Source organism: Mytilus galloprovincialis, chromosome 2 (assembly GCF_965363235.1).
Source record: "Mytilus galloprovincialis chromosome 2, xbMytGall1.hap1.1, whole genome shotgun sequence".
Taxonomy (NCBI): Eukaryota; Metazoa; Mollusca; class Bivalvia; order Mytilida; family Mytilidae; genus Mytilus; species Mytilus galloprovincialis.
This window is the reverse complement of record NC_134839.1, coordinates 49,503,376-49,564,323: the sequence shown is the minus strand read 5'-3', so window position 1 is coordinate 49,564,323 and position 60,948 is coordinate 49,503,376. Positions and strand designations below refer to the sequence as shown.

Genomic DNA, 60,948 nt, shown 5'->3' with positions numbered 1-60,948 from the left:
ATCGCAGGTGTTTTTGTAATAAAATTGTTTTCTAATCCTACATAATGTTTTTTTTTCACTTCAGATGACCAATTGTTCATACATCGTTCGAAGTCCCAATTGAAGATGCGCTTACATACACGAGTGTCGTCCATAGATACAATGTTTGATCCAATACCTTATACAATACATAAAAATATTGTATTGTATTGTATTGTATTGTATATTGTATTGTATTGTCAATACAATACAATACAATACAATACAATATTTTTATTTTCCAAATTAAAGGGCCCATTACGAGCATAACATTAATTACAACATGACATAAACATTACTATAGTATTAATGAATAGGTATTGTTATAATGGCCCTGTTATATGTCCAAGGTCTGTAATAATGGTCGAGGAAGTCTGTAATGGCCCGAGGCAACGCCGAGGGCCATTACAGACATCCGAGGCCATTATTAGTGACCAAGGACATATAACAGAGCCATTTTAAAAACACCCATTTCTTAATACATTTATTAACCAACTGAAAAAAAAGTGTAGGTGTTGCTGCCAACTTGATGAACTCTCTTACTCTTTTAATGACAGTTTAGTTTGAAAAAAAATAATTTGTACTTCACCATGATCAAGCTTTAAATATACCAAATATCCAAGATATTAAGTTGAAAGAATTTATGTGTTGAAAAACAGGATGAACAGTGATCCCTTTATATGGTTCCTTAATGTTTGTTGCTGGTTACTAAATTAAATAAAATACAAAAAGGTATTTTACTCTTTACAGCTTAATTTTATTAACTTTATTAAAAACCCTAACTGGGCTTAATACAGACAAGCTGGGCATTAATACAGGGTCATTACAGAAAAACAGGGCCATTACAGAAATAACAGGGCCATTACAGAAAAACAGGGCCATTACAGAAAAAAACAGGGCCATTACAGAAAATATGTTATTTTTAATAACCAGTCATTTTTGGTAATAATGTACTTAGTTAGTTAATAAAGAGTGATTGAAGAAACATAAAATAATAATGTTGCATCATCGTCATTCATATGCATTCACCCAATCAACTTCACCGTGTTTTGCCAATGTCGGTGCAAATTTGTGAACGCCAAAAAATAACGAATCGCTTTGTTCTGAATTTGATTCAAGCATGCAAAGTCTTTGTATCCCCGGATCGAAAAGCTATATAGTACAGCACTGGTACAACACACAATGTAAAGAGTTTCTCAAAAGTTTTCATTCTGAAGTCTCTTAAATGATGAATGTCGGATCTATCAACTTTCTAATTATATCAAAACGATGCATAGTCTTGAATAATAGCGTTTCTGTCATTAATTTGAAAAGTATAACAGATAGACAGAAACTATAAATAGGAAAAAAACCATAAAAATACAAGATCTAAAAACAATATGCAAGGAAGACTGAAACCTTGAATGGACTTTGTGTGAGTTATAGTCCTCAAATAAGGGTTTCCCCGAGTATAAATACTCATGAAATGCTTTGTCTTTCCAATCTTATATTGACAACTGTGCCACTCAAGATATTTTATAAAACAACACCATAAAAATGACATGCACATAACAATTTGTATACAAAATTAATCTAAATCTAAAAAAAAAATATATATATATGCATTATATATATTTATATACAGTCATTAAGAAAAGAAAACAGTAAAATATTTATATACAAATTATTTTTTTTTTTAGATTTAAAAGTTAGTGCTGTAAATGTGAGGTCATAAAGACATGAAGACTGTACCTTGACCTATAATGGTTTACTTTTAAAAATTGTGACTTGGATGGCGAGTTGTCTCATTGGCACTCATACCACATCTTCCTATATCTATCATAAGCAAAACATCTAGAAAACACTACAGTTACGTTTAATGAAATGAAGATCTTTACGATCCTCCCTGGCAATAGCAATTTCCACGAGTTTTATAATGTCTTATATTTTATATGTTTGTAATGTCATATATTTTGTAATACCTCCTAAGCATTTCACCTGACAAGGAAGAATATTACGTACATCAATGAGAGAATATATAACATTTTTAGTTTAATTTAAGTAAGGGGGCTGGGGGCCCGCCCCCCCTTTCGTGGGCAAAATTTGGTTGATTATATAGGAAATCATTGAAGCATGACTGGAGCTTGCGCCCCCCCCCCCCCCCCCGGATCCGCCACTGCATACTGTACTTGTTGTAGGTGTAAGGGGCGACATCAAAAAATCAATGAAGGATAAAAAATTTAATTCAAATAGTTTGGGGATGGAGGTAAAAATTGCTGCAAGTTTTGTTTAATTGACATCGATTTTACATATATCCTTATTAGTCGATCAATTTTTCCCAAATTAAGTTAGGAAGGGGATAGGGAAGGGCGGGGGGGGGGGGGGGGTGTCAATGAAAAAACTATGTGAATTAAGTTTTTTATCCTACATTGAATTTTTGATGTCGTCCCCAAGATGTTTTTATTCATTGCATGTTTCGATGTTCACTTTCTGAGATAGAAAATAGATTAAAAACAAATCTTAAATAAAACTTAGATTGAAACTATTTTTCTTCTTGTTTCATGTGTAATGATCGGCTATCCATCCATACTTGATATTGTAAACATGGTTTTTATCATAAATACAGGGCCGTAACTAGCCTCTTTTAAAAGTGAGGCAAAATCTATTTTCGCCGAGCGTAGCGATGCGAAAAAATTTTGGGGAGGGGTCTTATGGCCGCTCAAAGCCCCGAGAAGCTCTGAAAAAAAATAACACAAAATCGTTCATTCTGGACGTTTTCCGGACTTTCTCTTCAACTTTGTACTTTATTTGGCTTTTTTTACTTTTTTGGATACGAACGCGCGTCTATACAAAATTTAGTCCTGGTATCTATGGCACGATGAGTTTATTTACATTGAAACGCAATTAATTTTTAGCAATTTTTTTTGACAATATTCTGTCTATAAGCAAACACATAGATTCATTGTAATTTTAGACTTTTAGGTTTTAGGGAAAACATTTTAAAAGACCGATATGTAGGATAAGGCAAAAATCGTAATTCTCACTCATAATCATTAATACCGGACTGCGATATGTCTGTCTGTTCTTGTCTTGTATTGTGCCTCGACTTTTTTTTGGTGATTTTTTGTACTAGATTTAAATATAGTGACAGTGCAGTATTATACTTTAATTACTAGTACTGTTTAAGTCGACACTAGGGACCATCTTGACCTTGTTTTACGGTATTTATGAATTTTTTTACTGTTGAAGACCCTCGAGCAACTATCAAGATGAAAAACAGGAAGAAATACTTTGACCATTGATCATTTGTATTTTTTCTATGTATTGACTTTGTGTGCGATTAGGCCCAGTGCACGTTTACTCCATATTCCTTTATTTTCTGTTTAAGAGTCTGAACACGTCTTGATACCGGGAAATTGGTGACCTAGCTTACTTTAATGTAAATCAATTCAGCTATTTAGTTTTATCTACCAAAAAAAGCCAGTTTTGGATTCCTTAATATCAAGTTCAATTCTCCATGCAGAAACTACTTTTTTTCTGTGAGTAGCATCGTATATTCTTAAAATTTTCTCGAGCAATGTCTGGACATCGGTGGACATGCAACATTGCAGAACCACACGTTTACAAATGAAAATCAACACTCAGACTATAGTCATAAAGTTGGATAATAAATGAACAAAAGACAGACACGGGACACAAAAGTACAAACAATAGACCATCAACTCTGAAAACTAAAAGTAGAATAGAAACATAATCACGCAAAACATGCAGGAGCGACACCAGAGAGTGAAGAGAACTTGCCTCTTGCAAGACACTTTCCGTGAAAACAATTTGATATGAAGTCAATTTTTTGTTTCATTTTTTTTTTTTTTTTAATTTCTAACATGAGGCATTTGCCTCATTTGCCTCAATGTAGTTACGGCCCTGAAATAGATTTTAATTACCCATCAGACTGCTTGTACAGAATATTTTTATATTGTGTTCCTGTTTTTCAGGGAATTATCTTAACATTCAATGCATATATCATAAATAAAAGGAAATCGATTTCCAATGCACCTAATTACCAAACCAAAGAAATTTACAAAACCATGGCTAGGGATGATAATTATATTAACGTTATTGTTTCCTACATGCATGTTAATGAATTACAATTGGCGCCATTTCTCTGTGGAAGATAAGCTAATCAGCATCAACACAACATTCGGAATACCTCTGATGTAACCGTTATTATTTGACCTTGCATTTGTAGCGTTTGATGAGCGTGTCAGATGCGGTATTTTTGGTTCATACATGGATGCTTACCACAAATATTAAGAATGGGAGAGTGAATAATGTATTTCTGGGAATTTAGAAATGGGAAAAAAGAATAGTAAATTAAAACCAGAAGAAGTCAGCGATTTAAAAAAGAAAACATATTGTGAGTACTATATCTGATTATTAAATTATAAACTAATTCATTAAATGTATTTATAATTTGTGTACACAATGTTTAGCTCTAAAATAATTCAGTGATATCGCTTCTCACTACAACGGATATTAATAGCATTGAATACATAACTATAAATATACAGTTTGTGTATTCAGTTATATTTTTACACTGCATGTGCATACATCAGGGGGCATTTCAAACCAACCCTCAAGTGCCTCTCTATAATTCAAGTGATTATATGCAAACACAATGATCTTTTTCAAGTTTGAATACATAGCTTTTTATCGTTTCAAATTTATTCTAGTAAATTGCATTTGTCTTTACAAGGGTGATATCGATTTATTGAGTGCCTTGATATCACCAAGGGAGCCTTCCACATTAAGCAATCAATATTATGTTTATGATAACCACAACATAAAGTTGCAGTAGCGTGCTCCATTATGATTTATAACATCTTATCCACATATTCTATTATTTAATTATCACATTGTTAGATAGATAAATATTTCAATGATGAACGGATTCTACCAGAATTTTATATCCAATTACCCAATTTCATTAGAATCAGATAATTTCAGATTATTATTTTGCTTATTAGCCTTTATATAGTTTTGTTTTAAGCCGGTATAGTAGAGAGATATGTTTTGTAGTAATTTGAATGCTTCATTCGAAAATTTCTGTGATTCCAAATAATTAATCGTTTGTGTTGACTTTGGAAGAGTTTTCTCTCTTTGTGAAAGGGATGCCGATAATGCCGATTATTTATGATGAATGTTTTATATTTACCATGTTTACATTTTTTGGCAATAATCAAAAAATGTCAAAAATTATTTTGCATCACATACGGAAATTGGTAATTTTCCTTTTGCGCCTATTTTACATTTCGCAATCACTCCGTAGTATTCTCGTTTTGCAAACCTCATTCCAACATCAAAAAACAAGGGCATAACTTGTCTAGTGGGACGAAAACCATTAAAAAACGTTAAAGGGAGGCGAAATTATTACCAGAATTTGTAGCATTAACAGATTATCGGTTTTATTTTTGGGTGTATATATATCGTAAAATGTCAGTCGCTCGATACATTGTGACTTCCGGCTGATATTTCACGATACCAATGTGCAGAAAGCATTGTAGTAGCATATATTTTGTCGCTTGTTTTCGCTCCATATGGAATTTACTGACCCCTTAAATATCGTATTATAGGACTGAAACTTAACTAATATTGTTTTCAGCGTGTTACCAGTTAAGTCTTTCTGACTTCTAAAAAAACTTCACGTGCTATGTTTAGACATGTTAACTTACCTTTTTTAACATATCCTCTTGCACATTCCATTCTCTCTCTCCAAGTTCGACTTTCTATGGAAATTTTTAGTGTAATCGTACGTTTAAATCATAACATTCATTTAAGTGTGAATTATCTGATTTATAAACAAAAATTCCAAATATATTTTACATAATAGCAATAAATTCAATTCAATTCAATATTTATTGGAAAAAGAACAATAGAGGCGTGATCCAAATACAGACAGTAATAATATTAAAAAACATATAAATAAAATATAGATGCATGTATATTCTATGATTACCATTTCATTCTATAGGTATATGATATGAATTATAATTTAACAATAGGACATGTAGGAGTATAGTAAAATATTGAAACTATCGAATTTATCTTCCATGCGAGCTTTTTATTCTTTATTATCAAATAGTTCTTTTTATTTGTCGTTGTGTGGCTGTCTCATTGACGCGCATACCCACATGCATTGTTCATGTAACTTTGTCATATCCTCGACACTATAACATGTATAAACAATACTAAAAGTTGTTCATTTTGGTAGCAGTTTATGAACGGTGACAAGATTTTAACAACTTTCATATCTACACCGTCCGTGTTATGTTTGTGTTGTTTTCTTTCTTAATATTTACAAGTACTTCGTCTAACATAGTTTGAACGGTTTAACACTAGTCATTTTTATATCCTTAACCCCCCCTTTTTTTCCCCAAAAAAAATCCACCTCTGACATGTACCTTTATAGAGGACTCGATGTTTCACATGTGCAAATATGTAAGTAACTACCCTTATTATTATATCTTGGTCAATAATTAAGATAAGGAGATACAAACAAAATACAGGTAATAAGCATTCTACAGACACCTGGTAATGATGAGAGTTTGGCATGCATTACACATACTTATCCCTACACAATGTGGTATACATTATTATACTGCAACAACGCATTATGTTAAATGTATTTAATTCTAACCTTTATATACCATACACAATCTTCTCAGATGCATTTCATTAATACGTTACTATGTCTTTATTGTTGCATTGCGCCATTCATTTCGGACATCTAATTTTTACATAATTAGCTCATAGATGACGTGTAATTTTCAGCTCATGGATGAAAAATTTCAATGTTTTACCCGTACTTCTTTTTCCGGTCACTTTCAATACACGAATCATAATTAACTTCCGATGCCTCGCGAAGAGTATCATGCGCTCTGCATGTTAAGAACCCTTGTAACAATTCTTTTAGGGCTCCGTAGATGGCCTGTCAAGTTCATGGAAAATTTTCTGTCCCTTTCCGTTATAACCTCATTTTCCAGTGGTAGTCTTAATTACCGTGCCTCTATTACTAGACCTACTTGTTGTATGTATCGTTAATTTATTCTCGTCCTGAATGTGCATTAAATATTTGCCATTGGACCTTTTAAAAGCACCCAGTAACCAATAAATCAATATCTGTATTCATTATGTTTTACTTTATGGAAGTTCCTTCCACGGACTTTTATTTGCAGTCTTCGTTTGGCAGTATTACCATAGTCAGCACGCTAACATAAACCATTGCTTAAATTGGTTAGAGAGTATTGTCCACTCTCGGACAGTAACTTTTGCTCATTGATTCGTTTGCAGAGAGAAAGGTTAAGGATTTTCAGTGGCGGATCCAGAACTTTTTGTAAGGGGGGCCCGCTGACTGACCTAAAGAGAGGGCCGCTCCAGTCACACTTCAGTGATTCCCTATATAATCAACCAAATTTTTCCCACGAAAGGGGGGCCCGGGCCCCCCAGGCCCCCCCGGATCCGCCAATGGTTTTTCTTATTTATTATTATTGCGCATTATAAACAATTAAAAAAAGTCGTTTGAAAAAAGATCTTGTGCATACATAGATTCAAATGAAAATATAAAACTGAAATACTGTTGGACAGATGAGCCTCCCACACCTTAATTACACCAATTAACAATCTGGCATCAATTATCTGTAAGAGATGGGTCAGATGAATAAAACTATTTCGGTAACATACATTTTAGAAAAAATATTTAAGCTGGCAATAAACTAACTTTTTCAATTTCAACTGATTGGGCGTGTATGCATGGTTTTAAAACAGCTAGATTTTATCCATCGGATCACCAGTGATGGTGATATAAAGCTGAAAACATTCTATATTTATAATTCGTCTAAATATCAGCGTATAACAATGTCAGATCTGTAAATTTGCAATAGCAGTTTGTTTGTTCCTCCCTGGCCGGGATTCGAACTCATGCTACTGATATATCGAGGCACAAAATCGCCTGGCACTATGCCCGACGCACCAGACCACTCGACAGACACGACTAGCAATAATAATAGTTACCACGTAAATTTTAAGCGCCTGCTATGAAAGATTCATTCAAATTAGTGCCATTGTAGTAGGTATTTCTGTCTTTCAAAATATAGAAGTGTGAAAGAATAAATAAAAAGTATGTTTTGGTGTGATTGTAAATGTGTAATCGAAAGATATATATATATATATATATATAACTGTCCTATAGGGCCTTCAATTTATTCTCCCTTCCGAAAAGTATGTTACGTTACCGGTATTCTTTTCTTATCGGTAGTCAATATATCAATAAATATGCTCTTTTTCAAATATTTATAAGCCAAAATGTTGAATATTATACTTTGTTATACTATGAGGCATTGGAGAGTACATTCTGAACGGAGCTTTGAAAATGCCATAAAAGTGCAGATAGCTTTTTTGTACTGTCAATGACATTAAAATTGCAGGCTTCACCGCCCACGTTTTAGTTGTCTTGATTTTCCAAGATTACGTTCTACGGACCTTTTGTTGTGCTTAATTCCGTGTCTTAAATAACTTCATGTAGGAATAGATCGTACATCAAAAGATTTAAAATCAATGTTCGCGTCTTTGATTTCACAATTACATGACGGTGCAATATTTGAAACCATGACTTATAATTTTGCCAAGAATTTCAAACAGAAATGAAAGACACAATCACGTAGCAGTTAATTGGATCTTGGAAAACTTCCACAATATTATTGGTGAAAACAACACTAAACGAATTACGTATAGTTAGGCACATAAAAACAATACGTGAATTAATACAGTTTGTAGTTTGTTACAAAGCAAAGGTATTCAAAAGCAGGTAGTTACAAATTAAATGGCTGTGAATATCCATGTAAAATTCTCTGAGATTATGTTTTAGGCAACATCAAAAACAGATCGCTGTATGATTAAAAAAACACAAAAATTCTATCAGAAATTGCTTACCAATAGAGTATATTATTATCAGATTTCATTGTGAAGATAATGATAAATCTTCCTTGAAAATGAAATTGGGGTTACCCGCCTAATATTTGATAGTCTACAAAGCAAGGCAGCCATTTTGAACAATATCATGAGCATAAAGTACATATATCTGCACTATATCCACGGTATACTTTTAACATATAACCTTTTCTTTTTCAGTCTCAGAAGAGGAAATTCAACAATGGTACGTTTATATATAATATGTTTCCATGGTAGTGATTGAAGTGTAGTCGAAGGGCTTTCTACCCATTCAATCCATTGAACAATTAATTGAATTATTAATTGTATGATCAATAATGGATCAGATATCCATTGTACAATAGCATTTAGTCATAATAAACAAATCCCAAGGGCTGCCCTATTTCTATACCCAAGTCAACCAAACATGGAAAAAACAAAAAGATTGCTTAAAAGACAATCATTCAACAGAAGCACCCCTAAAAATCAACCATGTAAAACAAATACGCCTTCAACAATGAACACATTTGACAAAATCAATATAACTCTTATATTTGTTCTTCAGTAACAATTCATAGCGAGGTCTTCAAAGTTTAGTAAATTATCACATCTTTCTGTAATATCACCAGCTATAGCGGAAATGGATTACACTATGTTCATCTGTAGACCAACAATTATAGACACACAATTGAACAATACTGGTATAATTTACATAACGAACCCTGTAACATAGAACTTGTATGAATATATCATAATTTGATGCTATAGAATAAAAGTGATGCTGTCTTTTCAAATCACGAACACATGAAACAAAAAAGGGAAAGTGAAAAATGTTTCAAAATAAGTAATTATAAATGTTCTTGATGATCGGTAAATGATACCATTTTTTTTATCAGGTACAAAGGTTTCATGAAGGATTGTCCTGACGGCAAACTGACATTAGATGCAAGTATATTATACGGTTTAGAACAAATGAGTAGGATACCAACTGTATATACATGTACCTGGTATCTTCGATGAGGTTTATACCAAGCTAATATGACTGTCCCTGTATCTTCTTTCTAGTGATCCAAGATTTAGGATTGCAACCCCTAATTGTAAAGTTGACTTAATAAATGTTGACTTAATTTTTTATGTCCCTATCGTTTGTGCTCATACAAGTGATAGTCGCAACTCTTTGCTCCAATCATTGGTACACAATTTTTATTAAGGGGCCGCCTACGGTGCGGGATTTTCTCGCTGCGTTGAAGACCCGTTGGTGGTATACGGTAATTGTCTGCTCTTTAGTCGGGTTGTTGTCTCTTTCACGTATTTCCCATTTCCATTCTTAATTATATACGGTTATATTGTTTGGCTTTCCAAATTTGGATCGCATTTCGAACACATCTTTTAAAGGTTATTCCATAAACACGTATTGTACACACGGATATTATTATATCGTTGATGTTTTTTGTGTTTATGAAATTGCATTGCTATATTTATCTCTGATATGACCCAAAGTCACGCTGTTTACTACATCATATGTCAAATACGTACTGGTATGTACATGTTTTTATTTTATTTTAATCTATTCAACAGTTTGCTAGCTAATTGGTCTAATATAATCGTTTTTCAATCATTTTATCGTCCTTGCTTCTCTTAACATCAGCTTGGTCGCTTTTGATCTACCTACTTAATGGTACCCTTTGATTTCGGTATTCCAAGTTTCTATTTTTCTTTAAGTGCAGTTTGTTTTGTAAATTCGATCTATTATTTACTGTTCTGAATGTTCACACTCAGCAAAATAAAATAATACATAAAATTGAGAGTGGAAACGGGGAATGTGTCAAAGAGAGAGCAAACCAACCAAAGACCAGAAAACAGCGCTATGCCATCAAAATATACTCTTCTAAATATCACACAACACGTCTTGCATATAGTATTACAAGTCTATCTTTTTTTCAACTTAAATTTAACCAATTATATATTTCAGATGTATTAAACTTTGTTGCATAGAAACCTAAAATATGTACAAGACGTTACTAAAGTTTGCATCATTATCACGCTTTGAAACTCATGCATTTCATTTTAAAGTTTTGCAATACAATTAAAAGATCTCGAGTTCGTGCAATACATTTGATCGTATGGCAACTTGAAGTGCATATAAACCAAAGTTAGTGTGTCATGTGATGGTATAACGCCTGAATATAACGACCTGTACATTTAAAATGATCTGCAATGCAGTATAATGTTATTACTCGATTTATTTTTAATTTTGATTGCTTAACGCATTTACATTCGAATAGTAGATATACTTCTAGAAGGGCGAAAAATTACCTGGCTATTGGGAACTGTAAGTAGGTAAATTGGACAGGACCCAAATTAGTTGCAATGATTAACGTGCGGAGTGTGGCACTCCCCAATGCACGAGTTATCTGTTTCGACCGAATGTGTCTGCGTATTTATACATTCCACAAAACCAAACTGACATCGTACTTAAGCAATTGACGAAATAAGGGTACATACATGATCATAATTCCATAACTCAGTCAATTCTTGATGTCGGTCATCTTACAAAGCCTTGGGATCGATGGTTACAAATTTACCACTCTTTTTTTTAATCACCAGCTCGTAAATTAATAATAAGTACCTTGGACAACATCTATCAATATTCATGTTATATTCCTTCAGGAATCTTCATGCTATCACATTATTATATTACATCATTTTCTAGTTTAAAGTATACTGAAGAGATACATATGATTAGAAACACAAACATGTGATTTAAATAATTAATAATTCGCAATGCCTAAGACTAAAACTATTATGTCATATGTAAAGAAAAATAAAAGTCTGAGTACCGTAAGAAAATTCAGTACAACATTCAAATTATCAAAATTAAATGCAACTTGAAAGTTAATGGAATCTTTTTTAACAACAAATGCAAAAATATAAACCTCATCAGTTACATGTACCACCATGAAAGCTTCAATTGGAGTTAAGTGCTTTTGTCAAATTTATATCTATATTTTAATTAGATGGTTTTTTTTATCAAAAACTGTCTCGGTGGTCGCCTCGTGTGCGGGAGGTCGTTGGTTCGAACCCCGGCCGGGTCAAACCGTGGTCTTGAGAATAAGTACCTGCTGCTTCTCTGCTTGCCATGCGGCATTAAGGAGATAGTGTAAAAACTGGTCGGCTCGGAGTCGAAATAATGTGTCCGGGTGAGGGTGAGATGTCTGCCTGCAGACTGTTACCTTATGAACAAACGCGTTAAAAATCCGACTTAGTGTGTCGGTCAAGTTCAAAGCAGGATTAATATTCATATTACATGAACATATTCCCGTCCTGAATATGCAGATCAATTTACCGGCAGCCACTCTTTGTCATATTTATTCAACAGTATCTTTTTGTTTAATCTGGTTTTCTATATTAGTGGAAGATGATTGGTGATTTCAAAAACTCAACATATACCCATGTACACTGAAATCAGGAACAGCATGGTCAATGGTTGCCACGTGTCATTGCTTAATGTTTTGTCATTCGAAGTATTTGGTGCTGATGATCACTTTATTGTAACGCACTTTACCATGTGGGCGACCGTAAGGCTTCCAAAACAGATGTTTATATCAATATAAACCATTAATTTGTATTTATGTTAAAATATATATTGTCAGCATCTATTGTTCCAATAGTCAAGTATTCAGAAATCATCAGAAAACAAATCTGTCACGCAATAAATACATCGAAAAGAGTTTTAGTTAATTTTCTAGGACGTTTCAGTGTACTTCGATGACATTTCGTGTATCTTTACAGTGGCGGATCCAGACATTTTAAAAAGGGGGGGGGGGGGTTCCAACTATATGCTCCCATTCAAATGCATTGATCGGCCAAAAAAAAGGGGGTTCCAACCCCCCGGACACCCCCCCCCCCCTGGATCCGCCACTGCTTTACCAGCTTCAATCGTTCAGTGCTATCGTTCGGTATCCAACAGTGTCCGCTAAATTGAAATTTACATATTTACCATTCAATAAACAATTGATCTGAGCTCCGTGTTGAATGCCGTACTTTGACCTATATAAGGGGTTTACCTTTTACACATTGTGACTTGAATAGAGGGTTGTCTCATAATACATTTTCTTATTTCTATTGCATTACAATGGCCCACAAACTTTTTATTTAATGAAGACGAAGTAAGAGGTGAATCCTCAATAGATATCTAACGTTTATATAATATGAGCCATGCCATTTAATTTTTGGAGAATAGATAGATTAAATACCGATGATTTATGTTCTTCCACTTGTTCATAACACTTGTTATTTGCTTTACTGATCGAAGTTAGATTAATCAATGCCTGCATATTTAGATCATCAATTATCTATTTCAATTTCACATACAAAATTGTATTATAAAAGTCTGATGAAACTGTAAAATGTGTTTCCATGTAAACCGGCATGTAGATTTCCGGCTTATGTAGATTATTGTTTAAATTTAAAATAACATTCTAGGTCTCAATTGTACTGCACCAGATGCACATTTTGAAAAATTAATGTTTTTGAAAATCGAAAAATTGCATATTGAGTTTTTCATTATGTAACAATGATGTATCAATTAATTTCCTACTTTTCACATTGATTGAAATGATAATTGATAATGCTGTGAAGGAAGGGGCACTTTGCCGTTCACTATTCTGAAACATTGCAATCAAATTTTGCACAAATCATTAAATTGTGCATTTAAAGTACTCTAAAAGACGTGCAAAGTCAAATGTAGCCTGTAGAAATAAAGCACATACATTTTAAAGTAAGTTAATTATAGGCGTATTCGACTAATTGTAATATAAATTATGTTATGATATCGCTGTATGCCATCACATTCTAACTCCTCGATTTCCCTTATCTTTCAAGGTAACGTTTGCACAAAGAAACATCTTTTTGAAATGTAAACGTATCTTTTTCCTTTCTATTTCGAATGATTATTGTGGACGTGATTTCCGCACGTTCTCAAATTGGTTTGGATTGTTGTTCTGTGCATATTTTTCACCGTTTCGAAATCTAATGCATTCTAGGTAAAAAAAAAAAATAAATCAAAAACCTGCACCCAAAATGTGATCCAAGAAGTCCCAAACAATGAAATTCCTTCAATTAAGAAAATCTCTTTTATTTTGAGATGCGAAAAAATGAAATTACTAAAAGTCTTAGATTTTAAAACGACGATTTACCTCACGACGTTTTGAGCGTCATTGATGAGTCTTTCGTAGACGAAACAAACGTCTTGTGAACCCATTTTTAATTTTGGTATCAATTGAGTTTATTTCCTCCTTCTCTTTTTCAATTGCAAACAGTTTGCATTCTAATTTATTTTTTTTATACAGTTTAACTGTATTTTCTGCGAGTATTTCGATGTGATCATTATAAAAAAAAGAGTACATACGCTTCAATACCAGTAAGTATACCGTGTTATTATGTAACATGATAAAACAGATAAACTGACAGGAGATTGGCAGGTAATTAATGCTGAGATCACGTGTGAAATGGTTCGTTACCAATTAATGATACATGTACACATTCATTACAGTAATTAATCAAAAACTACAAAAAGAGACGTGCCCCCTTTTATATAAATGTTTTCCTACTATCATATTTATGTAAATTTCAAAACATGAACATTTGTAGTTGTATTGAATCTAGTTTTGCTGCTACAGAATACATGTGAACGTCTTTCGCAAAGATTTATGTATTGTAGACTGAAAACCTCTTTCGACAAACATCAATTTTTAAGACTTTCCAGTTGACCCAATGACTCTCAAAATCGAGTTATAATGAAAAAGACCCATCGTGAACAATATACATTTATAATGGATATGACGTTAATATGCATAATTCGAAATAAAGCAATGACGCAAGTCTGATCATAATATTTATAATGTTATAACGTCGAAAGATTATTGTTTGCAGAACCTTTAAGTTTATTGTATCTTAAGTTTTGTGCAGCAACAGATGTTTCCAAAATATTTTTACATAAAAGTGTTGAAATGTTATCCTGGAAAACAGATTCAGAAGAGTTACATAACATTATCACTGAGTGATTGATTTAAGTAATTCCAAACCTGACACTATACAAGTTAATAATGAACTGCTCTTATTGTATAGTCTTATTCTGCTTTTTTATATGCCTTTTATGCTACGAAAGCTCGTATCGGTATAGGACCATAAAAGCTACAGCTCTACAGTTATTATAATGTAAACTTTGAGACGTTTAATCTCTTCAACTTTGTACGTTAGCTTTATAACTATTTTGATCCGAGCGGTACTGATGAGTCTTTTGTAGACAAAACGCGCGTTTGACGTACTAAATTATAATCCTGGTACCTTTGATAACAATTAATACGATTGCTTTAAAAGTGCCCAAAAATAGCTTGTTACATGAAATATTTATCAATGGGAGTAAATTAGTTATGATATATTACCTCCCTGTCTAACTTTGAGACAGACTGGCACTAACAGCCTTCATGCAAGCATGAGAACTTCTTCGATCTTTAATTGCATATACAATGTTATCTCTTTTGCCAAAAATATGATTTTCTTGTAACATGTACAATTCTGTCTCGAGCATATAACAACGCCGAGTCCATTTACCATCAAATGACAGTAATTCTAGAGAATAATTCGCCAGTTTACTGATAGTTCTTCAATACGGGATGCATCTGTCGAGACTAAACGTCACTAGTATATGTTGTTTCCGATTCTATCAGTTGATACCGGAAGACAGCTACTAAAAGAAAATGCAGGTGAAACACCCATTAACATGATTTATTAATCCTATGTCTACTAGAAGTAAGACAAATATCATTCAGAGAAATACTTGCTTGTAATTACTATGAAATGTTTGCATTACATGGTCTTTATTCTTGTTTGCACTTTTGACTTGCATACAAAGGAAGGAAAACCAATTAGAAACGTTTATTTCGTTCCTTCGTTGGTTATGAGTATTCCTTGAGATGTAAACCTGTAAAAGTACCAACTTTATTACCAATATTTGTTTCTAATAACAGTATGATAAATGTACAATTAGTTATTTTAACTTGTCTATTAGTTTCTATGGTTTTACTTATTCATGTTTTTATTTATTTATTTATGGCAATAACCTTGTACAATTAAGCAAGTCATACACATGGCACAGTACGCACTGCTGTACATCTAGACATTGTTCAAGTTAAATAACCACATACCTTTGAATAAATCGTAGATTACCAACATGACATTTTTGGATTGAATTTCGACAAAAAGCTCAATCGCAGAATAAAACAGACATATCAGTGAAATACTATCACCAATCAAAACAACCATGTCAACAAACTCATTCCAGCCTACCAGAACTAGTGGTAACAGTTCACACATTGCCTTGGTGGTTTAAAAAAATCTGATGGTTCTCTTGAATGACCAAGAAACACATTGCAAAATACTAAGGAAGTTTACTCTTAAAAAATTTGACAACAATATGAATTCTATTTTCAAGTTATATCCGAGTTAGTGATCTACATATAAACAAATTATTGCCGAAAATCAGAAATTTTAAAGTTCAATTTCCTTTACATTTTTAAAAATCTTAAATTGTGTAGAGTTCATAATATAGATAATATATGAGTTATTTCGCAACATTTATAACATTGATTTACATTTTCATGTTTGAAACCTCTCATAAAAGAGGCGGAAAATCAAAACTCAAAAGTTTAAGGAGAGAACTGTTCATCAAGCAAAAAAACGAAAATGACGTAAAACCAAACCACAGTCTACAAAACACTGCACTAATCTGGTTTGATAAATCGTCGAACAGACGGGCATTAGTATATTATTATGTATCTCTTCATGTATAGAGGGTTTTATAATTATTGTGTTTGATGTTAATAGTTGTGGTGCAGATTTTTGCTATGAAGTTGTCCTTAAAAATAAGTATATTATACTGACGTTCTGCTCTTGTAATCTTTTGAAAAACTACATGGTACAGAGGTAGCACTACACATAGTCATGTTTATCAAGCAAGACGCAAATAGACACCTATGACCCAAAGGGTGCCATAAAGCAACATTATGTAGACCTTGGAAATGATCCGATGGCAATTACATAATCGGCTGTGATACCTGAAATACCAAAGTGCTAGAGAACAAAATGTTTATCAAGGAAGATACAAACAGACATTTATATCCATAAAGATGTCATAAAACGAATGAAATGTAAATATTGAATATAATCCGATGGCAATAACATAATGGGTTGTGATACCTCAAATACAACAGTGCTGAAAATAGACAAAATTTATCCGTAAGGATGACATAAAACGAACGATATGTAAACACTGGATATGATCCGATGACGATTACATAGTCGGTTATGATGATAAATATTATGTAATTGTTTGATAAGCTTAATTAAACTTTCTCAAGGATAAGGTTTTGTTGCTGCGTTTTTTTCTGAAAAGTACAAAGTATGTCAACAGACTTTAATAGAGAAAATCACGCGTACGTCTGCCAAATTATAAAAAATACCAGTACGATAGTAAACGGAGGGTGAACAGTACTAAGCAAACGGAGAGTTAACAGTACAAACGTTCAGACAGCATCTGATAGATACCCACAACTTATGAACGGATTTACATATAAGGGGTATTGAATGAGATATAATGAGACAATCATTTTGGAAATACTAGATAATTGCAGTCTGTTCCAGATGATTCCTATGAGCGTTAAGGCTTTACGAGTGATATTTAACTTCCTCAAACTGCTGATATTTTCGTATACCCCACATCGTCTTTTGATTATATAGAAGCTCAATATAGAAAGTAAAACATTTTTTTTTAATTCCGCTAGGCGTTTGCAGTCTGATTTTTATCAGCCTTCAGAAAAAAGTATTTATGGAGGTTACATGATAAATACATCATTGTCCTGGTGGTGTTTCATACTAATGATTGATTATTCAAATATAGGTGATGGGAAATTATGTGGATTTAGTTTTTAAAGTGTTTTGATCAATTATATTAGAATCAGGGTCATATTCTTAATAACATGCAATAAATGATTACATACTTTCAAAAGTGGATGATTGTAATGCTGTATGTAAAATTATATTAAAATAGTATCACCAAATATGATATCTAATTGACATCAATATCTTAAGTCAATGACTTTCACCAGATACATGATGAAAGCTATTTAAAAGACGTAAAAAAGGTGAAATCACAAAAATGCTGAACTCCGAGGAGTTTCTCATTCTCTTAAAAGATGGGAATGGTTCGATAATCGTCGTTTTTTTATGATATGCACTTATGATTTTTTTACCTTGATCCTTTTGTCTAGTTTAAGCTTGTCTGTCCTTTAAACTGACGGTTTCTGACGAAATGCACTGTCTTAATCTTTAAAAACACAGTGCTAGTAGTATAACTTGTTTATCACGAAAGATGCAAATAGACATTTATAACCGTAAGGCTGATATTAAACGAAGGAAATGTAAACATTGGAAATGATCCGATGACGTTTGCACAATAGGTTGTGATGATGAATATTATGAAAATGTTTGATAAGCTTGATTAAACTTCCCCAAGGATAAGTTTTGTTGCTATTTTCCCCAAGAATACGTTTTATAGTGCAAATTGTGTTAAAAGGTGAAAATACTGACTAAATATAAAACCTTTAAGGAGAAAACCATGCATGCAAATGTCATTTGAACCATCTTTCGTTCTATTAAAACGATAAATGACTTCTGTATGGTAAAACTTTAAGTTATGCTGAACATAATAAAGTTCTGCACTGATGTTTTTGATAGACATTTCCAACATATACATCTATCTACACTATTAAATTTGGAGACCAAACTTTTTAAGCCGGTTTTTCTCCAAGTATTCTATCATAATTCAAAAATAGTTTAGTGTATGCAATGTACTTTATAACTTCATACATACATTGCTTTAATAAGCTTCTCTTTATTATTTCAACCCCAAATAAAGTTCCGTAGCTGATTCCTTACCGTCTACGTTTCTAAGCAGTTGGAAATGGTCTTGTGTCTTGAATTTATGACAACTCGCCAAACTCTCACACTCTCACTTATTACGGGGGGAGAGGGGTCGGAGGAGTCCTAATCCGGAAATCACGGGCGTAAAAACATAAAATTTCGAAGTCCCGAATTTAAAAAAAATCTTGGATCCCGAAATGATCCCGAGCTTGAAAAACACAAGATCCCAGAGTCCGGAAAAAGGTTGACCACCTCAATTATTACTACTTGCATCACTTTATCAAACCTTTATCAAACTCATCCCACTCTAAAAAAAAAAAAAAGAATTATATTTAATCATAAGATTATTTTCTTCTTTAAATAAATTCCTCCTTTTTTTGAACACTCGTGTCACAAAGAGACAGCTAGAATTCGCACCACTCAAAAATCTTCTCTTAGATATTTTCTCCGTTCTTAAAGAACCCGTATCACACATAGTTTTTTTTTATAACATGTATGTACCAATTTCAGCGTCTGCTTCGCTGGCCTTGGCGCTTGTATTAAATTGGCCCATGCCGACTTATAACTCGTTTTTGCGTTATCGTTCTTGATTCTGCGGAATAAAATATTTCTTTTTTTTTTCAATGCTATGGCATTAAAATATTTTTTCAACGTTTTAAATTATTAAATGAGTTAAAATGATACAATTCAAATATTATTTTTTTTATTAAATTGTAAAAAGTTCTGGTTTTTGAAATTTCTAATGAAATACCCTACCTTGTTAAAAGTTTTATAAATATAAATATATAACAAACTGTTTAAACATATTTAAGTTGACGACGGATGCGAAGTGATGCGCATATTTGACCTTAGAGTCTGTATTGCTCACCTAATTTAATAAATTTTTGGACTGGCTACATCGCCAGTAACCTATAACTATACCAATAAAGGAAGAGACCGATTTCACTGAGCCGCATTTTATGATATTTTATTTTGATTTGCTAACTGCACAGCACGTGTTATTCCGTAAGCAATTGCATTGCTCAATAAAACTTTTCATTCATGATAACACGTGGTCCCACAGTAAAGTGCACAGGTGAATTAAATAAAACAATAATATAATTCGTGTTTTCATGATCATTGCTAAAAAAATGTAATTATAAGTATTGAATGTTCTTTTTGTAACTTCATAGGGTTGTAAAAGCGTTGCCGTGCGCACATTTTTAATATGAAGCGCTTCTGCGCTTCATACAAAATGTACTTCGGTCAACGCTTTTACACCCCAATGAAGTCACAAAAAGAAGCATTCAATTCTTAAATAAAGTCGGAATTGACGTATAAATGTAGTATTTTGTATTTCCAATATTTGTAATTAAAACAATCGGTTTCTACAGAAAACGCTTATTTTGGAGAAACAACACTAATGCAGAGACCGTTATCGATCTGTGTCTTATACGCTTTCGCGCATGGCCAGTCGACATACTGCCGCCGAAATTTAAAACCTCTTTGTTTCAACACTTGTCGTGATTTCGCGGGCGTCTTTTAGTTAATTTAAAAAAAGAAGGGGTATGAAACGGGTGTAATATAAATGCTTACAATTTTCAGTTATTCCATCTTTTTTACATTCACCTAATTAACGAATTCAGTGTGTTAATTCAGGAAATGGAAGCTGAACAGTATTTCCGTTCTGACATAGTCTGATTTTTAAATTATATACTGAATAAAAATATTACGGTATTTGATAGGATATATATATATATATATATATATATATATATATATATATATATATATATATATATATATATATATATATGTATGAGATAACCCCATTTGTAATACTGGATATAGACAACATATCGAAAAAATATCTTTGAAATATGAACTTTTAAAAATTAAGATGCTGATAGCTTCATAATCGCAGATTTTTTTCTTTTAATCATGTAAGCGGTATAACATGCTTATGTGGGAGTTGTTCCGCTAGTTGTTTTCAGTCCTTGATTATATAAGCAGCTGTCCAGAAATAATATTGTGCAGCAGCTTAAATGATTATCTTCAACACTGTGATGTGCGTATTGAATTCCATCTCTGGTAATTTTTGCGTTGTAGTGCTTGCACCAATGAAGTAAGGAATTTTGGAGATTAAAATTCAATAACTTATTGAGAAGTATGTTGATATATATATTGATAACCGTTCACCAACATATGTCAACAGAACATTGTCATCCGAGTCATACACTCACTATGAATGAAGAAATAAGAAAGTGCATGAAATAAAACAAAGACGTTGTTTCCTAAAATTCTGTTAATACTTGTTAATTTATATTTTGTATGACAGGAACTATTATTCATATATATGCATATAAAACTTAACTTATGATATTGAATTAATCAGTGACTTGATTATTTATTGTTCAGTCATATTAGATGCTGTTTAGATCAAAATGACCATTCTAGAATACATTTTATTTACTGGTGTTATGATTTTTATATATAAGATGAAATGGACAGTAGCAATATTTCTCTGGTAGAACGATTGTGAATCAATGACTGGGGCATTACTTCATATATAGTGCTCTAATATATATAAATAACGACTTTAAGATGTTCTTGTTGTAGTATGTTTGTTATTCTCTGCTTATTCAGTTCTTCCTGATTGAATATGACACACATATAACACATTCATAAACTAATACTTCATTCATTTTCGTATCTGTTAATAACATAGTAAAGCTAAATGTTTGTCATGTAAGAAAAACGCCATTACAATATGGAATACAAACAGAAAATTATTATAACAGTTTTCTCCATGAAGTGCTTGCCTATAAAAAAGTAAACTATTGTATGATTTTCTTATTTACGAATCTACATGTATAAAAGATGGAGGAGACATGCATACAAGAAATCACAAATACCAGCTGCGGATAGTTAAAAAGACATTAATATCATGTAATACTAAGTTTGTTCATGTTACGAAAGACATACTTCTTTCCTTTAAATTGACATTGTTAGTTCTATACCATTGCTTTCTGTTTTATATTTCAGGGTTTTACAAAGATTTATAAACAGTTCTTTCCGTTTGGTGACCCAAGTAAATTTGCTACATTTGTTTTTAATGTTTTCGATGAAAATAAGGTAACATTTGTATTTTTATTGTTGTTGGGTATGCTTGATTGACAGACATCCAACTGACACCTCCGTTTAAACTTTATTAGACACTTATTATGACATTGGACATTGGAATAAAAATAAATGTGCACAGTCACACAGCTTAGCAAATGCATACTTAGATACAGTTCGACAAGCTTGAAATGCATAATAAAAGCAAATAACAAACAAAAAACGAACTTCAATGAAAATCTTTAACGAAAAGTCACTAAGCAAATATCAAAACCAAAAGTTCAAAGAATTAGATGACAACTGTCATATTCCTGACTAGGTACATTCATTATCCATTGTAGAAAAATTGTGGATTAAACCTGGTTTTATTGCTAATTAAACCTGGTTTTATAGCTAGCTAAACCTCTCACTTCTATGTTACTAAATTACATGAAAACAGAATATAAAGTCGATGACGTATACCATCATTATTTAGTTAATCGGTGCAAAAGAAGGAACTGCACACACACTAGAACTTTCATGTACGAAGTTTGCAAACACAGATGAGGAAAAGTAAACTTGACCTTTCCCATAGAACGAGGATATTCAAACCCGTCAGATCAGGGTTTTGATCGTATTTACGAACAATCGAATAAGATTACGTCATTTTTATGACGACAGATCGAATTATTTGCCTTTTTTTAATCTACTGTTTTATTCTTTTGCATGCAACGTCCAAAAATGGTTCCACGTTTTGGATGCAAATGGGACTTTACCCAGAAAAAAACCCATTGTGGTTGACCATTCACATACATGAGACTAAATTTTGAGTAATACCAAATTTTATAAAAGATACAGAATTACAGATAAATGCAGTATAGCTCCTTAAAACTCTTGTCATATCCTTAATAAAACACTAGATAATAAAAAAAAATCAAACTTAAAAATGATTCATTTATACATTACAGAACTAAAATCTTGTTTCATAAATGCACATAGGTTTGAATCGACAATCTTAAAAGAAAAAAATACCCTTTAGTTAATTCATAGTGCTATGCAAATTGAAAAATTTATCATTTCCATAACGCAACCAAAGTAACACGACAAATACATGCATTCAAATATCCTAATTCTAAGATACAAAAAAAAAAAAAGAGAAAACATGAAGACCAAGACGTAGTAGATACATTGTTTGTTATTTTTCTTATATTACGTAGTGAACACTTTTCGTGTGCTTACCATTAAAAATGTTAAAAATAGTTTTGTAGTAATATAATATTCATTTGTATTCGATTTAAGAATTATAGCCAGTAGAAGAAACAAGTTGGGCGTTTATTTTTAGTTTTTACGAATATAAAATGCTTTTCTTGGCAATCAACCGAATGATAGAAACATACAATGTTTATAATCGGCTTTAGTTTCACAATTATGAAAATAAAAATATTTTGATATATAATAACATTGTATAAGTTACATATAAGTTGTAACTGTTATGAAAACAGTTATCACAGATATAAGTGATGTATATTGACAACATTATCGTGAATGACTAGTCTTATAGACTTAATAAATAATAAACTTTACATCAAATATTTTTTCTAATTTATAACCACCTGTGTTTCCAAAATCATCTCAAAAGCTTTTAATATTTCGAACACGTGGTAAAAAGTACGATTGATTCAATTCCACTGTGATTGGCGATTGTTTTTTCTTCAAAGGTGATGACTTTAACGGTGATAATTTTGCTGCACCAGATGAACATTTGGACAAATGTCACTCTTGTGTTGCTCAAAACAAACATATTTAAATGGTTGGTGTTACCCTTGGGATCAAACAGTCCACACCATGTCCGTCATTATACTTGAAAAAATGTGAGAATATTGTAATTTTCATTTTGAACTCCAATTCCTGAATCTTCGTGACCTCGAACACATTTTATTACTGTGCACTACATGGTCAAGCTAAGACCTTTAACTCGGGAACAGACTCCAGTTTTTGGCATGCAGTTTTAAATAAAGGAATGTTTGGCCAATCATTGTCGTATTTTGTAATATATATGCTTATTAACAAAAATGTTAAGCTCTGAACAAATTGTTAGATGTGTTTTAACTCATTTTCCAGACAGACAAAAGTGATTTTATTTACATTTGTATATAATTTAACCATTTTGATTGCATTTATTTTAGGACGGTTTTATAGAATTTGGCGAATTTTTACAAGCTTTATCCGTGACCTCTAGAGGAAGCGTGCAAGAAAAGTTACAGTGTAAGTGAACACACGTTTTTCCCCAATTCATTAATTATCATTGGTTACAATTCACCGTTGTAGATTCTAAATGCATTCTTGGTAATATTAACAAAAAATTACACGTACGTACACGCTTATATTGAATTGACGTCATTTTCATAAACAGTTGAACTAATTTTAGAGTTTGAAATGGCGAATTGACGAAAGGAAAACTGAAATTGTTACATCCATGTAAGATGCTATTGTCTTACATGACAGTTGTTATCCATCAATCCATTTGATCTGTTGCAGCTTTTGATTTTGCCATTTGATTATGGACTTTCTGTTTTGAATTTTCCTTGAAGTTCGGTATTTTTGTTGTTATACTTTTACGCCATCATTGTTAATTGTTATCCAGTATTATATAGTTCGGTTTTACTGTCCTGATGCATTATGTTTAACATTTAAAACAATTAAATCAGCACATTATCTTTCATCATTCAACACACTTAGAACATAGTCAATATAAATCTTCTTCATGTGTATGCATTAACACCTTAAAACATAGAAAGCAGCTTTCAATAATATACACATTCTTCAAATAATTAAGTTTAACATTTATATTTCGTTAACAATAATGGTGCAATGGTTAACCAGTGGTAGTTATGCACATTAAAAAGATGCATACAACTTATAAATACCAGTCCTTCATTTAAGTTAATTTTCATGTAAACGTTGTTTCATTTGACGCTCTTTATCTTTCAATTAATCCTAACACAGTTATGCAATGCTTGTAGTATAGCGTCAGCATTGTTTAATTTTACATTTTTTATAGTTCTGTGATGGTGGTCTGAAATAGTTCTCCAACACTTTTCTTGAAATTGGAAAAAAACGTGATTAACAAAAACTAGTGTTGAATAAGAAGAACTTGAAATTTAAAAAAGCAATTGTGTCAAATATTAGTTAGATAGCAATTTCATATTTATACTGCAATTGTACATAAATATGTGCACTTATTTCTGAATTTTGACCGTAGTGAAACCAGTTCCAAAATTATACGATACCTCGTGGACAATTCGCCGTTTCAACATCTAAACCGAACGTGAAATTTATTTGTCGTACTCCGAAAGAAAAAAAAGAAAATCACACCGTTAATTTTATCTTTATGCTTTGTGACTTTTTCAACAAACTATGGTATTTTTGTGTACGCTGTATACAAAAGCTTACAAAAGGTTTAGCATGCCATATTCAAATATATTTATTATTAAAAAAAAAAAAAACAAGTTTTAGTTAAACCTTCAAAAACACTTATAACTATTACGCAATTGTTGGTCTTCTATCTTATTTTGATGTCAATGATTTTGAAGTGTGCCACATCCAAACAGGCATGTAAAACAAAACACCGAAAATTTATTATAAACTAGTTTAGAGTTAAAGAGGCAGGTCGTATCTAAATATTTCAATTGTCATCGTATTGAGAATGGAAATGGGGAATGTGTCAAAGAGACGACAACCCGACCAAAAAGCAAATAACAGCCGAAGGCCACCAATGGGTCTTCCAGAGATGCAACTAATCGTCGGACCTGTCAGACCTAAGGGGCAGAAATTATGCAGGTCCGGCAAAACTCTTTGCTGTGCAGGACCTGATGGCTGGTAATATTTTAGTCTGCTTGGGTCAGCCAAAACTTAATTCCCTGTCAATCCCAGCAGAGTATTTTGTTTTTAAAATTGTGATTTTACAACCATGTTGCATGATTAGATAGAACAACATTCAAGACTCTTCAATGCAGCGAGAAATTCCCGCAACCGGAGGCGTGCTTCAGATAGCCCCGAAACAAAAATATAATATAGTTCAGTGAAAATGGACGTCATACTAAACTCCGAAAACATTGTTCTGAAAACTTTTAATTTTTTTTATTTCAGGGGCTTTCAAATTATATGACCTTGATAGTGATGGTTATATAACACGAGTAGAACTGTTAGATATAGTAGATGCCATATATAAAATGGTGGTATGTATTTTACACAACTGTTAGATATAGTAGGTGCTATGCATAAAATGGTGGTATGTATTTTACACAAATAATGTAATTGAACTTAGTATAATTATTCAAGGATAGTTTTCCCTTTCTTCTTCTTTCTCATACTTCCTATCTACCTTCTCCTTTCTCCATGTCTTCTAGGCTTGCAGCGTGTATTATTCTTACTTCTTTTCCAAATGTGTTTTTCCTCTTTCATCCTGTCTCCTGACAATCTTTTTTGTTGATATAAGTTAAAGATAGTTTGACATTTTGACTGGAATTTTAAAATTTGATTTGTACTGCGACAACGATTTTCATATCTGCTGGACAGTTTGGCGATATTTTAAACTTTTATCATGATCATTTAGTATATATTTATGATAATGAGGATATATAACGCCGATTCAATACAAACCGCTCTAGTTTCTGAAATAAATTGAAAGACTCTTAGATACGCTAAACATACATTCGTATCCATGTATTTACACCATACACATTACATTAAACGAGGGTCAGGAGAAAAATATGAGTGCATAAATAATCTATGATTCTTAAGTCGTTCCAACTCCTTTATCATGTGCTTGACCACAATCGAATAAATAGTCGATTGTGTTTAACGACAGTTTCAGCACTCTTTACATCAGATTGGCGACCTGTTGTTATTGATGGAGGAAGCGGTTGAGAACCACAGGCATTCGGCATGAAAACTGACTATCCTAGTAAATTGAAATTGCCACCAGGTGGGTTAGCACTCACCTTAGATTTGACAGCCTAACGATCACTGTAGATAAACTACTTTGTCGACTCGGCAACCGTGGCCCCTCTTGAACAAGAAGAGAGTTATCAATTTATTTGCACTTTACAGGCAAATGATAAACGACACGTTAACATATAATTTCTCCTTTGGCAATACAAACTATATAAATATTATAGATATAAATGATGCTACCTGTATTACTGAAATTAATGATGAAAGATGCCATCAATTGTCTTTAGAACTGGCTACATATGATATGACAAAACTCCTCATATGATAAATAAGATGAAACGATGGTAAGAACATAATCATACTAGCCAACTGACGAAACGAAACACACTACTGCATTTTACATATTTTCTTGAAACTATGTACTTGTGTGTCTTATATAATTAATTTCCCTTATTTGCCAAACCCTTCTTATTATCTACGAAATTCGAATTAAATTTCTCAAAAGTTTGAGATATCACAAACTAGACTTTTCAATTTTCGCTTTGATCAGACTTATTCTTTTTTTTTATATATGATACTTGTTAATTAAGATGAATAAATAGACATGTTAGTTTCGAGTTTTTCAAAAAGAGTATTGAAAGATAGGGATGGAGGTATTAATGAGTTTGGTGCCAATCGTTGTTTGATCAATAAAAGGAGCTGCAGATGGTGTTTACTTCAAATAGACGGCAACTCAACAAAACCAAAAAAAATTAACAAATAAGTCAACATATTAGTTGTCTTTAGCAGTAGACACGTGTTTACACATTGTGGCCCTAATTTTGAAACCCTAACAAATATTATTAAAAACGACCACTTAACACTCATATAGATATCAAAGGAGACATACACACATTCTCAACCCAGTTCATTGAAATTACTTCTACAATACTTTGCAATTATAGCTACGCTTCTTGAAATAATTGACATAAAACGGTGCTAACTTATAAATCTCTACTAATTCCGTTTCAAGAACTTATTTGTTTCTATATATAGATCGTCGGCATATTTAATATGCATGACTTTTCACACCAAAGCAATAGTTTTCTGCGGAATTTAATCGACACTACCCTTAAGGTTGTTCCTGTATTATTAATTTAAATTGTTTTAAGACCATTATAGAATTATTTACACATTCTCTAAAACGATCTGGGTTAAAAGCATAATTTTTTCCCACCTTTGTTCTCTTAAACGATCTGGGTTATTAACATATTTTTTCCCACCTTTGAAAATTTTGAAAGTCTATAAAATGGAGGAAAACTCCTCACGTAATTCCATAATAGCAGGTGCACTACTTGCACAACTGGAAAAATCGTTATGTTAATATTCAACGTTTGAACAATCTTTCTTTGAAGTTTAAAGGTCGCGTTTGAAGTTTGTATTGTTGAAGTTTGTATTGGAAGTCGCTTACACAAATTAGGTATCAACTTTCCAGAATTCCGTTTTATCCCCAACCACAAATATTCTTATAAATCTAGCCCTTTGCAACTGAGATTTCACAGTGTTTCTTTTGTTATGTTTGTTCACTATTGTTTTAGGTTTGGGTGGTGTGAGTGTTTAATTGGAATATGTTGGTTTTTTTTGTTGTTTTTTTGGGGGGGAGGGGGGAGGGGGGTAGAGTTTAAAATTCACAACTGCATTTTACTTTGTGCTTTCTAAAGGGCTTTATTTGTATTCGAATTTTCACATTGATTTTGATTTTTAGAATTTGATACACCAATAACTAAAAAAACAATCTTTTTCAGGAAATGGTTGCGTAACGATATTTAAAACGCAAAATGAGCCGTCATTGGTATTCAGAAATTATCTCTAAAGACAAACTAATGAAAAAAAATAAAAAGTTGAAAGACTTTTACAAAAATGGTCTAATCGTCCATTACCCTATCACTCATACTCTTTAGTTTTCTACGTTGTGTCATGTGTACTATTGTTTGACTGTCCCTCTGGTATCTTTCGCCCTTCTTTCACAAGTCGGACGTGTAGCTAGCTAGAAAAACAGGTTTAATCCACATTTTTTCTATATATGACAATATCTGTATTCAAATGTCAAAATCAAAAGCTCAAACACATCAAACACATCAAACAAATGGATAACAATTGTCATATTTCTGACTTGGTAAAGGCATTTTCTTAAGTAGAAAAATGGACGATTAAACCATGTTTTAAAGCTAGCTAAACATCTCACTTGTTTAACATTGGCATAGTATTCAATTATATTGACAGCGATGTGTGAACAAAACAAACAGAGTTGAGGGCTGGGCAATGACCAATGAATGTGCACCCGGCTATTTGCTTTTGAATCATGTAATATTTAATGGATTGTTGAAAAAAATATTTTTTGGTAATCATACAACTTCAATTGTTTATACAAGTTCGATATTTAGCATACGAATCATACAATTTCGCATCGTTTATATACTAATCATTTCATAAACAGGACAAATAGAGTGGAAATTGATTTAAAGGTCAAGAGAAATAATGTATTACAAGATATCATACTGATATTGGTTGAATTTTGTTTATTTACAGGGTAACATGGTAAAGTTACCAGAGGAAGAAAATACTCCAGAGAAAAGAGTCAATAAAATTTTTGACATCATGGATAAGGTACGATTATCATTGATGCCTGTGTTCAGATGAAACTCACATTTTGATATATTTACTATAGAAAAAGATAACATGAAACAGAATATGAAAAATCGAACTTTCCGATAACTATAGAGAGCTTTAAATAATCAGTAATTTTTTGTTACGCATATGTTTTCCTCATATGCTAGACAGGGAAAGGTTTTAACCAATCAACTGAAACAAATATGTATTAAAAAATTTGAATAACATGTTGAAACGCTTATTGTTATGCTAAATAAAGAGAATTATTTCAAATCAAACACATTAAATAAAAACAATGTAGAACCTTAATGCACAGCTGATACGAAATGAAGTATAAACCAAAAAGAAGTTTAAATGTAAAAAATGTAGTACTTTACGTCGTAATCCACATTTCAAATCCAAACATATAGCTACTAGAATAAAATATTATTTAAAATGAATAAACTCACCATAGATACCAGACTTCAAAGTGTGTACGCCAGTCGTGCTTTTATCATAAGGCTCACCAGTGATGCTCGAATAAAAAAGTAAAAAAAAAGTGCCAAATAAAGTCGAGGAGTATTGAGGAACAAAAATGTCGAAAGGTTTTGCAAAATACAGGTACGATCATCTACTCCTGTGGTTGCAATCCTAATTATTTCAAAAATTAATCAAAGAAATGGTATTATTTAGAAAATGTGTTGGACACACTCACCTCTTTCTGATCGATGAAGTCTTTATTTTTATTTATACTTAAATATGCCATTATGAAACCAATCTTATAACTTGAAAGGAAGTGTTCCGGTGATACCATTTGATTTCATTCACAAAGTTACACTTTTCGATGGATTGGTTGTTGTTTGTTAATAGGTCCAGTGGTAAATGTTTATGTATATTGGAGATAATGCATTACTATTAATCGAACCAAGAACATAAAAATAACGAAAGTGAAACTGAGATTATAATATAATTTTTTTTTACTTTTTTTTTATTTTCAGAATAAAGATGATAAACTATCATTTGAAGAGTTCATAGAAGGATCTAAAAAAGACCCAACAATAATTCAAGCACTGACTCTGTATGACACACAAAATAACTCAAGCTAGGGGTAAACAAAACCCTTAATATCACAACCTCTCAATGAGAACCATCTGTATGTCTTCCAAAACCATGATGATAGATTCATTGTAACACACTTGGAATGAATGTGACTAAGATCGAACCCGATATCTGAGTTACCATGGAAACAGAACCCCTTTTAAAGTGGAAGACCAAAGAAACGCTTTCTGTACACAGACAGCGTTACTTAAACTCAACTGTTTTCCGATCAAATTTTTTCACTACTGTTTTTTAATTTTTATATTTTGTCGATACTTGTCAGTATCACGAATTACCTGTACACTCTAAGACATAAGCCCGGATTTCCTAATATTTTTCTATAAATCTATCTCAGCATGTTATCAGTAATCAGTTAGATATAAATTATGTGGACACACTTTCTTTGTGGTTCACTAAATATAACCAGATGTAAATCACAAAATGATAAGCTATAAATTTATATTTCTCTGTGTCTTTCTTCCTAGCTTCATTGTATTTCTGAACAATAAATTTGAAAAAAAAAATTCTAAAGAAAAAATATATATTAAGAATAATTATATGCATGTTTAGTTAATTGCGATGTTATGGACAACTTTCCCTGCATTTACACGTATATGAAATAATTTTGTTCCTCACCTTTTTTTTTATATTTAATAAACTTAAATAACTTTGATTTCTTTCAAACTGATGTGAAATCAGGGAAAATTAAAAAATTACCATAAACGATTAGCCTAACTTTGAAAAATGATCTGGTCTATGCCATAGATACATTGTATTGGTCAAAAGACAACTTTTTTAGCCCTCCCCCTTTTATCTAAATCTGGTATTTTTCTTAGTTTTCTATCAATTTCAATTAAATTCACGTTTTTCTATACTATATCAAAATAAACATGCTGAAATTAAATTTTATTTGCTACTTGCTTTTAATTCTAAGTTAACTTTACACAGCTAGAAATTAACAGTAAAAACTCCAGATGTTTTTAAAAAGGGGGAGGGCTTTAAAAACTTCTTGTCTTTAAGTACTATGATCTATGTATGATAGAGCCCTACTCCAAAATTAACAATGATTTCCAAAATTCAAGTGTAACTAGAGGCTGTTAGAGTGACGGCAAACCAGATTTCCTGCAGAGGCCGAAAGCGGAATAGTCGAGCAAGTATGGACACAACATTTAAGCTTAAAACAGCTCTGAATTTGGACTGTGATTGAATATTTGACACAGCATAGGTTTGTGACACCAAATCAATGTGGTCAAAAGAACTGATTTTTATTTAAAAAAAAATCGATTTGATTACCAGAAAACGAAAAAAATCAATTAAAACTCCAGATGACAATCCCACTTTTTTCTTCAAAACAATAGAATTACTGTAATAGTTTTCTGTTTTTATTTCAACTTCTGATGTATAACTTTCAGTTGTTATCCATTTGTTTGATGTGTTTGAACTTTTGATTTTTGCCATTTGATTGGGGACTTTCTTTTTTAATTTTCCTCAGAGTTCAGTATTTTTGTGATTTTACTTTTCACATGATCAAACTTTATTAATCAATTTCTATATCAATATTCACTAGGAATCAATTATTCACATTTGTAACTGTACTGAAAATGATATATATATTAAGTATGATAATATGTATGTGACCAGTTATTTGGGGGATTAAGATCAACAAACCCAGCATGATGCATAGTCTGGGGTAATTGGCATCAGCATGATGTCTGATAAGACCACAGCTACAAAGTAGCTGGAAATTCGGGCTTATGTCTTAGAGTGTGTATATCATATACCATGTACCCACAGATTATTAGGCAGATGTAAAAAAAATAAATTAATGTACATGTATAAGATTTTACAAGCTGATACTAGTTTACAAATATACCTGCTAAAGTAATTTGTAGTAGTGTAGTCATCCAGGTCAATCATCTGGATACAATTAGTACGATGTTCTTGTTATGTACAAGATTTTTCACTGAAAAATAAGGATAAAAGTATTTCCGATTAATAATCAACGTTGTTATTGAATATATTTCTGCAGACATTATTAAAAACAATACATTCGAAAGAACGCGCAGACAATTCAAAAGGTCAAGGTCAATTGTAAATAATAACAGAATGTTTACGAAAAGGCTCAGTACGTAGTTATTAGTTTTAATTCAAGAGAATGACTTCAACATAAACTATACTGCTGTGATATAGCTCAAATGTAAATCTAACATTATATATGCTTGAATGTATTTTAAGTTTATTCATTGTCTAAAAAAACATATTTGACTGAACTGTTCCCATTTGTTTTCAACTTGTTTGTATACTGTAACAGATCATTTTAATCAACTTTTAGGTTGGTGGCTTGTCTTCTTTTTGAAAATAAAATATTTATGAGAGAGATCGCATCAGTACTTGGAGGTTTTCAGTTGCCAACCTGGATATGTTTAATACACAATAATTTTCCTGCTAGATATATATTTCAAAAAAAAAAAAATAGAAACTGAAGTTTCTTGTTTAAATTTTTATAAACAGAAATTACTCCATAAATGTTTAATCAAGTAAAAGCTTAAATGGTAAGTGGAATAAATAACAAATGTTTTCAATATTATACTCCGCTTTGTAGTTGTCATTGTTCCCCTTATTTGTTCGATGGTTTGTCAGTTAATTCACTATATCTGCATTGTAACCAAAAAAAGATTTAATTAATGGAATTATTGAGGAATCATTAGGATTTTTTATCCCGGGTGCATAACCTGTTTATTTTTTCTTTATCCGAGATTTTGGCCTTTAACAGCAAAATATGAACCTTGCCAATATCTCAGAAGGGGAAAACATTCTGTTCAGCACCTCAATAACAATGACCTAATTTAATAAAACTTTCGTAAAATTTATCACTTTGTTGCATTGTCAATTTCTTTTTTTTTATCTGACTAGATTGTGATTTTACACAGCAAAACAGAACAGAACAAATTAGAATGTGCTATGAATTTGTGAGCTCTGGTGATAGTTTTGTCTAGTGCTTTTCAATATAATGTATGTTAAATTTATCAAAGGAAATAATGACACAAAAATTATCATCCACATAATTTGGTGTTTGATGTAACCAACCAGGATTTTGCATTCATTCATCCTGGATTGTATTTTAAACATTTCTTACACCGAGGGATACGTGTAACATATTTGTATTTGATTGTATGTTGAGATTCTTATGGTGAAAGGGAGATAACTAGAATTCAACACAAGGTTAAGTCTTACATCTTCGATACATATGTTTTGTATAAATTATGAAGTTAAGCCAGACACCTATAATATAGTTAACTTTAGTATCTGCCTTATATCTCACATAGAATTTCATATAGTGCATTTGTTATAATAGGTTTCATGGGATTTCTTTATGGTAAATGTAAACGGAAAATAATCTTACCTAAATTATGCTACTTCGCCTGTTAGAAATCCATTATATATATGATACTGACATTGTACGCTAACATAGTATTTAAGTATACATTATGTATAAGTAATGTTGGACGTACAATGTCTAGTAACAGTATAAATATATACCATAGATGACGTAATTGAACATTTATCAATCATTGTATTACAATGCTCATTTTCTCGATGTTATGTATTTGTTTATTTATCTTACACCTGTTTGTTTCCCAGTATATAGAACATAATTATGCAAGATGTATTTTATTTTATAAAATTGTTGACATTTTTCACATATTTTTAATATATTACTTATGTTGTTCATGGCGTGTTTCCTCACTCAAATACACTTTTTGAAATCCGTCTTTTATTGTTATTTTTGTTTTATTCTTATAAAAAACATGATGCAACATCAAACAGGATTCAGTAATTAGAAATAATACAATTAACAGTTATATAATGGAGATCTTTAATCTTGAGATAGATAAAGATATCAACTCAAGACATGTACAAAAATGTAAATAATTTATATACAGCTATTCAAAAATTGACATAACGATTGTACCAGAAAACCAGGAATATTCTTTTGTTTCTAGCCTCAAAGTACAGTCAGTGAAAGTCTTCAAAACTTTTGTGAAAAGTTTCTTACTCAGTGCAATCACATTTGGGTTCTTCAAACTGTGGAGACTAAAATTCATCAACAATAAACAATTGTCTCTGTCCCCTTGGACAATGTCTCAATCTTAAAAGAATGATCTACTTTCTTTGACTAGAACCAGTATTTCTTCTTCATGAATGATAAATGCATTTACCAGTCACTATTTATTGCTGTAGATAGACAAAAGTATTATCTTTAAAAACAACTTCGAAATTGGTAATTATTTTAATGCCAAAAAATTCTCGACACCATACTTGTTGAATCGATTGGTGTTCAAGCGGCATAGTCGTTATTCCACAGCATAGTACAGTTGTGCGTTCCTGATAGCCAACCGTAGCTATTTTCATTTGAAACCTGACTTATAATAAATCTTCTCTAAGACAAGAAGGAAAACAACTTACAAAATCCCTCGATTTCATATTTGGATATACATAGGGTTATCTAGCTTTTTTCCAGTTTTACCAGGTTCTACAAAACAAGTCAGGACTATGAGTTGTTATCCATTTGTCTCATGTGTATGAGCTTTTGATTTTGCCATTTGATTACGGACTTTACGTTTTGAATTTTCTTCGGAGTTCGGTATTTTTGTTATGTTGCTTTTTCGTCATGAACTAAAATGATACATATTTTAGAGAGTGCATACACCACATTGATTCATGTAACCCTTAAAATATTTAAAGCAAGACGAAGCCTGTTTCGTATCTAAATTTTTTCTTGAAAATATTGACTATGGAAGTTTGAAAACAAAATTTCGTGAAAATACCATGATTTTATTTTTTATTTGTAAGTGTTCTATCCTTGAGTTTTTATAAATCATATGGGATTTTTAGAAAATGAAAAAAAACGTTGCTTTCACGCTACATTTTTGGTCGAATTTCTCTAAAAATCGCAAAATTTGGACTAAGACCGGAGATAATTTCGTTATCTACGTTCAGTATCCTCCACCTCAGGGTGTACTACGATACTTCAAGGTGTAAAAAATCCACATCTACGGATATGAACATAGATAATTTATAATATTCCCATAAACAAAAGAAATATATCATATATTTCAAACATAATGTTATGTTTATTAACATTTGATTTCAAATTAGCGTATATGCAAGGTCATTTTTAATAACACAAACAATCGATTGAATACTATTTCTATAGCCATTCTTTTAACTGCTACTGGTAGAGGTAAAAATAGATTAAATTGTAAGAGGAAGTAAAAATTATTGGAAATTTACAAGACAGAGCCAAAACGAAAGTAAACATGGATATTGATTTGGTAAGTTTTATGCAGGTTCATGACAGATGGAAGAATCTAAGTTATACCAGACTCATAAGATTAAAATTAAAGACAAACACACAACACCATGTCAAACGATGAAATAGAAGACATACAAACAAGATTAATATTTATATTTGTGTTTAATTATAGTCAACTGTGTAAAGATGTTAATATCAGTGAAAATACACCTACTTCATGTAATTGTAGTACATCCGAATATATTTATGGACCCATTTCCCATGTTATAACAGGAGATCTTAACATCGTTTAAGACCGAGAGTTAAAATCATTCCTCAGTAAAGGACCTAAATATCGTCCCCCGTCAATTATTAATTGGAATGAGTGTCGTAATATCATCCACGACTCACTCCATACTTACTGTATTAAATGGATAAAACGGGAAAAAGCTGACAAAAAATCTTTGGACTCTTTTTTTAATTCAGTAATGAAGATAGTTGATATACGTATTCAACATTTTAAAGAACATTTTACTATTAACAATAACCACAAAAAAACCTATTTCTCGTATCAAACATAAACTAAAAGAACTAGCCAAGAAATTTGTTTTTGTCCCGGCCGATAAAGCTGCTAATAATATTATTATTGTTTGACGTAAATTTTACATTGAGGTTCTGAAAAAAGAAATCACCAATTCACCAACATTCCAACTGACTCCATTTTCAGAAAACGACATCTGTAACAAACATAAACTTTTAGCTACCGCTTTACAAGCAGAGCCAAAAACAATGAAAGTCCCAACTATGTACTGGCTTCCGAAGCTACACAAAACACCTTACAGATATAGATTTATTTCGTCTTCAAGCCATTGTTCCACTACTAAATTGTCTATTCTTCTTACCAGCACACTTGGTACAATTAAAAACCTGATAATAAATTGTTCAAATAAGGCCTTCGAAAATAGTGGAATTAATTACTTTTGGAGTGTCAAGAACTCGATGGAAGTACTTGATAAATTGCATGCTTATATTGGTGATTTTAAATCTGTTCAAAGTTTTGATTTTTCTACCCTGTATACCACATTGCCTCACATTCTCATTAAGAAAAAATTCACACACCTAATTAAATGGGCATTTAAAAAGTCAGAATGTGAATATATATGTTCAAACTCTTTTAGGTCATTTTTTAGTAGCAATAAACAAAAAAACTATGTCAATTGGACATGCTTTGATACTATATATATGCCCTTGAATTTTTACTAGATAACATTTTTGTTCGCTTTGGGGATTCCGTATATCGTCAGATTATCGGAATTCCAATGGGGACTAACTGTGCACCACTTATTGCGGACCTGTTTTTGTATTGCTATGAGTTACAATTGATGACAAAAATAAGCAAAGACCCATCGAAACAACATCTGATAAACAAATTTAATAATACTTTTAGATATTTGGATGATATTTTGGCTCTCAATAATGACGACTTCAGTATGTATATTAAAGAAATTTATCCTGTTGAACTTACTTTAAATAAAGCTAATACTAACAATAACCACTGCCCTTTCCTCGATCTTGATATCTATATCACTAACGGAAAGCTGAATACTAAAATTTATGATAAAAGAGATGATTTTTCATTTCCTATCGTTAATTATCCATTTTTAGATGGTGACGTTCCCTTGTCACCATCTTACGGTGTTTATATATCTCAACTTGTACGATTCGCTCGTGCATGTAACAATGTTTTAGATTTTAACGAGAGAAATTTATGTATTACTGAAAAATTATTACACCAGGGTTTTCGATATCACAAACTAGTCAAAACATTTACTAAATTTTATCATCGGAAATATAGCTCAACATGCAGACTTCTTATACGTTCAGGTATTTCACATCCAATTTTTTATGGAAATATTCTTTATAAAGCACAAAGGTGTCAGTATTCACCTCAAAAAGTAACAAAACTTTTGAATAGACTTATTAAGAAGGGATATAGTTACGGTACTGTTGTCAGGTCATTAAAGATTGCATATTTTGGCGTTAATATTGATTCACTTATATGGTCTTTGCATCGAACCTAAACACATTTATTCAAAAACCAGTTGTTGGCATGACACGGGTTATGGTCTTCTCATATATGTTATCTTGAACTGAATCTTAATGTGCGTATTGTTATGCGTTTACTTTTCTACATTGGCTAGAGGTATGGGGGAGGGTTGAGATCTCAAAACATGTTTAACCCCGCCGCATTTTTGCGCCTGTCCCAAGTCAGGAGCCTCTGGCCTTTGTTAGTCTTGTATTATTTTAATTTTAGTTTCTTGTGTACAATTTGGAAATTAGTATGGCGTTCATTATCACTGAACTAGTATATATTTGTTTAGGGGCCAGTTGAAGGACGCCTCCGGGTGCGGGAATTTCTCGCTACATTGAAGACCTGTTGGTGACCTTCTGCTGTTGTTTTTTTCTATGGTCGGGTTGTTGTCTCTTTGGCACATTCCCCATTTCCATTCTCAATTTTATACTATGAAAGTACATACAAAAGTCAAAACCGTGCAATATGAAACCCATAAAAACCGAGCTGATCTCAGGTGCTCTGAAAGGGTTATCAGTTCCTGCTCCACATGTGGCACCCGACATGTATATCTTATAAAATACGTTGATACGTTATATCAAACGTTTATGCATCAAATGATGGCGGATTGGTAATTTAAAACTGTTATCGAACCATAACGTCAACATGCTCAATATGCAAAAACAGTTAATTATGCCAGTTACTGTTCTAACTGTTTAGTCACGAAAATAATTAAGGTTCCATTATAGTTATAATATAGTACACTTCATAAACATATAAACTTTGCCTGTATTTTATAACCTTTAATGAATAGAGTCCTAATAGTTATCAAAAAGTACCAGGATTATAATTTAGTACGCCAGACGCGCGTTTCGTCTACATATGACTCATCAGTGACGCTCATATTAAAATATTTATAAAGCCAAACATGTACAAAGTTAAAGAGCATTGATGATCCAAAATTCCAAAAAGTTGTACCAAATAAGGATAAGGTAATCTATGCCTGGGATGGCATATTCCTAAACTATGGAAGCATTTATGCTCGTTTAAACATACTTAACATTATATATACACATTGTGTTAATTATAAAAAAAACTTGAAAGTGGTATGTTGTGCATTAGATGTAACAGTATTCGTCCATACCAATTTTAAACAAATTAAGTCGTTCTGCAGGCCTCCAGACTTTTTGGAAAATTTAGTGATCACCCCAAGAACAGGTTTGGCCAAAACATAACAATTTCAAGTTTATTTAAAATTTAAACAGTATATATATGTTACGTATGTTTAAATGAATATGTATCGAAAAATCTAAGTGACAAATTGCTAACAATTGTAATGTGGAGTAATTCAAACCATTGTCACCCTATGTTTCACTTAGCAATAATGTTCTACAAGGAAAACAATAAGTTAAGCATCCATTATTATTCGTTGAGTTGATGGATCATTATGATGACAGACAAATATGGTGTGTGCCTATGTTAGTGTCGGAACTTTAAATAAACAATGATCAAAGCTTACTTTAACGTTACTCTTGTAAGATGAACTCTTTTGTTAGAAAAAGCGCCGTGAAATATAGTATTATAACGCTTCGCTTTTCTTGGCTTTTGAAATGTACTATATATACCAAGTATAAAGCAGACCAATTATCGCTTCAAGAAATTACTTAATTTTAGTGATATCTAATATATTTCTTTTCTAAGTGTTTGAATAATTTATTTTTAGAAATAACCATGCCATGAGAATAAGATGGGAAACAGTAAATCAACAAATAACACAGAAAACAGCATCGCCTCTGACCACGACAATGAATCTACGGAGGAGAACGAACAGTGCATTAACAATGATGTCATCATTTGTCATTCTAACATCGAAAATGAACCACAAACAATGGTTGATTCTGCAAAACTACCGATCGTCTATAATGAAAATTTGAATAAATTAAATGATGATTTAGAATCAGCAGGTAAGAGTGAAAAACGAGCCTCACATGGAAACGAAAGCGAGGTTTATAAAACTTGCAGGATTCAAGAGGAACAACAAAAAAGTTATGATCAAACACAAGTATTGAAAGAAAAACATGAAACATCAGTTGCAGAAATACACGATAAAGACAAACAAACTGACCAAAACACTATTTCAAAAATTGTCTCGCAAGAAAAGACAAAAACAAATAATTTTGGAGAAGAAAAAAATGAACAAGAGTTAGAACAGATAAAACAAATGACCCAACATGAAAAGCTGCAAGTAACTGATAACGAACACCCAATAAGTAACATAAATAATCAATTGTTCATAGACGTTTATCGACAATGCCCGATATGCTTTGAGAGCGCGTACAAATGTCCAAAGCTACTCCCTTGCGGTCATACATTTTGTCTTCCGTGTTTGAAGGATCACGTCAGAAACAGAATTTCAGATGAGTCTGTCATTTGTCCAATGTGTCGCTCGAATATACACATTACTGGCGATGGAGTAAACGGATTTCAGGAAAATTATTTCGTTAGCGCAAAGAATGTTTTAACTTGTGATGTGTGTCGTGAAAACATGAGTGAATGGATCTGTAGTGAGTGTGATAAAAGTATGTGTTTAATTTGTCGAAAGGGTCACAAGTGCAAAAAGTCTGCTTCAAAAGGGCCAAGAGATTTGTTTTCGTTGAGCATCGTCAGTGATAGTAGTGATACAGATTCTGATTCGTCTTCGCATTCTGTAAGGTCAAATGCGTCTTTACCTTATTCATTCACACAACCAATGGCACCATGGACACAAATTTTGGTTACTGAACATGCCAGTTTTAAATTAGAGGAAGACACATGTTGCAATGGTGTTATACCCGTTTCACCAACCGAAGCTTGGCTTTTTATAACTAATGAAGAATTGGAAACCTGTTCTTTTGGATTATATAACAGCAACGGTAATATTTTAAGAAATGTTGACATACAGCCATCCGCGTATGGGTTTGCTGTTGAGCAAACAAATACAATCCTGGTTTCATTTGCTCATGAAACTGTCGTTCGTCGTTTCGCAGGAAGTGAACCAAATATCATAATTTCCCCAAGTATATTTCACCCTGTAGGTATTGCAATTTTCCCAGATGATTCAGTTGTTATAACAGGTTTTGAAAAGGACAACGTCGCAGACGTTCTACTAGGTTGTGTTAAATGTTTTATGCCAGCCGGGGAGGAAATATGGAACTTTAATACGGGGTATGATATCGTACCGATGCGAGTTTGCGTACTGGGGAACGATCTTATCTGCCTATCTTATTCGAACAATCATTTTGTTGATGTTCGCTTGAAAGATGGAAACGTAGTTGGCAAATATAATGGCAACGAATCAGATGACGACGAATCGTTTACACCTGTTGATATGTGTATTGGATCTTATAGTAACAGACCAGTTGTCTTGGTAACCGATAGTTACTCAGACACCATTCACATGATTTCGTACGCAGCAGAATTCGTTGGACTTGTTCTTAGGTCCCCAGTTTCAGGATCGTCGGGATTAGGAGAACCAGGGGCAATAGGTTGTGATTCAGATGGGAAACTTTGGGTTGGACAAAGAGATAGTAATGTAATTCATATATTTAGTGTGTGTAAATATTCAAATGTAATGCAGTAATAAAAATAATGGAAGTTAACATTATCAAAACCCACATTCAGCTCTGTTTTACTAATTTAAAATAAATATATATATATTGTTATATTTTTTGTGTTTTTCCCCGTTAATATTGTACATGATAAATTTGACAAAATATTGAAAAGTGAGGACGATCAGCCGTATAAAAGTAATTTTGATAGTAGTTTGAAAGAAATAAACATGAAGTTTACAGAGCTGCACCAGAAAAATTTTGTTACTTTTTTTTCGAATTATAAATATGATTGTCTGTTTCGTGTTCTAGTACCGTTTTGTGATTTATGCATGAAGATGAACGAAAAAAGAGGTGGGTTTATACTTCACTAAGCATGCTAAGAAAGTAATCAGAAAACACAATGATTAAAAAAAACCAAACTTTTACAGTGCAATAATATTCAGTCTTGAACAGTGCAGAATGTATATATGGTTCTTTAGAATTACATAGTGTTAAATTGAGCGAAAATTCACGCACTGTACCATGTTCAAGGCACACTCGTGACCTTCTGTGCATATTGGAATATAGAGTTAATAATGACCGAAACAAGGCAGCGTATTTTAAGCGAATAATTCAGTTTACTTTAACACCACCCCTCCTCCAATTTAAAATAATAAAGACCTTGTAGTCCCCTTAAAAATACATCGCGGAAGAATACGGCTAGGTGGATGCCTTTGTAATTACGTTAAAACATTGAGTCAAAATTTATATTCAAACATGCCTACAGTAAAGTGAAAAAGTTACAAAAAATTTGTCCATTTGTCTATACATTTTACACTTAAAGAATAAGCAACACGAACCCCACCAAAAACTAGGGGTGATCTCAGGTGCTCCGAAAGGGTAAGCAGATCCTGCTCCATATGTTGCACCCGTCGTGTTGTTTATGTGATAACAAATCCGGTAAATAGTCTAATTCGGGAGGTCACATTCATGAAAGGGAAGGGGATTGTAGTTACGACGTAAGGGTGCTATAAACAGTTTCATATAAAAATAGACATGGAGGGAAGTCCCTTTTTATCAACATAATTGGTGAAAAAGTATCATGTTTTTTGTATTTGATTGTAAAAATAAGTTAATTAGCTTCAATTAAAACAGGTTGAATGATTAAAATAATTTTTAAAAATTAGATTAAATTCACATGTTTTGAGGGGAGACAAACTGTAAACATCCTGTTTTTTGGCAGTGAAAATTGAAAACTTATTTACAGCCACTTTAGCTCTTTTCGGAGCAGGCGAACGTACCCTGAAGCATAAAGAAAGACAAGGTAAAAACCTATGAAATACATACAGTTTCGATTATGACAAATGTGCATGTATCATGTCTTCATGGGTGTGCACATGACCTGATTTCAGTTTTTTTATGCATAGATTAGGCAATGTTTTTCCCATTTTCTCTGGATAAAGCTTTTTGGTACTATTAAAAGTACAATTTATTTTTATTTCATTATAAACTAGAGAAAATTCTGATTCTAATGATATCTAGTTTTATACAAGATCTTTATTAACATTAACACCACTAAGAGTCAATTATACATGGTCCCTCAAAATATGACGTCATAGAAAAAAACTTTTGATTGCACCCTAAGGAACATATTCGATATCATTTGTGAAACAGGTATTACATAACGGTCAACCAACTCGTGATGGCGTCCGTAAAACTTACGAAGGAATGATTTCAACTTCACCATTTGGAACTCTTGGTTTAATAGCTTCCTTGTGAGCAGCAACCCTCTATAAAAAAAATCATGATAGGAAATGCAAGCACTGGAATATCGTATCAATTGGGAGATATATACCCTGTATGCAGAAATGGAAAGTTCACAATTGGATATGAGGCCGATTTAACTGTATCTGTAGTAACCTTTATATCTAGTTCGATGGGATAGATGCGTTCAACATAGTCACCAAATTTTGAATTATTGAGTGAAAGAACATCATCTATATTACGGAAAGTAGAGTAGAAGGATATTGCTAACTTCTAATCTTTCTTCCTAAGAAGTTCCTGTATGAAGTCAGCCTCATAATAATAAAGAAACAAGTCAGCAAGAAGAGGGGCACAATTCGTTCCCATTGGAATGCCGACAGACTGTTGAAAAACACGTCCTCCGAACCTAACAAATAGGTTGTCAATCAAGAAATCAAGCATCTTGATAACACGGCCGACACTCGGCTAACCGAGAGATTGGTCGGTTAATCTATATTGAGTATGCGGCTATATTGGAGATTGGTCTGTTAATCGGGTTGGTTATACGTCTGTTAAGAGTAAAACGCACAATTTAATGTTAAACTCTATTAAATATAAAGATTTTTGGCATATTGTAAGAACCAAATCAAAAAAAGAAAACTGTCTGACAAAATGATATCTATCATAGAACATTTTCCACTTGTAAAAACATTTCATAGTCTACGCAGTTTTCAGTAAAATCAAAAGGCGTCGCGCAAGTATGTAGTATTTATGTTTATACGCATAGCATTTTTTTTTAATAAAAGTCGGAACAAACAATTTTAGATATCATTTAAAGGACACAAAATAGTACTTTGGTTCTAAAACATAAATTTACATTGGTAAATATTTCATAATTGTAATAAAAAGTGAATATTACCACGTTTTAGTGAAAATTATGGGAATAAAGTCTGTTAATGGGTTGGACAATTAAAATTGTGTCAGTTAAGAGTAATTTAGCCACAGTTATTTTTGCTACCTTTATATTTTCCTATAGAAAAAGTTAAGAATGAGATGTTCCTGAGTAAAAAGAAAATGATAATACGGTGCAACAGTATCCTACGGAAGCGAATTAGCGCAACACATTTTTTTTTTAAATTTTCGTCCTACATTTGCGATACAACGCAAACCTTTTGCGTTATAATGCAAACCTTTGCGATAAAACGCAGACCTTTGCTTTGTAACGCAAACCTCAAATATCTTGATTTCAATTATTCACTAAGTGTTGTAAAAAAAATGTCCGTCTGTCATTCATTTCGGTTGTTATTTACTAGTAAGAGCATTTTTATTTTGACTTTCTTTGCATTTTATTGAAGGGTGTGTCACTTCAATATAGTGTGATATGGATTGGCCGCTGGAATACGCATGAATTTATTATTAACGTTTTCAATCAGCCTCAATTTTTGTGTCTGTTCAAAGTAGCACGTTCTCAAATCCGACTGAAAGTGTCTTTCTAATACAACACAGGGTACATATAACGTGTTGTTTTTCTCATATGTACATGATATTTGTCACTGGACGTTTAACCCTAATTCGTAAGCATCGTCCAATTGGTTCTTTATTTCTATTACCTAATCATATGTTGTTTACAAATCATTCTCAAGTAGTAAATGGAAATGAGCGAATGCAGCTACATTTGGTCATCTTGAGTTTTAATACATTTCATTCTCTTTAGTTCCTTTCTGCATAAGTGTAGAGGAGAACGGCAGTTGTCCGCATGTAAACTTCTAGCATTTGTCACCAATTAGAGTACATCGAAATCTATTATTCTATATTCTGCTACTCCATCCAGATTATCGTGTTTACCTTGCGGGTTCGGATTTGGGGTGGGTGGGTGTTTATTTCTGTATTCTTTAAATTGTTATCTCACGTTTCCTCCGTGACTTTTTTTCCTTTTACCTTTTATTTATCTTCCTCATTATTCTTTCTCTATTCTTTATATTTTAGCATCCCAATATATCTTACTTACTGATGTTTAGTTACATTACGATGTTTATCTCTGATCTATATACTGGTTACCAATGTAGATGACAAATTGGTGTCATTCATGACAATTAAACAGAATCCACATGACATATGCGACCATTCTTGGATGAAATTAACATTACTTTAATATTACACTTTTTGAAACCGTTTTTATCAATTTTCAATTTCCATTGTTTAAATTGTTCATTGTTCATGTGTTGTTTCCGTATATTTTATGTTTCATTGCTCATGTGTTGTTTCCGTATATTTTAGCCGCTCGTCTTGAGCCTACCCATTTGATCCGATAACACCCCATATAGCAATAAAATTATACTTTTATTGCCATTCATAACTCTTAACAGACCAATTAACAGACTGGGTTTTATACATCCGACCCATTAACAGACCAGGTTTTAAATAAAGATTGATTTATGTCACCAAAATACATATTTTCGTGAAGATTTTTCACACAATGATTTCATTATGGTTAACAAACATAATGCCTGTCTTTTCTCGATGTTCAAAATATTGCATGCACGTAAATTCAACCAACGTGTCATTTTGTGTACAGTTTGTGTGTGTAAAATGTGTATAAATTTATTGATGAGTAACCCGCCTTTTCATTTTATAGATCGTACATTGAAGCTAGAAAAATAATAATTACACCACTGGATTCAGTACATTGAATTGTTTTGTTAGACATGAATATTTTTTATGATAAAAATATATTTAAAAAGTTATACAATGAAACATGCTGAACTTTCAATGATTTTCTCGATAACACCTGATTAACAGACTTTAGCCAACCCGATTAACAGACCAACCGCCGATATAGCCGCATACTCAATATAGATTAACCGACCAATATCTCGGTTAGCCGAATGTCGGCCGTGGATAATGTCAGTTTCAGAGAATTTTTTGTTTGAATCGGAGTGATCGTTTACAAAGTAGGATTTATCCCTCCCTAAGACAAGATACTTGTATCTACGTTGGCCATTTTTTTTATGAAACAAAGCAATACCAACGTACTCTTTCAATTTGTCTTTTAGTTTCATTTTTTTTGAGTTTGGAGTGTGTCACTATAACTCTCCCTACTACAAAATAATAAAATCATACCACATTGTTTTGATACTTTTCAAAACGTACGATAGACCCTTGTGTGCATTCCTCCTTCAATAATCACTCTATAAAAAGTGCACAAAAAATCGTAATGATTTACTCTAATTCAAATGCATGCAAAGCAGCATGAATCTTTAAGCATGAAAATATTTTTTTTCTTCATCAACATTTATATTCCATTCTGAGATGATCAAGGATTTTAAACAATAATTAAACCTTCTAATATTAATGTATGTATTTATGTGAATGGCAAATGTAAATGAATGTCAACTTTTAAAAATAAGAATTTCCAAATCACCAAGTATAGACAAACATGAAGAACTGGAAAAAATTGTTGGAAAATAAACATAGATCATATAAGTATTATTGAAGTTAAACCCTATCACCTCCCCACTAGGAAAAGGTACACAACAGAAACATGCATGAATAAGTAAAGTTATGCTTTAAAGATTTAATAGTAAAATAATTTTATTAGCGAATATTTGATTACACACAAGCACTATATATGTGTGACCCAAATAAGTCAACCATTCTGTTATCATAAATAGATAGCTAAAAACCTTGAACTAGGTAACGGTATGGTTCAATGACTCATTATTAATAAATAAATGTAGATAAAAACACCATGCATGTTTAATAATATAATTTACCACAAAAGGACAAATAATTACTTTACTTTTTATAAAACACCTTTTATTCAATATTTCGCACTGATTATTATAAATATCGTTTTTTGAAATTGATATTGCGCTTTCAAACAGGAAGTTCAATGCATGAGTGAGGTCATATTATGAAATTTGAAATCAAAAGTAAACAATGCCGGTCCCAAAAGAGGCTTTAGATAAGCACGCTTATCTCACCACGCAATTAAGCAACTATATTGACAGTTCGATTGACGAGGACCAGTATAAACAACTGTTAAATAGGCTAAAGTCTGTACTAACGCCTAAAGACAGAAACAATGCTAAAACCATCATGCACATCCTGGAGTTTATGGAGAAGAAAAGCTTTATTGCGCCTGGCAAATATACGGATTTAAAAAAGATTTTAAACGAATTCGACGAACGAATAGCTCGAGATGTAATCGAACCAGTAGAAGAGGAAATTAACAAGATATTGGCAAAGAATTCAAAGAGCACCAATATACAACCTGAACTACGTGGAGGTCGTGACATAGGTCAGTATACTTTTTTAGGTCCTAACTTTTTTATGCGGTTGAATTTGGTGTGGTGGCGTGGGAGGACTATAAATGCATGCTCCTCTTGTCTTATTAAGTACTGAATAGTGATTCAAATGGTACACGGGGTTAACTTCACATAATTATATGTGTTATAAAAAGCATAATCCTCAGAGTCTATCAACTTGACGTTTACATTATAAAAAACTATCTTATATTTGTGTTTTTTAATTGTTTCTTTTTAAATTTGTTTATACATATAAGAACAGGCTATAATAACCAATGACAAGCCATGCTGAAATACCGAATTATTCAAAGGAAGTATTGCAAGTTACAAATTTCTTTGATGATCTTTAGTGCTAGAATTAGACTTGCTACAATTCCCTTTCTTTTATTTCTTTCTTTAAATACTAATTTATATGTTTACTGATAACTGCCAGTCTACTAATTGCCCTTGGAGAAAGGCTTCCTCCTGCAGACATCCCTGCAGATGTCATAATAATAGTATTAATGGTATTCTCCTAGTTATACATGTAGCAGTAAAATTGTTAAAGGGGCAAAATTGAGAAAAAAAAAACATAATTAGGAAGGGACATGTAGCAAGTCTATGCTGGAATTTAAAAATAAGAGGTTGTAGTATGATTGTCGATGAGAATATCCCACAGATGCGACCCAGTGACGTACACGTTGATGTCAACAACATATACCACCGTACGACACTGTGTGTTTCAAATACAACTAAACAACAATTATGTATCTTATGTTTTCATATTTTCCTTACAAAATTTGATTTACTTGAAAAATACCCTCGATTTTAATGTGCAATTTTGTGTTTTTTCAACCTGTAGCATCTAGTTCTACTGATGAACAGCCACCTAACAAGAAGAGGAAAACATCACAGATTGGTAAGTAGTATAATCTAACTTATGAAAATTGAAATATTCGGAAATTAAACAAAAATGATACAAAACAATAAATTAACGTTTTTCATGATCAATTGCACTATATACTTTTTGAAATGGGGATTACATTATTCTACCCCAGTCCCTAAAGAATGATATATACTGATTTAAGTATAACGGGATATCCCTTTCATATTGTTTTTTCAATAGGGTAAGAAACAGATTATCATTTTGGGTTCAAGGGAAGAAAAGTGGTTTGTTTTGCAGCAGTTTATTGGCCAACAGTTTTGTATTTGCTTTTAATGAGTGTGCGAATAAGGCAGCAACCATTTGATTTTCTGGGGGGGGCTATGGTTTTTTTTGGAAAAAAAAGTTTGTTTCCAGTTTTTGGAGAAAAAAATAATTTGTTTTTGATTCTGAGAAAAAAAAATTGTTTGTTTCACCCTCAGCTGCCACTATATGTAATGCTAAAATTGAAAGAAAAAAATTGTTTTTGACTTGTCACGAAAAAAATAGATTGTTTTTCGCCACAGGCGAAAAAAAAAATTTGTCCAGAAAAAAAAACCATAGCCCCCCCCCAGAAAATCAAATGGTTGCTGCCTAACAACATGACTGTTTTACTTTTTCTCTTATGGTCAATCCATATCACCCCATCCATTTAATACAAAAGAAATTTCAGTCCTTTGTGAACAACGTTTGTTTGTCTTTGTAGGCCTAATTTTTAAGCAGACTATATATAATCCTCTTTTGACATACGTATAACATGTTTTATATTTTTATTTTTCAAGCAATACCGGATTCAGCTAAGTATGTGTATGCAAATTCCGGTCAGAAAGGTCTAATGTTGATACTGAATTTCTCGCGAGACCGAGAAGGTACGTGATATATATACATGTTGTATACATCTTTCTAGGTTATTGTGTTAATGTTTTTATTCTCAAAGGCATTGAAAATTTAATTAGCTTAAGAATGACCAATACCCCTTTTGCTAACCAAGGGTTACAATCTCTTTGGATGGTAATCGTTAGAAACTGAAGATGTACATAAGAGACTAATGTAACATTACATTATTTTATTATCAAACTTATAATGTACCTGTATATACATCATTTACATCTAGTAAAAGAAATATAGGATATACATATCTAACGTAAATTAACAGTGACAAATCACAGTACGAATCACCTATGATACAAATGGCAAAAAAATCATTCTATCATAAACCTAGTTGTAATTCTCGAGCATTAATTAACCGAGGTTGATTCTGTTTTAAAAGTTTTATAACTACATTTGTAACTGTGGACCTGACATGTATCATTCAAGGTAAATCGACATTTTTCCATACACATTTCTGATCGTTATAATTGTGTAAAACTTCTTAAATCTGTTGTCTTGTATATGTAAGAAGCAATCAATAAAAAATTGGGCATTAAGCTTAAATCCTAGGTAATAAGCTAACAGTAAGTCTATTGCCTAAAAAATGTTAAACATTAATCTTAAATCCTAGGATTTAAACTTAAAACCTGAAAATCATGCCCAGTCCATCAGGTTTTCGCGTTTGAAACGTTTTCCATTCTGACATGTTTTTTTTACTTTTATACTTGCTATATATATGCAGTATGAGTTTTGCGCATGATCGTACGGTAACCTTTTGTTGCTTGCATCTATGTCATTTTTTCTCTGGTGGATAGCGGTCGTACGGCGTATTTGAAAACTATTTAACACTGTTTTATTTGTTTAATTGCAGGAAGTACAGATGATGTGGAAAAACTTAAATCTTTCTTTGAAGACAAGTTTAAGTTTGAAATTGAAATCCTATCCGATTTGAAAAAAGAAGTTTTACTAAAGGAGTTAACTGAATTTAGAGATGAGTACCTAAACAGTTCAAGGCATGCCAAGAAATACTATTGTTTTGTTTGTGTTGTAATGAGTCACGGCAATGAGGTAAGGTTGATAAGTTAAGATAATTTATTTTTGTGAGTAGTTTGCTAAGACTTTCAAAAAATTTCTATGTTGTGTTCTGTGTCTTTTTGTTTGTCTTTTGCTCGTTTTGCGGGTTTTTTTTGTAAAGGCGTTGTCGGTTTTGTTTAGATTTGTGAGTTAGAGTTTCCTTTTGATATCTTTCGCATCTTTTTTGTAAAGAATGGAAAGGCGGAAACGATCTGTTGTTCCACCATTTTCAGTATCTATCGTATACATTAAAATCGGAGATACAATTGTATTAATAAGAAGATGTGGTATGAGTGCCAACGAGATACACTTAACTCTCCATCCAAGTCACAATGTGTAAAAAGAAAACAGGTCAAATTACGGCTTCAACACGGTGCCTTACCTCTCACAGAACAGCAATCTATAAAGGACACCAAAATGACTCGTGTCAAACAATTTAAACAAGAAAACTAACGACCTAATCTATATAAAACGAGAAACACTTATGAACCACACCAACAAATGCCAACCACTGAACAACAGGCTTCTGACTCAATGCTATTCAACTTTGTACTTGTTTGGCTTTATAACTATTTTGATCTGAGCGTCACTGATGAGTCTTATGTAGACGAAACGCGCGTTTGGAGTATTAAATTATTAATCCTGGTACCGTTGATAACTATTAACATGTATACAAAAGCCATTCACCAGAAATGGATTTGAATACTATATGTAGTGTATATAAAATGTGGAAGTTCGTTTGAGACCTATACAAAACAAAATGCATATTGTGCGAAAGATATTATTTTGTGCGTCCAATTTATTATTTAAATGGGCACAATATACATGTTTTATCTGTATATTCTCCGAAACAGTGATCCACAAAATATTTCAATGCACGAGCTAGAGAAATAAATAATATGATACAAGGGGAACTATTCACAAATATAACCATGCTATATATCTTTTTATATTGATCTGTAAAACAAGATTTCAACAATCCGTGCGACAATACTCTACACTTATCGACTAATAGAGAATTGTGCATGCTAATTTCTTGTTAGGAAGATATACAAAATCTTTTATGTTTTAATTATTGCAGAAGGGGATCATGACAGATGACAGACAGCCAATCACAATGGATGAAATAACCTCCTATTTCAAAAACAAGGAAACACCTCACTTTATTGGTATGTCTGTATTGACATGCATATACGAACATATATTTATTTACGTGTTCGGGTATACTTTAATATATATAGAAAGAACGGATGGTAAATCTGTTTTATAATGCATTTTCTTCAAGGGTTCTAAAATTAAATATATACACTTTACAATGATCGCATGACGGATCAGAAATGATAACAAAAGGGAGAACTATTTGATTGAACTTTGAATAGTTTGTCCAAAATAGATCTTTTCGATTCAAATTACCATGGATTCGATTCCCCAAAAAGGATTTGAATGAACTTCCCCAAAAAAAGACACACAATATTGTATCTAACTGACCAATGGTATGTTGCAGTGGTAACAACTTTGTTGTATTCGAATATAACTATTGTATGATGTTCTAAATTGTCTCTAGTACTTGTCGAATTGTCAAATATTTGGTCTTCTTTTCTTCCACAGTGTAGTTGTTGAGAATATGTTAGAATGTTATATTTTCATTTTTTTCAATATAAACTTTTATGTCCTTTTTAATTTTGTTTTAAAGATATAACTTTTTAATTTTGTTTTAAAGATATAAGAAGATGTGGTTTGAGTGACAATGAGACAACTCTCCACCCGAGTCACAATTTGTACAAACTAAACCATTATAGGCCAAAGTACGGCCGTCAACATGGAGCATTGGCTCCTTCCGAACACAGCGAGCTATGAAGGGCCCCAAAATGACTATTGTAAAACAATTCAAACAGGAAAACCAACGGCATAATCTTAGACTATATAAATAACGAGAGACGAGAAACACTTATGAACCACATCTACAAACTACAACCACTGAACAACAGGTTCAGATACCCATAAAGACCTTATTTTTTATCTTTGTTTGTATCTTTTATTTGTTGAAGGAAAACCAAAGATATTTCTAGTCCAGGCTTGTAGAGGTTCAGCTACCCAACCAGTAGTAACACCAGACGATTGGCCAGAGGATACAATGTCGGTACCCCACGATGCTGATATTCTTATAGCATACGCAACTACTCCAGGTACGTTAATTGATAGCAAATTTTCATATCACATTGTTATGCCAGCCTCTCCTTCAACTGTAGCACAAGGAGACTTAAGTTTACCCGGTTTTTTTTCTGCGTATATTACAAAACAAACAGAAAATGCATAAATGATATTCATATAGTTTAACACTTGTGGTCTACAGTACTTATGGAAACATTATGGAGATTATAGTTGAAGTTATACTATCCAATATAAATAACTCCCAGTGGCACGTATTTCATTTATACCCAGGACAATAAACGAGAAAGAATTTACAAAATTTAAAAATAGGTAGTTTCTGCAAAAGTGGGTCAATCGGGACACAGGAGGGGAAATTAGATTGTCACAGGAAAAGAGGGTTTGTTAAAAGGAAGAAGACATTGTTAATGTAACATTGCAACTACAGTTGTGTAGTATTCTGTAACATGTACAGGCATGCAGCTGCATGCTCTTCTTATGCATACCGCCAGATAAAACGAACACAAAAAAATAGGACCAAAAGAGAAACAGTCTTCTTAACACAGAATATAAACGCACCAAACCACAATTTATCTTAATTTAATTGAATCTGGATACATTTTGATTGATTTAATTTTGCTAAAATAATTCTTTTTGAAGGGTATAAATGCTTTAGAACAAAGTATTCTGATATAGGGGCATGGTTCATACACGTATTACTTGAGGAGATTGAAGAATCGTACGAAAGTGACCACCTTGAAGACATGCTGATCTCAGTTAGGCATAAACTGGCCATTGACGAGGAATGGAGGCGAAGTGACTTCTGTCAAATGCCATGCACATGGACAACCTTGACAAAAAGACTTTTCTTTAGATAATATATATACGCGTTATGAGTGTCTAAATATCGACAAGGCAGCTTTGAACAAAAAAAGAAATGATTTAAAATCTGTCCATTTTATTCGAAAAATTCATCGTGCAATATGAAAAAAGTTTTAAAAGTCATCTACACTAATGTTAATGTCACAATAAAATAAATTGATGATCTCTAACATTAGTGGTTCTTTGTTTCATCTCTCTTCGACTTTGGTTACGGTTGTTGATTGTCGTGAAGGTATCTTAATATGAAATTTTGTGAAAATTGTATGCATAACTCTGGCGCTCCGAAAGGTTACTCAGATAGTTTGAGGATTATGCCGATGTTTAACCCCGAGATATGTAAATATTAAGCATAAAGGACCAGCCCGTCGTAAATTCAATATAAGTTAAAGCTTCTTTGAATATTATTGATTCCAAAAATCCTTTTTCCCCTAAGCATTAAAATTCTATATTGTAACTTAAAGCTTAAGACCATCATTTTTTAATTCTGTTTTACAAAGCCGCCGATCGCATTTTCCCGGGGAAAAAATAAAATAAGATAAGGATATTAAATTTATTAGTCTTATCATTGACGATCACCGAAATTATACGGTGGCGAAAATAAAAAATCCGCTCTTCATGACCGCATTGTCTTTATCTGAAACCAGATTTTTTTTCTCCCCGGTATGTTTGTTCGAGTAAAAATGCCCCGTATATCAATCAAATAAATGTAAAAATAAAGCATTCATTTGATACATATCACAGGCTAATGTAAAATCGCCTGCCTTTAAGGGGACCTTTACCATCGCTACAAGTGTCGGTGCTTCGTACTTTTCAAATATTCAAATTTAAATGTTAGATAGTTGTCAAAGAAACTGCGAACTAAATCGTACTGTTAGGAATATATGCCCTAAGTTGATACACGAATCGGAAACAACCTCTTTCATTAGCAAAGAAGTATGCCGATGAGACTAAAAGGACAACGAATATCCTTCTGTGTGTGCTTAAGAGATCTGGTAAGACACATTTGTGACATTTGGTTGACATGACCTGCTGAAAACTGCCTATGTCCGATAAGGAAACAGATCATTGGATGTGGTTAAAAACATTCTGACATGCAACTATCTAGAGTGCAGTCTTTTTTGTATGCAGATAAAGGACAACTGGATACAATAAACAAGTAGATGTGGTATGAGTATCAATGCGACAACTCTCCATCCATGTCATAATGTGTAAGAACTGAACATTTATAGGTCAAAGTACGGCCTTCAATACGGAATCTTGGCTGACACTGAACAGCAAGCTATAAAGAACACCAACATGACTAGTGTAAAACAATTCAAATAGGAAAACCAACTGTCCAATATTATTAGTTACATAGCGTGCTAGTGACCTATCATAGTGAGCAAGTCTGCACTACCGTTAGCATTAAGAAACTATACTTCCATTAATCATTCAAAAAGGAATGCCAAAAATAACCACTTGTTAGCTTTAAATGTGTTTTATGAATTTATTTCAATCATTCATTGTCAGTAGAAACCTTTAAGATTTTTCCCAGTACCGTTTTGCTTTATAAAGGGACGCAACACCTCTACTTAACCGTGTATTGAAAAGCCCCGGCCTACCTACTAACCTAATATGGAATATGCAGAGTCTCCACGAGGTTTCTTTTAACCAATCATATTCCTAGAAATGTATAGGAGGTAAGATAAATATAAATACGAGACACATTTATGAACCACATCACCAAACGACCAGTTTATATCGCCCACGAAGATAAAACGTGAAAATTATATACCCATTTGACCACATTTTTAGTTAAATTCAGACTATCTAGGTTATAAAACCCAAACGTTTTTAAATTCGATTTGATTTTTGAATGAGTTTTTGGTTTACTGTAATGACCAGAAGAATCAGAAAGTGTAACAGACATATTAAAATATGTATACATAATTGACAAGGAGTGTGGGGAAGATCCCTATGAGACCAGAGCCCTAATCATCTGAAGACTTAAAAGAGTGCACTGTCTAATCATAAAATGTGGAGCAACACTGGAAGACAATCTTTTATTGACACAAATTAAAATACAAAATATAAAATTCTGTACAAAACCACCATGCAGTTATCAAACATACATACCAAACGTACAATGTGCCCAAAAATGAAGTTGATTATAATTTATACAAACGTACTTCAGCGCGGTTTTATACAATGGCTAAATGATCATGTACTGTGTGAAATTGAAAAAGAGCCGTTTTTATGTAATATTACAGAAGCAGATGATTTCATGATAAGGGAAAATACTAATATGAAAAGAAGTTGTTATAAATGGTAAATGATGAACTCATCCATATTTCCTCCACTCGTCTGAAATTTTACGATCAAGCGGTTTGAAACAAGACAGGTCGATAGATTATAAAAATATCAAAGGGCGATACCTGTGTCATGTGTTAGTTGTTTTATATTTGTACTGTGTCGATCTGATGATTTGAGTCATTTTTTTACTGATTTTTTATCGTTTGTTTTTACAAAATGTATCTCGTGCGACAGTTTGTTGGAGTTTTGCCTTTTAAGCAGTCATATCACATCTTTATATTTTTATAATGAAAGCTATGTTTATATAGTGCCTTGGAAAAGAATTAATGTCAAACGAAGCTGTTATTTTGACATAGTTTAATAAGGCAAGATACTTAACACGGTTATACACAAAATCAATTATGTTTTATACTTTTCTAATATACAAAGAAAAATATACTTTCCCTTGCAGACACTGCAATGTTTACATAAAATTTGTTTAGATATAGGTATATGGTCACCCTGACTTTCTATCCGACTGTTGGGATGTATAAATACACATCCACGTGGATCTGGTAGGAACGGGATCTCGTGTAGAGAGATTCCCATATTCATTCCACGTTAGAAAACACCATGATTCAACAACTCTTGAAGGGGTAATTGGTTGTAATTTCAAGAAGCGTCCTAAATACATGTATGCAAATAATTATAACTGCCGCTGAACATCATGTAAAGATTTGACAACAAGCATTCGTTCTATTGATGACCAAATGTGGCCGAAATGATCATTTTGATATATAGCTGAAATAATATGCCGGATGAGACTTTCTATGAACCAACAAAGCTGATATGACCAAACATAGAACATTCTGGAAAATAAAGTTTTATAAATCTATCAATTACAAAACAGCCATATAGTTGTTAATGTCTGTGTCATTTTGGTCTCTTGTGGCAGTTGTCTCATTGGCAATCATACCACATCTTCTTTCTTATATAGACAGAGAAAATCTGAATGGAGCAGAAATAATTTTAAGAATATTGAGATTTACCTGCTGTTAATTAACATCAAAACTGTCGGACGACTCTTAACAAAATGTATTGGCATTAAATGAAGAATTTCACAAATGTATTCATAAAAACTCTTATACTTAGAGACAAACTATCAATTTCAAAATTAGCAGCAAGCCTGTAACATCAATCATTTTCAATGGCTGAAATCGTGGTTTGACTTCTTTTATGAGTTTTCACCTAAATGAAGATTTTACCCAATGTTTGGTGTTTTTGCTTATCATCTTTAACATTATAATGAATACATGTAGAAACAGGAAAAAATATCAATGATGACCTTTACACAAATGTTGAAATAAATTACAAATGACCTCGAACTAAATGTTTGTCATTATTCATAATCATAATAAATTTATGTTATTGATTATATTTATATAAAATCTATAAAATACAACAACAAGAACGATTATCATTATTTTTAGAATTATTAGTCATGCGTACAGTCTTACAAGGAGATTGTGGTTTTTGAACATTGTCTGTTTGGTGAATTGTCTGTTGAGGCTGCTGTCGTCTGCTGCTGGGTGTATCATACAATGCAATAAAATAAGCCAAAGGTTCGACATAGTATGTTTCTATAAATGCCATTTTATAAAACATTATTTTCAATACTTTTACTTTAACATTCCCAACCGTTACAGATTTAGCTGCAGCCATATTCTTTGGAAGACTATTCACATCGCAAAATTTATTCACTTTATTCCCACAAGCCACCTCGTCCTGGAATATACACACATCCGTTAATGTACCGGGGTCTAAATATGAGCAAAGAATTATCATGGAGGCAAGGTCTTCGTCAGAGATGCACACATATCTCCTAAAATCTGTAAGTCGGGTAATATCATACTCTGTCTGATAAAGATTCAATACCTTACACATACAATTCAAATAGTACATAAGTTTTGCTGTTGGATTATTTGGAACTGTAACATTCGAGCCGGAATCTTTGTCGTTTAACACAAGTGCCATCAGCTAATCCGTTGCAATGTTAATGACTAAATAATATTGTCTTATGTTTCGGTCTTAAATCCGTATATCTAAATATTATGCCAGCAAGCAAGTATGCCTTGCATATAGATCAACATGGAGCCTAGGCTGACACCGAACAGCAATCTATACAACCCACAATTGAAAAAAAATAAAATGTACACATTACATGTTTCCGTTTGGAGTCTTTTAAATGTAAACGTGTGTTCCCTTTGTGCACTGTTAAAACGAACTTGTAAATGTTTATTTGACACTTACAAGCTTCCATGTAATTTCCGCAATATGTAAGACCACACAAATCTTTTTATTAGTTCTTTTGATTCTTGGTGTAAATTAGTGTAGCTCTATTTGCTTATAAGTACCGGTAATTTATATTTATTATCATTGTTGGTCTTAAGTTTTATTTTAAAATAATTGACTGATTGTCATTTGTTTTAATATCATGAGGCAAATTGTTCATCCATATTCAGGACTAATTCTTAATGTCCAGTGGCAAATATTTCATGCATATTCAGGACGATTTACAAATACAAAATATCTTTTCATGTCAAATGTACCATTATTATGTGTTTACTTAATCTAATCGTATTGTCTCAATATTTATAAATATGTAATATATAAAATATAGATGAAAAGACAAACAAGCTTAATTGTGAACGCTAACAACCAGATCATTCAGAAATGTTGTCAGGAGAGGATCCATGATTTTGAAAAGGGGAGAGGCCCTTGTTAGCCAACGTCTTGACTGATGCTTGTATAAAGTATATGCATATATCATATATGCATTTCTTTAAATAGGAGGTGAGGGCCCCGCCCTTACCCTAACTCCACCTCCGCGGGGTTAATATACAGAAATAGCAAGTCAGATCGGATCTGTACTTGCACAAACATACCAGCTGTAAATATTTAAATATTGATATGAGAAATAAAATCTTCTTAAATCAGTAAGAACGAACAACTAACTAAGCATAGCCTTGTTAAGACAAAATGAGCGTTTTCCGGACACACTCTCACACGTATTGTTTACACTATATAAAAGTTTAGACAATGTCAGTTTAAAAGTTGAAAAGGAAGCGATGATGTGTATTTCTTGTAATCAATCCAAAAATGAAAATAGTTTAAATCATACTCATCATAAGGTTGAAAAGAAAATAAAAAAAAAAAAACAAGTCCCAACTACAAATACATGTAATCTGTTCTTTTTACAATAGATTTATGGGATATGGATTTCTGAATTTTTTTTTCGCTCATTATTTTTTATCCTTAAAAATTAATGGCTATTCTGTAATTACTTGATAACTGTTTTCTGGACAGTTCTTTCTATAAACAATTTATTTTTACCCAATTCTTTAATTTTTGCATTTTTTCTTTATATTTTAGCACCCTATCATTTTCTATCCTTTACTTCATTTTTTCTCGCCATTTTCTCTGTCCTTCATTTTTTTTACCATTTTTCTCTATTATTTATTTGTTTTGAACATTTTCCTCTACTCTGTTAACTTACTCCACACCCTCATATATTAGACAATGTCGTGTCTATGGAAGAAGTTTTCAATATTGAGGCAAATGCAGGCTCAGATATACCGAGAAAGAAAATACGTCACAATCATAGACGATTAAGTAGAATTTATTAGAAATTCAATATAAATTAAACTTCCCGGCCCTCCCAAACATACAGTCTATGTAAGACGACTGAACTGCATATTTAATAAATATAAGGAAAATTTGTAAGTTCGATTTTTTTTAATAATTGAAGTTATGTTTTTAATTTCAGCTAAATTATAAACGGATATGAAAATATGTCGGAAGGTTAATATTGTTTTATCGCCCAACAACTGCAAGACAGTAAAGACTACCAAATCCGCACAGATTCAGAATTTGAAATGTCGCCCGTGAACAATAGTAAAATTGATAATGAAAATGTGGAAAATGTCAAAGAGACAAAAATCCGACCAAAGAGCCGATAACAGCCGAAGTTCACCAGTGAGTCTTCACCACATATGTACAGGTTTAACAGGTTTGAGTATATGTTGATTAGTATATATAAACGTTCGTAGGGAATTTACATACGAATAGACATAGCAGCAGTGTAAAAAAGGCATACATGTACTCACAATCCAGACGAGTAAATTCGTCACTTTTACATCAGCTTTGCTTATTTTTTTACGAGTTGCGTCATGTTTTTTTCTGTTATAGCTTTGGTCATCGTACCAACTTTACCTGTACTTGAAAACATAGTGTCGGAGTTCAAATGGTAGTTTAAAAAAGTAATCATAAATCGGAAAGCCTCACGGGTTAACAACTAAGTGATATTTTGTTTTAAATCAGACTTTTTGTACGATAGGAACATAGTCGAACAGTACATGGATATATGTCACAAATTGCTATAATATCTGTGTCAATTCCGAAGGACTGCGAATAAACAGACTGAAAAAAAGAATAGAAAAAGATCAATATTTCAACCTGTCAATCTTCAAAAGCGACACACAAATGATCGTGAGGAGCGATTGATGTTTTATTCGCTCTGCAGCGTTTGAATTGATCTCCGGATATCTAAATCAAGTTCATTTCCCCATTAAAATTCACGATGATTAGAAGTAAACCTTTTCCTTCCAAACAACTTACATTCAATATAATATCCGTTCATGTTTTTAGAAATATAATGTGGTACTTCAATATCAATTTTATCTAAAGACAAAACGACACACAAATGATCGTGAGGAGCAATTGATGTTTTATTCGCTCTGCAGCGTTTGAATTGATCTCCGGATATCTAGATCAAGTTCATTTCCCCATTAAAATTCACAATGGTTATAAGTGAACCTTTTCCTTCCGAACAACTTACATTCAATATAATATCCGTTCATGTTTTCAGAAATATATTCTGGTGCCTCAATATCAATTTTATCTAAAGACAAAACAAGGCCAATCATAAACTAGATGTTGGGGAGAGGCTGTTTATTTCTACAAGACGTACTGTTATGTCGCCATTAAACGGATGCTGATGCACGGGTACAAAAACACACAGCTTGAAGAGGAGT

At 32.3% G+C, this 60,948-nt stretch overlaps 3 protein-coding genes across 3 annotated transcripts; all 3 read left to right on the top strand.

Annotated features, from left to right (window-relative positions):
* The first annotated feature begins 4,199 nt into the window (after positions 1-4,199).
* LOC143063765 (neuronal calcium sensor 1-like) lies at positions 4,200-31,018 on the top strand. Its single transcript, XM_076236126.1, has 8 exons — positions 4,200-4,414; positions 9,184-9,208; positions 9,879-9,927; positions 21,988-22,077; positions 24,228-24,306; positions 26,191-26,279; positions 29,566-29,643; positions 30,624-31,018. Exons 1-8 carry the CDS (start codon positions 4,351-4,353, stop codon positions 30,729-30,731), a joined length of 582 nt encoding a protein of 193 aa, XP_076092241.1. The 5' UTR covers positions 4,200-4,350; the 3' UTR covers positions 30,732-31,018.
* A 5,004-nt stretch (positions 31,019-36,022) lies between these two features.
* Positions 36,023-41,791, top strand: LOC143063764 (uncharacterized). The gene is made up of 2 exons (XM_076236125.1): positions 36,023-36,059; positions 39,814-41,791. Exon 2 carries the CDS (start codon positions 39,838-39,840, stop codon positions 41,707-41,709), a length of 1,872 nt encoding a protein of 623 aa, XP_076092240.1. The 5' UTR covers positions 36,023-36,059; positions 39,814-39,837; the 3' UTR covers positions 41,710-41,791.
* Positions 41,792-47,312: 5,521 nt separating this feature from the next.
* LOC143063763 (caspase-3-like) lies at positions 47,313-53,759 on the top strand. The gene is made up of 7 exons (XM_076236124.1): positions 47,313-47,702; positions 48,551-48,607; positions 49,393-49,479; positions 50,352-50,548; positions 51,636-51,723; positions 52,603-52,740; positions 53,363-53,759. The coding sequence occupies exons 1-7, from the start codon at positions 47,342-47,344 to the stop codon at positions 53,578-53,580; spliced, it is 1,146 nt and encodes a 381-aa protein (XP_076092239.1). The 5' UTR covers positions 47,313-47,341; the 3' UTR covers positions 53,581-53,759.
* Positions 53,760-60,948: the final 7,189 nt, after the last annotated feature.

Excerpts from the sequence above, each read along its gene's own strand:
- LOC143063765 (XM_076236126.1), top strand. The coding sequence starts at position 4,351 with ATGGGAAAAAAGAATAGTAAATTAAAACCAGAAGAAGTCAGCGATTTA. Across the intron at positions 4,415-9,183 it reads TTTAAAAAAGAAAACATATT|TCTCAGAAGAGGAAATTCAA; the intron begins GTGAGTACTATA and ends TTTCTTTTTCAG. Across the intron at positions 9,209-9,878 it reads GAAGAGGAAATTCAACAATG|GTACAAAGGTTTCATGAAGG; the intron begins GTACGTTTATAT and ends TTTTTTTATCAG.
- LOC143063764 (XM_076236125.1), top strand. The coding sequence starts at position 39,838 with ATGGGAAACAGTAAATCAACAAATAACACAGAAAACAGCATCGCCTCT.
- LOC143063763 (XM_076236124.1), top strand. The coding sequence starts at position 47,342 with ATGCCGGTCCCAAAAGAGGCTTTAGATAAGCACGCTTATCTCACCACG. Across the intron at positions 47,703-48,550 it reads ACGTGGAGGTCGTGACATAG|CATCTAGTTCTACTGATGAA; the intron begins GTCAGTATACTT and ends TTCAACCTGTAG. Across the intron at positions 52,741-53,362 it reads AGCATACGCAACTACTCCAG|GGTATAAATGCTTTAGAACA; the intron begins GTACGTTAATTG and ends TTCTTTTTGAAG.